The sequence below is a fragment of the Ambystoma mexicanum genome, chromosome 6q (assembly GCF_040938575.1).
Source record: "Ambystoma mexicanum isolate Mex_15411 chromosome 6q, UKY_AmexF1_1, whole genome shotgun sequence".
NCBI classification, from domain to species: Eukaryota; Metazoa; Chordata; class Amphibia; order Caudata; family Ambystomatidae; genus Ambystoma; species Ambystoma mexicanum.
In genome coordinates, this window is record NC_090937.1 from 384,046,354 (window position 1) to 384,118,442 (window position 72,089).

The window sequence follows — 72,089 nt, forward strand, 5'->3', positions numbered from 1 at the left end:
GAAACCTCCACATAAAATATAAGACAGCGAACAATAACCAGCGTGTGTTGCAGCAGTTGTCTACAGCATGCAAGACCCTCCTTCGCTGATAACCAACCCAGGGAAGGACGCTGGTCTCTGAGGTACCAACCTTGATTCCAAAGATAAAGAAAGGGAAGCGGTTCATCACAGCCGGTGAGTCACCATGTGGGTGTTCAAGCAGGAAACTCTGGGTGATTACCCGATGGTAGAAACTAGCCTATGCAGAAGTCCTTAGGAAGTGGCGAAAAGAGGTCAAAGTGGTCATAAGGGAGGTCTAGAAAAATCTGTGTACAATTGAAAGTCTTTGACAGGCAAACTATTAAGAAAGCAAGGAATCAAGGGAAGTGAATCCTGCACCAAGATAAAGCAAGAGAAGTGAATCCTGCAATCATAAAAAGTAAAAGAAAATTGAGGAGTGACAAGAGTGAACCCGCTGGAGGGATGCCAATTGAAAGGAGCAAAGTTTAAAGTCCCAAGAAACAGTGTCTTGACAATAGTGTACCCACCAGAGGGATGTCATCGAGAATTGTTTGAAAACACATTGACTACTGAAGGTTAAGGGGTGAACTGTCCTTGTGCAAAGCCATAGTGAACCCGGAAGAGGGGGGGCTGAGAACCGAGACAATTATTCGAAAGGGGCCTGCGCCCGGAAGAGGGGGGCCCACGGGTGAAGAACCATCACCCTAGAATGAGTGAATCCAGCGGAGGGAGGCTGAGATTTAGGAAGGGTATACGCCCGGAAGAGGCGGGCCCAAGGGGTGATGAATCCTCAACTTGAGTGCAATCCTAACAGAACTTTAGTTTGTTGTTTTGTTTTGTTTCTTTTGGAACTATCAGACCCTCGGAAGCAGGAGACTCGGCCACCGAAGGATCTGATATTGATAAAGAACTGTTTGATAGGACTATGCCCGGAAGAGGGGGATCCAGGGGTGAAGCCATCACCCAAAGTGAACTGTGTAATAGAGCTTTCTGTTTGTTTGTTTGTTGGATACATCAGGCCTCAAAGGCAAGAGACTTTTTAATGAAAAGAGATTTACCATCGAAGGTTCTGATAGATGGAAAGGAACTGTCAGCTCGTGCTGAGAAAGCGCGAGCGTGTGCTGAGCTCCAAGGTCCCACCTTGTCCTGTGCTGAAAACGTGGGGGAGACCCCTGGCAATCACATCCTGACTTATTATTTGGAACACTTATTTTATTTCTTGAAACACTATGCCACCTTTTTTTATAATTAGTTGTACGGTATTGACAATAGGTTTTCTTTAGTATAGTTACAAGTAACAAAACAGTCTTAGGCTGATTCTGGAGCTGCTCCTGTTCACTTGTTATAAAAGTAGAGGCAGCAGGACAAAGGTCTAGTCCCCTCAGACTGCAGAGGAGAACAAAACTGGAGAAAAAAGAAAACCTAGACCTTGACGTTGTCCGCAAAGGTCATTCAAAGGTCATTCAAAGTGTAGTTCAGATTTTGAAAATTGGTGTGTTTGCAAACAATACACGCTTCCACAGTTTTATTCTTTCTTAGCCTTGATTTATTCTTAAATATTGTTTTTACATGCTGTATTCCATTGAATTGCAAATTCATTCAATTTCCAGCATTTTCAACAGATTAAATTTTAAATTAAATTCATTTGTATTCCATAAAATCATCGAGTTATTCAGTTTCCAAGATTATCACAAAAGAAAGTTATTGTGCCCAGCCTGATCCAGACACGTGTTTCCCCGCCTACACTCTGGAGGTTCTTCAGGGGTTTGGTGGCTATTTGTCTTCAAATATATAACAGAGAAGTCTTCTTAACATGATATAAATCGTGCATTATCATCTAGTTTAGTATTTTCAATAGGTTCCAATGAATTATAACAGAAAACTCTTCTCAACGATATTGAGAATTAGGTATTCACATCCTAATAAAGACACAAAAAGAAAAACGAAAGGGATATAGTTTACAGTCATGTCAAAGGAACTTCAGAGCAGGTTATCTCAGGTCATCCAATGCATTGTTCAAAGTACTGAAATTTAGCAACTTACACATTCAGCATGTTCATAGTGCCTCGGTTGTAGGTAAGCATATGTCTGTTTGTCAGCCGAAAATGATATGTGACGACAGTAGATCGGGAAACAAGTAAAAACGGGTGTAAGTTTCCCATAGTCTGTTATTAAGGACTAAAAATAGCCGACTAGTGTGCGTGAGCGTTTCCGTACGTAATAAGTTTAAGTGCCCAAATCCATCGAGCTTACCTTAAGTTTGTGCTACATGCTAGTGCGTTCGTTCTAATGGTGCGATTGCCAAAGCCAAGATGCTCCGTACTGGTGTGTCTCGTTATGCAGTCCTGGACACCTTGTCACTTCCGCCTATATCACGTGGCCGCAGTACGATATGCAGAGCGCCATATTGGATAGGGTATACGGTATCTCATTGTAATAAGAAAAATACTAGATTATGTATGTAAATCACTTTAAATGTGTGCACATAATTCCAAAGTGATGCAGACATGTACCTTATAATTCTGCAAGTTTGTAGATATACAGAAAGTCTTATAGAAACATATATTGTGTGTCACGGCATGAAATTGTCTATTCTGGACCGGAAACCGGCATGAGGACCCTTGCATGTGTTGGTTGAATGTTGCAGGCTAAGATTACATTTTAATGACAAATTGGTATACATACTGCGTCACGGAAGGAGGCGGTTATAAATATTCACAGAGATTTTCTAGTCTTCTCGCTCATGTCTCTGATTTGCTCGCTCTTGTCAATTCACAATAAAACAAAACTCATGGTTTTACAATCAGATGTACAAACGCATATTTTAAGATATTGCCAGCACCTATGTGTTTTCATTGTTACATGGGTGCACTTATGTTTGAATGTTTGTTATTAAATAGGGATTAAGCATGATGTGGTTAGAATAAGTGTGTGTACTTGTACAATTTAACCATTCCGACATTGTTCTGATAAATTCACAAAAGAATGCAAATCATATACACCACAAGTCGGTTTCTCACAGAAAAGGATGTAGTTCATGGTCCACATTTAGACCCATATATATCATCTTTTCGGTGGTAAGAGTTTCTCTAACCCATAACATTTTATTTTATCAATGTCAGAGTCCACGTGGTTTTGGTGAAAATGGAAAGCCACAGGACATTTAATATCTCTGTTCTTAATTGCTCTCAGATGCTCTCCTTTCCTGATCTTGAGTTTTCATATTGTGCTTCCAATATATGTTTTGTGGCAGGCGAATATGATGGCATATTTAACAAATTTGCTGTTACAGTTAATATGTTGTTTGATTGTGATTTTCTTGGTTGTACAAAGTCTTTCTTCGCATTACACATGTGTGTGCAGATCTGGCAATGGCTACATTTGAAATGACCTTGCATTGGGGGTCCAAGCCAAGATTCTGTGCTTTTTGACTGATTCTGTTTGTATTGCTCGTATTTTTTGTTGTCAAAATAAGATGGACTTATCATTCTTTTTAAATTCATGCAATTTCGAAAAACCATGTTGGGTTTTTTGTCCAAAATTGTGTCCAACTCGAGGTCTGATTTTAAAATGTTCCAATTTTTTTGTAAAGTTTTGGTAATAACATAGTTATTTGCACTATAGGTTGTAATGAATCTTGGTTTGTCCAATTCTTGAGTTTTTGCTGGTTTGTCTTGTACTAAGTCTGTTCTAGATCTTTTCATTGTTTTGCATGCCATTTGTTTGAGATGTTTTGGGCTGTATCCTCTCTTTTTAAATTTATTGAACATCGTATCTTGATGCTTTAGAAATTCACCTTCTGATGTGCAGTTCCTTTTGATTCATAGGAATTCACCAAACTGAATATTTTGGATGATATGGTGGGGATGATTGCTCATGGCATGTAGAATACTATTCACAGCAGTCTCTTTTGTGTATACGGTGCTGTGAATGGTGTGGTCCTGTATGTAAGGATGTAGATCCAGAAAACTGATTGTTTGCTATCGTTCATTGTACATTTCAAATTGTAGTCGTCGTCATTCAAAAATGAGTAGTATTGTTGAAGTTGTTGTTCTGATCCATTCCATATTAAAATAATGTCATTGATATATCTCCCCCAGAAAGCAATTCTATTGTTGGTTATAAAATCTGGGTGTTGCCAGGCAAATTGCATTTCAAAATGCCCCATATACAGATTAGCGTATCAGTGGGCAAATTTGCTTCCCATTGCTGTGCCCTGGGTCTGTCTGAACAATTTGTCTCCAAAGCAAAAAATATTGTTGTTTAACGTGAAGTGGATAATTTCTGAAATCATCAGGTTTTGATTCTGTAGTGAGACTGATCTGGTTTTCAAAAAATGGTTCGCAGTCGAGATTCCTCTGTTATGTATAATGCTGGTATACAGTGCTGTTACATCTAGGGTGACAAACCAAAAATTGTCTTCCCAGTAGATATTTTCAAGTTGTTTCAATATGTGTGTTGTGTCTTTGATGAAGGAGCTCTAACCAGACGCAAGCGGTTGTAGGTAATGATCAATATATTCTGAAATCCTTTCAGTTAGGGAACCAATACTGTTTATGATGGGTCTGCATTGAGGCAGAACTGTGTATGGTTTGTGGATTTTTGGCATGAAGTAAATTGTCGGTAGTATTGGATATGATATATTCATATATTCATATTCTTCGTCCGAAAGCAAATTTTGTTCATGCCAATGGGTACTCATTAGTCTCCAATCTGATAACAAGCCTTTGATTGGATTAGTTTTGAGCAATTGATAGCATTCTGTATCGTTAAGATGGTTCACTGCTATTTTTATATAGTCTTCTGTCTTGAGTAATACAATGTTTCCTCCTTTATCAGCAGTTCTCACTGTGATATCATGATTTTCTTTTAATTGATTAACGGCCGAAATTTGGTCTTGGCTGAAGTTGTGTTTCACTTTGGACTTGTGGTTCTTCAGATATAATTGCCTTAGTTCACCTTGTACTGCTTTCTCGAAGAGGTCTATGGCATTATCTGATGGTAGTATTGGGGTGAATTGTGAGCGAGGTTTTAATTTGGTATATTTTGCAAAGCCCAAAGTAATGTCTTGTTCATGTGCAAATGATGTTATCGTGTGGGTGTCTTCCTCTTCTGCTAGATTCAGTAAATTCATTGTGTTCTCCACATGTTCTAAAGAGAGTTCTGAACACATTGTCGTAGATACCGGTTTTGACCGTTTGGTGTTGTGAAGAAAACATTTCTTAAGTTTCAATTTTCTACAGAAACAATGTAAATCTATGATTGTTTCGAAATAGTCGGTTGGACAAATTGTGAGTCCTTTATTGAGTGCTGAGATCAAATCTTTAGGTATGGTCTGATTGGTAAGGTTTACCACTAGGTTTTCCTCTTGGGCTGGTTCATTGACTTTGTTTGTACGCCATTGTTTTTGCCTGATCCGTTTGCTTTGTTGGTTGCCTTTTCCTCTGTGTCCCATCTTTGTCTTTGTGTATTTAGTGTCATAGTAAATCCCCATCGTTGATTTTGTTTTGGTTTGGATCTGTTTTTTTTTTTAAGTGCCGGTACTCTTCTAAAAAAGAAAAGGATGGGATTGGATTGTGAGGATCCTCTGTTTCTATTCCCTCTTCTGGGATAGATTCTGTTGATATCTGTTCTGATTCACTTAGGGATTCTGATTCTGAAGATGGTGGGGTAGTGGATTGTAATGGATTATTCGGAGGATTTTTAGGATTTTGTAATTTCTAATATCTCCCTACTGGCTTGTTAAAGGTGTACACCCTTTTAAATTTGTAGTCTAGTTCATCTCGTAGGAATTGACATTGTTTCTTAATTTTAATCTCTTGTGAGAATTTTTCAATAATGTTGTCTAATATTTTGTAGTTCTTAAAGGTTTTTTCTGGGATATTCAGTGTTTCAATGTTTTCTTTAATTGTCTCTATGTCCTTAATTATTTTGTCGTGTTGTTTTGTAGCATTATCAATCAATTTTTGAATAATCTGTCTTGATGTGTTTGTAAGTAGTTCTTCCCAGTCTTGTAGACTCTCAATGTCATCTTCGTCAAATGGTGGAAATATACCTATTCTCAAACCTCTTGGTATGAGTCCTACCTTGAGGTACTGTTCTAGTGTTCTTATTTCCCACCACCTTGATAATTCAGATTTGAGTAGTTTTTCTTGTTGTTCAAAAAGAATTTTCCAAGATTTTGAGTTTGTTTTCTGTACTGTGGTTAATGTTGTTTTGTGGTCCGAGAAAAGTGTTTCCGCCTCCTTGTTTCTTTCAGAGAAACATTTCATCATCTTTGGTAGATATGGGCCAAAAATACGCTTCAGGAACAGAATTTATATTATTATTTTAGTGACGTGAGTTTTTTTGGAGTTTGCAGCTCAGTACAACTTCTTAAATCAATTACAAGTAACAAAAGTAGGCTGATTTTGGCACTGCTCCTGTTCACTTGTTATAAAAGTAGAGGCAGCAGGACAAAGGTCTATTCACCTCAGACTGCGGAGGAGAACAAAACTGGAGAAAAAGGAAAACCTAGACCTTGATGTTGCCTGCGCTTGAAACAAAGGTCATTCAAAGGGTAGTTCATATTTTGAAAATTGGTGTGTTTGCAAACAATACACGCTTCCACAGTTTTATTCTTTTTTAGCCTTGATTTATTCTTAAATATTGTTTTTACGTGCTGTATTCCATTGAATTGCAAATTCATTCAATTTCCAGCACTTTCAACAGATTAAATTTTAAATTAAATTCATTTGTATTCCATAAAATCATCGAGTTATTCAGTTTCCAAGATTATCACAAAAGAAAGTTATTGTGCCCAGCCTGATCCCGACACGTGTTTCCCCGCCTACACTCTGGAGGTTCTTCAGGGGTTTGGTGGCTATTCGGCTTCAAATATATAACAGAGAAGTCTTCTTAACATGATATAAATTGTGCATTAGCATCTAGTTTAGTATTTTCAATAGGTTCCAATGAATTATAACAGAAAACTCTTCTCAACAATATTGAGAATTAGGTATTCACATCCTAATAAAGACCAAAAAGAAAAATGAAAGGGATATAATTTACAGTCATGCCAAAGGAACTTCAGAGCAGGTTATCTCAGGTCATCCAATGCATTGTTCAAAGTACTGAAATTTGGCAACCTTCACATTTAGCATGTTCATAGTGTTTCGGTTGTAGGTAAGCATATGTCTGTTTGTCAGCCGAAAATGGTATGTGACGACACTAGATCGGGAAACAAGTAATAACGGGTGTAAGTTTCCCATAGTCTGTTATTAAGGACTAAAAGTAGCCGACTAGAGCATTTCCGTATGTAATAAGTTTAAGTGCCCAAATCCATCGAGCTTACCTTAAGTTTGTGCTACATGCTAGTGCATTCATTCTAATGATGCGATTGCCAAAGCCAAGATGCTCCGTACTGGTGTGTCTCGTTATGCGGTTTTAGTATAGGCCCTTTCATTTTGACACACCACTAGGACTGCCTTATTTTTCATTTGATGGTCAACGCTTGCTCCCATCTTAGATTTAGTTTAGCTTAGGCATTTTTCCACCCTGCGTTTATTGTTCAATAAACACCCTTGAACTGTGATCACTTGTGTCTGTCTTTACTGTTGCCAACAAGAGTTCCTTACAGAAGCCAGTTCAGTCTTTTTTTTTTCTTTGCAGTTTCTGGAACTTGTAGTCCTAGATTTCCCCATTTCCCCACGAGGTATCTTGTCCTTGGAATTCCCTCCAGAATGCCAAGGATGAGATAGCTCGTACTTTTTGTCACTCTGTTTTGAGCGATCCCTGCAAAGCAGGGATCGCTCAAAACTGCAATCCAAACCCCGGGCTATGTGAGGGGGAGGTCCCCCCCTGAGGCATGGGAAGGGGGAGGGAGGTGGGGACCCCTAGACACCAGGGATTTGGTTTGTGGAGGTGTCGTTGGAAAGGGGAGATTCTCTCCTTTCCAACAACACCCTTTTTGTAAGCCTTGCTGCTCCCGGATCGGGCTCAGGGCGCTCGAACCGGGGGCAGCAATGCCACTAGACACCAGGGATGTCTTTGTAGTATGGGGGGGGCTGCTTACTATGTAAGCGGCCCCCTCCCCCCTGTGGCCCCAAAGCATAGGGCCACGTGTATGGAGACCCCTGGGGGCGGATGGGTGACCATCTGCCCCCAGGGGAGGGAGGCAAAAAAATAATAATAGATAGCATGGCTGGTGTTGGGGGAGTCCCCCCCACTGGACCACCAGGGAATTTTTTTATGGAAAGGGGTTGCCGCCCCACCCAAAATGGACTTGGTGTCATGACATGCAGCCCTCCTGGGGGCAGTTATCTGCTCTTAGGAAGGGGCATGTAACCCCAGGGAGGGCTGCATGAGAACCCTCCCTCTTATCTGCCCCCAGGGCGGGCTGAATGAGATGCCCCACTCCTGCATTTGGTGTGGAGGGAGAGGGTCATCCCCCAGTACATTACAAAATTACCTGGCGGTGTAGGGTGCCCCTCAGGCCCCGCTAAAGGGCAGCATGCCATTTTGAACTATTTTCTTTGTTTACAAAACTTGCCTTGGTGCAACCTACAGATCTGGGCCTAGGGTGTCGAAGCCAGCAAGGAAAACAGGGAACCCCATGCATTTCCCAAAAGAAGACACCCGTGGGAATGCACAGAGGTCTGACTTGCACAAATCGGCCCACAATGTATTACCCAGAACCACCGGAAAAGTCAAAATTTGGGGGTAAAAAACACAATTGTCATACATTTCACTCAGCTCACCCACCGAAACACGCCACCAACAACAGATGTCATACCTTCCCGCATTCCCACAGGTGTCCCGACGAAAACGGTACCTCACATGTGTGGGTGCACCTACCAAGGCGCAAAAGGAAAAAGGCTACACCACTTGTAACCCCCAAAGGGTTTGGGGAGACAACCTACAGATTTGGGCATAGGGTGTCCAAGCCACCAAGGAAAACTCGGAACACCATGCATTTCTGAAAATAGGACACCCGTGTGATATTTAGTGGGGTAAAACACAATTTTCACTTTGTCTGGGATTCTGGATGATAAAATCTGGCCCGCTTCCCCCAAGTCAGACCTCTGCGGATTCCCATGGGTGTCCTCTTTTCGGAAATGCATGGGGTTTCCTGTTTTCCTTGGTGGCTTGGACACCCGAGGCCCATATCTGTATGGTGTGCCCGTCTGGAAAAAGTGTGAAATTCAGCTGTCAGAACAGACTTGGGGTTACCTGTGTTTTAGGCTCACCCCTTGGCGCCCAGGTAGGTGCACCCACACATGTGAGGTATCGTTTTCATGGGGACACCTGTGTGAACGCGGCACGGTAGGCCATGTCTTGGTGGCGGCGTTTTTTTTACCTAATTTCAGACTTTGCCAGGGTTTCTGGGTAATACATTCTGTGCCGATTTGCACAGGTCAGACCTCTGTGGAGTCCCAGGGGTGTCCTCTTTTCGGAAATACATGGGGTTTCCTGTTTTCCTTGGTGGCTTGGACACCCGAGGCCCATATCCGTCTGGAATAATCGTGAAATTCAGATGTCGGAAAAGACTTAGGGTTAGGGGTGTGTTCGGCTTTCCCCTTGGCGCCCAGGTAGGTGTACCCACACACGTGAGATACCGTTTTCATCGGGACACATGTGGGAACGCGGGAAGGTATGATATTTGTTGTGTTTGTGTGGTTTTCATAAAGTTTTGACCCATTTCCTGGTGCCCTTTGTCACACAACCCTTTCATTTTCCAAATGTGTCCTACATTTAGTCGCTGCTTTAGGCACCATGCACTTTTGTAACCTGCACAAGTCACCTACCCTTGAAAAGGTCTGCCTGTGCTCTTTCAAAATATGTATACTTGCCGTTCCTCACCACATTGGTTTTCCTGATTTACACTGTTCAGGCCGTAAGCATAAATCTCCTGTGTACCATGGCTCAGTGTTTGGCTTGTGGTATTGCTTGTTTTGTGAAACACTACAAAAAATGTGTGCTTTTCTAACTGCAAGAGACGGGGGGAATGTAGCAGAGCATTGTTTTTCTCAAATTTCATAGAAGCCATTGCCATACCAAGCCAACTATGTCCACCACATACCTTTTTTTCTGTCATTTTCCCGTTTTTGCCCCAATCTATGGCATTTTCCCCTACCTAGTTGTTGCCTGACCTATGCAAATCACCCCTCCCTAAACTTGGAATTTTGTCTACTTTTCAGAAATATATGCCTTTCTGTCCTCCAATTCAGCTTTCCTACCCTTTTCTTCCATTCCGTCCTTGCATGTCCAATTGGCAAAAATGGCCAAAATCGCCTACCTCTCACAAAACGGTTGATAACCACATCAAAATAATGTTTTATCGTTTCCACTCAACCTGTTATCGAAAGCCAGGAAATTGGGGAATTCAGCACAGCAAACCATTTGTTCCTAGCTCTTACAAGGAAAAAAACACAGGCTTCTTTGTACATCATTTTATTCGTATTTTTTGAAAAAACACAAAATGTTCACCCTTTTTGGTTATTTTCTCTCACCCCCCTACAGCAACCTAGGATTCCTGGGTGACGTTACGACCGCCTACATGTGGGAGAAAAAGGAGCCAAATTTGGCTGAGATATCTCATGGAACAAAAAAGTTACAAGGCATTGAATGGCCACATACCGAAATCACCAAAAAAGGCCTTGGCACTGGGGGGAAATACCCATGGCACTTAAAGGGTTAAACGAGCATGGAATTCCTTTCTGGAATGTTCTGGGATTGACACAATACGCTCTAATATCCCCAGATTGTATAAAAAAGAATTAGGATTGCTAATAAAACACTGTTTTGGCTCCCTTAGTTTAACAAAAGTTATTATCCATATCCAACAATTATACGACAGCGGTTTGCCCGTACCGTTCCGCTCTTTACAAAATAGATATAATTTGGAAGATTCTGACCTCAATTTACACATCAAATTAATGGACGTTATGCCCATAAGAATTCTTGATTGTTCATGTAAAACTATCCCGGATAACCTAATTCCCTAAAATCCTCCTAGATCAAAACCTTAGACATCTATAAATTTATGACCCAGATAAACTTCCTGAATATAAATCCAAAACTGAATTAGCATGGGAAGTAGATGTGAATTCAACATATCTGCAGATCTTTGGGAAAAAGTATGGTGTAGAATCTTCAGAATAAGCATGGCTGCTAATTTAACTCAATCCATATTCTTTATGATGCATAGTGCCCTGTTTACTCCTCATAGAATATCTCAAATGTATCCTCGCTCATCAGACATCTGCTGGCCATGGGAAAACCCTGCAGCATCCTTTAAACACATGATCTTTGAATGCAAATGTGTTAAATCATTTTAGAACTACTTCAGGGAGAAGTCAGGCCCTCATTAGGAGTTTTCCGGTCCGGAAACAACGGTGCCGGTAAGCTTACCGGTACTGTTGTTTCCGGACTGGCAAATTACGAGTCTGCGGGCGGGTTGTCTTCCCGGCTGCCAGGTCTGCCTGGCGGGCAGACCAGCACCCGCCCGCAGATGTACACTGTAACACCGGCTCCGTTGTTGATGCTGCCGGTGTTACAGTTGTCCCCATTCCCATAGAATCCTATGGGACTGTATGGGAATGGGGAACAACACAGTTACCCGTGCATGACTTACCGGCAGCCGGGGTTGTAATACCCTGGTGTTACCGGCCAAGCCAGATGCCGGTAACTGTCAACGGGTCTGGCGGTAGCCTGCCGGGTTTACCGGCACGGCTACCGCCGGACTCATAATGAGGGCCCCAGGCTCAAATCTAAACTAGAGCGAAGGAGCATGATGTCAATCAGTTCAAATTGGCTCACGCACAGAAGATTGTGCAAAAGATTTTTAAATTGCATGCCTCTCTATCTTTACTGAATATCTATATTAATCCTTATGGTACACACTATCACAGTACATTACAAATATTCATTCCTCAAAAGTATTTCATTTATTGATTACCCTACCCTTACAAATGATAACAAAATACTGGAAAAACATTCAAGGATTACATATTAAGGAATTGTGGCATTTACTGTGTTCTACTCACTGAATTGAATCTTGTATTGAGAAACAAAATAATCAGAGCAGGTGGACTCCCTTTACTGAATTTCTTAATCATATTGTTCCATCAACTAGTGTTCAACGTCCCAATTCCAATGTCCCCAAACAACCATGAATTTTCTATAAAATATGTTGTTTATGTTTGTCTCTCCCTCCTATCGTGTCTGTCCTGTTTATCATTTGTCACTTGTTGTATTACATTCATCCCTTTTTAGTTTGGGTTATTAGGTGTCGCTTGTGACACCTATAAGCAGAAACTATTGCATTACAGTTCAAGTAGGGAGAAATGGCATATGAGGGGGGCACAGCTTGTAGGAGTTGTTTGGTTGTTTGCCCACCAATTGACTGCCCATGTTCGTGTTCAAAGAGGTGTAAATACAGGTTGGCCACACTCGGGGAAAAGGTGGCAACCATAGCTGTGCCCGATACCTGTTGGTAGTATGGTTCTTCATACAGGAAGAAATTCTGGGTTAGGGCTATCTCTGCCATTTGTGCTATGAACGTCTCCCCGCCTTTTATGTCATGGGAGAATAGCTCAGCGGCAACATGCTCGCCTTGGAAGCAAGATGACACAGAGCAACACAGGTTCGATCCCCGGGCCCGCACTTAGAAGCTGCTGGGTATTAAGCCTGTTATAAATATCATATCATCATATCATACCCAAAATCCATAAGGGTGCCAATCCCCTCACCGGGATGACCCATTGAATCTGGCATGGTGTTGATACATAGATGACATCATACTGATCTTTGAAGGGAAAGAGGGTGACCTCAACGACTTCAAGACTTGGCTAAATGGATGCAATCCACACCTGAATCTCAGCCTTGAGTCAAGTAAGCAGGAAATTCATTTTTTAGACCTTCACATCATGGCCAAGGACGGATACCTTACATCAAAGGTCTACAAAAAAAACACAGACAGAAATTCCCTTTTGGCATACTCCAGTTATCACCCTCGAGCGTTACAGGACAATCTCCCCTTTGGTTAATTTCAGAGGTACAGGCGCACATGTACCAATCCAGGGGACTATGTGGATCAGGCAAACGCCCAGAAAAAAACAACTTTTGCATAGGGGCTACCCTAAGAGGATTGTGAAAACAAGAGCTAAAAGAGCAAAAAATATCCCGAGGGAGATCTCCCTGCAACAGCGACATAAGTTACAAGCCAGGGACAGCATAACGGCAGTGTTCAGCTATTTACCGCTCTTTAACGGACTGAAAAGAGAAATCAAGAAACTTTGGCCCATCCTGAATACAGGCTCTAGCCCACTAGCTTCTCCATATTTTGTGATCAAACGCAGACAACATTTTAGAGATAGACTAGTGCGAACTCTGAGAAAAATTAAAAATATGGAAGATGAGATTCCCTCCTTGGCTACGCTTGCGTCTGCGTGTCCTCAGCCTGTGTGGTCCCTCGCAATCCTTGATCACGTGTGCTCCGCTCCCCTTCCATCCGTGGCTATGCTTGCGCCCTTTGCCCAAGTGGGTCCCTTACAATCCTTGATCACGTGTGCTCCGCGCCTCTTCGATCCGTGGCTATGCTCGCGCCTTCGCAGCATTCACCCGCGTGGTTGCTTCGCAATCCTTGATCGATTGTGCTTCACGCCCAATCCATCCTTGGTTCGCTAGCACTACACACCCTTCTGCGTATCCCATGCACACCCCCACCCCCTGCCTTTTTTCCCCTCCCAGACCCTGTTGCTATGCTGTGCTGCTCTGTGTTTCCTCTTCTAGGCCCCCTTTTTGCTTGATTACACTGTTCCTGTATCTGCTATCTTTGACTGCTGTTATTTGTACTGCCTACCTCCATTTGTTTCTCACTCTTCTCTGTAGGTTCCCTTTGATCATTGTTGAGTTACCTTGCCCTTGCTCTGCCTGGTTGTTCCCTGTTGTGACCTTTTTCTTTCAGGTTCCCTTGTTCTTGCTGTATACTTGTACTGCCTACTTCTGTAAGTTTCACAATCTTCTCCTTAGGTTCCCGTGATCATCGTTCTGTTTCTAGCCCCCGCTCTGCCTGGTTGTCCCCTGCTGTGCTCTTCATCTTTGTCTCTTTTCAAGTCCATCTTGTATTTTACTAATTTGCTCTTGTCTCGTTTGTGTCTCGTCTGCTTGTATCCCACCTCTTGTACCTTTGCCACATTGCCATTCTCAACTCTCGCTCAGCTGTCAAACACTCCTCTGACATATGCCGTCTTCTGGAAGAACTCGACCTTGATGTTCTCGGTCTTACTGAGACATGGTTGTTAGGCAGAATGATATGCAGTACCCTTTGGGAACACCGCACACAATTAAGACTACATGCAACAGTACCAATTCACCTTTGGTACAAGCCTGTACTGCACAGTTAAAATGGTAGCGATGGCTGAGCAGCCAGACTTATCTCAAGAGTAAATGATCAGTATCAGACAGTTACACAAAGGACAGCAATTACTATGGTTCAGGCAAACAGTGACTCAAGGTTTTCAAGTAAAAGGATATACATTTATTTCACTCTTCAGTTGTATAACATTACACTATTATAAGCAGTCTAAAAATCACACTCTTAATACACCACACCACTTAGAAGTGGGAGAAAAATGGCACTCCAGCAATTTAAAAGGGAGGGAAAGACAAAGTTAATAGTATTGAATCACACCAACAGGTAAGTACTCGGGGGCAATTGAACAAGAGGAACTACAGTGGTAGGATCAGGTAGAAACGGCTTAAGGCCAAAGTCAATGGGTCAAAAGTCTTTTTCTCAAGATCACACGGTTCAGGGTAGTTTGCAGTAAAGTTTGTGTCACGGATTCGGGATGAGGTTGGTTGATAGAAAAGTTAGTTCAAAGAGAAGAGAAGGACAAGCCCTCGGATTGGAGAAAGATTTCAAACACTTTCACCGCGGCTGAACGAAACAAACAACGGGATTTGCACAGTACCTTAAAACGGAGAGGAAGCTGTAGCTGAGGCAGACGTTCCTGGTAGTTCCTGCAAGCTCACGGTTCCTGAAGCGACTGTCGGACTGATAAGAAGTAGGAAGACTGGAGGGTCCTCCACTACCCAGGGAAGAAACCAGCAGCAGAGCAAATCAACTAATAAAAGGTGCGCTCCTTAAAACCCAAGCAGGGTCCGACCTTCCTGGCTATCCGGCCCACTGTAGCTTTGAATAGCAAATTCGACCAGATGAGGGGTCCTGGCTTGCAGTTTGGGCGAACTGGTTGGTCCCACCAGCTCAAGGGAAGAGGTTTCCTGGAGGATCTTCTCTGTCGTCGGATTCTGAAGATTCGGACCTGCAGCAGGGCTTCACCGGGCGGTTCAATCGTTGTAGGGGTCCTCTTCCATCAGCTCCTCATTGGTTCTTTCGTTCCAGTGGCAACTCTGCCTTTCCAGTCCCAGAGACCTGCTTTTTGTGCAGTTTTCCCCCATTCATACAGCCTGGCTGTCAATCACACACAGCAGGGTGGCTGTCCTGGCAAGGACAGTCCCCTCAGCCAATCAAACAGGAGTGCAACTTGGGTTACCAAGGGAATCCATGGCAGGGGTCTGAAGATCCCTCCCTCACATCCTGCCTACCCAGACTTTCAGGCGCCTTAAGGAGGGCTTCTGTGCAGAAGCCCGCGAAAAGACGGCGAACAAAGGAATCATCCCCGGTTTGGCGCGCAGAGTAAAACACGAGAAAGATTTTGATAAAAAGTAATGGCAAATAAACCCAGCCGGAGCCAAAATAAAATGTATTTGGTCAAGCGGGTTTATGTTTGAGGCTAATATAATAGCCTAAAACAATACCATGGTTATATAAGATAACCCCGGTAGAAAAGTTAGGGTAGTTACTACTGTCACCAGCCAAGTCTTGAAGTAAAGGGAGCGAAACAATGCTCCAAGAGACACAGACAACAAGTGATAAGACTTAACCCTTTCCATTCCTCCATGTAAGATGGGGTGTACTGGGGCTGTGGTTTAAAGTGACTAAAATAAAGTTAATGGCAACTTTACCTTTTCTGGGGGACAGTAGTCAGCCCCATAAAAATGGAGTCAGTGGGAGGTCTAAAAGACAACCCTGCGTCACTGCAGTGAAGGTGCTGTGTAACACACATGAAAAATATGAGGCCATGGAGTAGGTGAGGCTCCAGTGCCTAGGATCACACAAAAAGTGAAAACACACACAGCAAAACACATGTAAGAGTGGAAGAAAGGCTCACACTCTTACCAGGTGAAAGAAATAAACCCTAGAAATCCAGCAAAGCTGCTGAGGGACTCATTAGGTAAGGGAAATTAGCCATTCATGAAAATTCTCCCTAACAATGGTTCATGGCCAGATCTGTCATGTGTTTTGACACTCTCTTCCCTGATGGCTACAAGATTCTCTCTGTGCCCAGATCTAACCGTCCCAGTGGGGGTGCAGCCTTGATCTTCCTGGAGTGGATCCCTGTCTCTATCATTCCTATGCAGGCCTACTCCTCCTTTAAATGCCTGGGCTGCAGGCTCTCTCTCTCACCTGGCCGCTCTCTCGCTGTGGCTACTATCTACTGGCTACCTGCTCAGGTAACCTTCTTCATCTCCGAGTGGGCGGACCTCACCTCCTCCCTCCTGGCCTCGACCACACAACTCCTCCTCCTCTGAGATCTCAATATCCATCTGGATTCTTCCTGTCCCTCCTCTGGACTCTTTCACAGCCTCTGCAACTCTCTTTCTCTCTCTATTCTTCCCTCTGGCCCAAACACACTCTGCAAGGCACACCCTGGATGTTCTGATCTCCTCAGACATCCCTCTCTCCAACCCACTTACCACTCCTCTCGCCTGGAGTGACCACTTTCTCTTCTCCTTTCATCTCTCTCTCTACCCCTCAGGCAGAGCCAACTCCTACACTGCCACCTACCTTCTCTGTCATCTGGCCCATGAAGCATATGTCAGCTGAGGCATTCGCTGCGACTTACTCTCCCACTCCTGCACCTCTGGCTGACTCACATCATGACACAGCCCTTTCCATCCACCATTCTTCTATCCCTGACACTCTTGATGTACTTGCCCCTGTCATGAGGATCCGTTTGAAGCCCAAAGCCTAGTGCCACTCTTGGTACGACTCAGGCCTTGTCACTCTTAAACGCAACTGTAGGGTGGCTGAGAGGAAATGGCTGGCATCTTGTGCGTCCTCTCATAAACTGGCCTGCTGACTGCTCCAAAGGCAGTACCGACTCTCTGTCCACACTAAGAAGAGAGCTCACATCCAAGCCCGCGTCTCTGCAGCATCTAACAACTAGGCCGAACTCTTCAAAATCTGCAAGGAGCTGGCCAATCCTGCTGCAGTCTCTACCTCTCCTGTCCCCTTCCAGTCCCTCTGCACGGCCTTGGCTTCACATTTTATCTCAAAAACCCAGGACATCCTGTCCACCCTCTCTTCCTCTTCTCCTTCTTCCTCTACCTTCTCTTCTACCTCTGGCCTCACTGCGGCCACCTCTCCTCCTCCCTTATTTTCCTTTCCTTTGTTCACCCCTGACGAGGTTTCTAGACAAGCCCGATCTATGAAAGTCTTTTCAAAACAGGTTTTTCCCTTTTCATACAAAACCATCAAGGACCACATTGACACCCTAGCTAAAACCATGGCTGACTTTTGCAACCACTCTCTCGCCACTGGAACCTTACCTTTCCCCCTGAAGCACTCTCTTGTGCATCCTCTTCTTAAGAAACCCTGAGTCGACCCCTCCTGTCCGGCTAACTATCATCCATTACTCCTTTCCTAGGAAAACTCTTGGAAAATCTGGCCATCTGCCATCTTAATATTCACACTGAATTTGTTAGTTGTCTCCAAGATCATCAGTCTGGCTTCAGAGCAGACAGAAGCATGGAGACTGCTCTCCTGAACATCTGTGAAGACCTGCTCTGGGTATCACTAATCAGGCCCTGGCCTGGCTGACCTCTTTCTTCTCTGACCGACCCTCCCAAGTCCAACTTGGAGTTCTTCCTCTCCTCTATCTCACTCTCTACCTGTGGTGTTCTCCAGATGTCTAATCTTTCTGCCTGGCTGTTCAACCAATACCTGGCACCTCTCGCCTACTGCATTGCTGTTCTCTGCTCCAACTTTCAGTGCTATGCGGATGACACTCAGCTCGCTTTCAGGATCCCATCAGCCGCCTTTTCTCCCTCTCTCATCCCAGATTGTCTGTCTGCAATCCAGGAGTGGTGTGCCACCAATGATATCTGCCTTAATGCCAGTAGGAACGAGATCCTCCTCATTCGCACACCTGCACCTGTCATAAATCTCCCCCGTCTCACCTGGGATCGCTTCTTGCTCTGTTCCGCGGGAGGATTCCTCTTGTGGACGGATCGGGTCTTGTATAGACTCGCTCGAGTCTCGTCCAGCTGCAGAGCGTGTTCAGAGTTCCGGGAAGGCCGTTGTTCCAGGATGTCCAGGGAAGTAGGTAGCGGTCGCTAAGAATGGAGATTCCAGGAGTCGAGTAGAGGGAAAGGAAGAAGGAAGGAGGAAGGGAACCAGGATCTTGGATAGAAGATTCGCCGACCAGCAAACGTCGAGTCACTACCTAATGATAGCGTTGAGACGCGCGGGGCTGCGGGGGCGTGGCTAATTTATAGGACGTGCCGTGTGCGTCGTGAAAGCTGGTGTGAGGCTAGTCGCTTGTTGCGGCCGTGTTGGGAGTAACAAGGAATACAAGCCCCGGCGCGATAAGGTCAGGAGGTCCAGAAAGGGCAAGTTCTATGGGTCATGACAGCATGCCTCCTCCGAAGACCTGTTCCACCAGGTTTGCCCGGGTGTATGAGATGGAATCTTCTAAGCAGTCGAGGGGTATTTAAGTTAGAAACTGGTTCCCAGGTTCTCTCGCTAGGAGGGTATCCTTTCCATTCAACCAGGTATTGAAGTCGACCCCGTTTATACCTGGAATCGCATATTCGGGACACTTCATATTCTAGCTGATCATTCACAACAACAGGACTGGGCCTGCAGGATTTTCGGGAGGATTGGATGTAAGATTTCAATAGGGAGGTGTGAAAAACTGGGTGTATTTTCTTCCAGGAATCGGGTAGCTTGAGTGGGAATGAGACAGGATTGACAACCTCCTTTATGGAAAATGGTCCATAGTACCGAGGAGCCAATTTGTTTGGCCGTAGATGTCGGGGTAATAGTTTCAAAGACAACCAGTCTTGATCACCAACAGAATAGGAGGGCGCTGGTCTTCTCTTGGAATCCGCATAGACCTTAGTGCGTGTTTGGGCCTCTTTCAAATGTTCCTTGGCTTCCTTGTGAATGTTGATGAGAGTCTGTATCCAAGAGTCGAGAGTAGGTACTGTAGTGGGATGTGGAAGAACAGAAGGTAAAACAGACGGGTGAAAACATTGACTGCAATAGAAAGGGCTGACCTTGAGTGCAGAGTGATCGGAATTGTTTTAGGCAAACTCGGCCAGGGGTATGAGGAGAGACCAGTCATCCTGAACCTTGGTGGCAAAACAACGAAGGTATTGCTCCAGAGTTTGATTTACACGTTCCGTGGCTCAGTTGGCTTGTGGGTGATAACCTGATGAGAGAGCGCGTTGGATCACTAGACTGCAACAGAGATGTTTCTAGAATTGTGAGACATATTGAGGTCCTCGGTCCGATATGATCTTGGAAGGAAGTCCATGGAGACGGAAAATATGTTCCAGGAAGATTCCAGCAAGTTCTGAGGAGGATGGTAGCTTATACAAAGGTGTGAAATGAGCCATACGGGTGAACAAGTCTATGGTTACCATGATGGTCGTGTACCCTCGGGAAGGTGGTAACTCCACAATGAAGTCTGTAGCAATAAACTCCCATGGTCTTGTTGGCAGCGATGGTTGCAGTAGAAGACCCGCCGGTCTCTTGTTATCATGTTTGCTTTGACTGCAGACAGTACAAGCCTTGACGTACTGTTGTACGTCGGTCTTCATTTGAGGCCACCAAAACTGTCTTTGTATAAGACGGAGGGTGTTAGTAATACCATGATGACCGGAGTGAGGGGTATCATGGCAGAGGTTTATTTTCTTGTGTTGTAATTTCTGCGTAGGAATGACCAGTGCATTGTCCTTGAATAGATATTCTTCCTTGACTCTTAGATTCCATGGATTCTTCCTTGAAATCTCCTTCCAGAGGTCAGAGGACTGGGTTTGAGCTCGGATTTCTTCCAGGAGGTTGATTGCCTGAGCTACAAAGATAGTTTGGGGAAACATCTTAGGATAGGCCTTATCCTCAGTGGTTGCGTAGTCTGGACGTCGAGATAAGGCGTCAGCAATCATGTCTTGTGATCCGGGAACGTGAGTGATTTGAAACTGGTATTGGGCAAAGTAATAGGCCCAACGGGCCTGACGACTGTTCCTGCACTCCAAAGACTGTAGGATTTGGAGATTGCGATGATCTGTGCGGACCTGAACTGGATATCTAGCACCCAGAAGTAGGTGTCGCCATTCAGTGAAGGCTTGGCGGATGGCCAAGAGTTCCTTTTTCAGGACGGAATAGTGAGTCTCACTGGGGGTCAAGGTTTGTGAGAGGTAAGCAATGGGGTGTTCCAGTCCATCCTCAAGTTCCTGTTTCAAGACCGCCCCTATGGCGTAGTTAGAGGTATCGGTTTCCACTAGAAATGGGCGATTTGTGTCGGGTTGGGTCAGGATGGGGGCTTGCGTGAACTCCGTCTTCAATCGTTGGAATGCCTGATCTTGCGATGTAGACCAGATAAAGGGGGTGTCCTTCTTCAATAGAGCTACGATCGGCTTAACAATCTCTGAAAAGGTAAAAAAAAACTTCCGGTAGAAGTTGGCAAGCCCCAGGAAGGATTGCACCTGTTTCACAGAAGTTGGAGCGGGCCATCCCAGTATGGCCTTTACCTTCGAAGGGTCAATGCCAATCCCTTCTGGGCTAAGGATGAATCCTAGGTAGTGAACAGAAGTAACGTGGAACAAGCATTTTTCGGGTTTGGCTAACAGTTTGTTTTCACAAAGTCATTGTAGTACTGCCTTTACGTGTTCTTCATGTTTTAGAGGATCTTTGGAAAAAATCAATATGTCATCCAGATAGACAATGACGAAGAGGAACAACATATCAGAGAACACCCTGTCCCCAGAGATTCAGCTTCGTGAAAATTACGGCTCCTCTCACAGCTTCCAGGATATCCGAAATCAGGGGCAGTGGGTATCGATCTTTGAGGGTGCATTGGTTTAAGCCTCGATAGCCGAGGCAAGGTCTGAGTTCCTTGGTGTCCTTCTCGGGAACGAAGAACAACAAAGCACCCGCTGGAGATTTCGAGGGTCTTATGGTGCCGTTTTCAAGATTGGTGTCGAGGTACTCCCGAAGGGCCTTTTTTTCAGGTTCAGAAAGGATGAACATTCGGCCGAAAGGAATTACAGCTGAGGGATCTGTATTTATGGCACAGTCTTCAGGCCTGTGAGGGGGTAATGCTTGGACTACGGCGGTAGAAAATACATCAGCATACTCCTGATAGGTCTCTGGAACTTGTATGATATTGGAAACCAGGAGTGGTGTTTCTTGGTCTCTTGGAGGTTCTTTAGGAGTTATCGAGGAAGGGTCCAGGGATAGACAGTGGGACATACAGAGCTCTGAGCCCAGGAATAATGATCCTGCTGTCCAATTGATATACAGATTGTGTTTTTGTAGCCAGGGCATACCCAAAACCATGGGGTAATGGGCTGACTTAATGATGTCGAATGTAATCCGCTCTTGATGATGATTTATGGAAAGTTGGATCTCTTTAGTCTGCAGGATTATGGGTCCTGAAGAGAGGGGTCTTCCGTCAATTGCTTCCAGCGGCTGCATGGTGTTTCGTGTCTCGTACGGAATTTGATGACTAACTACCCAGTCTTGATCAATGAAAATTCCCATAGCTCCGCAGTACACCAAGGCCAGAATGGGATAGGTCTTGTCTTTGGAGGGTGAAAGGAAGGCCTGTAGAATCACCAAACTATTTTGTCCAGGAGAGTTCAAGGATGGAATTGATGTGGAGCAAACATCTCTCTCCCGACACCTTGCTCCATCTAGGATCGGGAGCTGGCGTTTCCCGAACGCCGTGGAGGGGCTAGAGGGCATTCTCTAACAAGATATTTATCCGAGGCACAATACATGCACAGGCCTGTGTGGATCCTTCTCATCCTTTCTTGAGGGGAAATAGGCCCACAGAAGGCTCCGATTTGCATGGGTTCCGGATCTGTGTCAGGGGTTGGGTCTGAATAGGTTTTAACAGAGGTCTCAAGGGAATTCTTTTGAAAAGGTGTCTTGGTCTTTCTTCTTTCAGCCTTTCTTTCCTGGATTCGAAAGTCTATCTGCAGGGCTAGATCCATAAGAGCCTGGAAGGAACTAGGGCGAGCTACCCTGGCTAATTCGTCCTTAATGTCCTCATTTAGACCCCTGCGAAATAGAGTGAAACTTGCTTCAGAGGAACGATCCGCTTCCTTGACCAGTTGTTTGAATCTAGTAACGTATGTTAACATATCCTGTGTACCCTGTCGAAAATCAAGTAAGCGTTCTTGAGCACTAAAAAGCTGTTCTGGGCGGTCGAACATAGTATTGAGTGCCTGAATGAATCCATCATAATCATCCAGGAGGGCATCCCCTGAGTTGACTAAGGGCGTAGCCCAGGTTAACGCGTCCCCTGTGAGGTGCGAGATAATGAAGCCCACCTTTGCCCTAAAAGTTGAAAAATAATAGGGCTTAAAGGTAATGCACCAAGCAGGAATCCAGGAATCCACGTAAGGATTTTGCTGATCCATCATATTTGTCCACCACTCCACCAAGTAACACACTGTCCTTGTTAGCGGGGTTGCGAGACAACACTAGCTGCTTTAGCGCAGCATTCTCAGCCTTTAAGTTCTGTTCTTCAGTTGTGAGCTCTTGCATGCCACGCATAAGGTCCTGGACTGCTTTCTCCATAGCAGTATCGGTGTCGGTCGTTTGGGGTGTCTCAAACTGTCATAAATCTCCCCCCGTCTCACCTGGGATCGCTTCTTGCTCTGTTCCGTGGGAGGATTCCTCTTGTGGACGGATCGTGTCTTGTATAGACTCGCTCGAGTCTCGTCTGGCTGCAGAGCGCGTTCAGAGTTCCGGGAAGGCCGTTGTTCCAGGATGTCCAGGGAAGTAGGTAGCGGTCGCTAAGAATGGGGATTCCAGGAGTCGAGTAGAGGGAAAGGAAGAAGGAAGGAGGAAGGGAACCAGGATCTTGGATAGAAGATTCGCGGAACAGCACACACACGTCGAGTCACTACCTAATGATAGCGTTGAGACGCGCTGGGCATGGCCAATTTATAGGATGTGCCGTGTGCGTCGTGAAAGCTGGTGTGAGGCTAGTCGCTTGTTGCGGCCATGTTGGGAGTAACAAGGAATACAAGCCCCGGTGCGATAAGGACCAGGAGATCCAGAAAGGGCAAGTTCTATGGATCATGACAGCACCTTCCTTTCCTGTCACTCTCTGGCTGCCCACTCTGGGCCCTCTTCCTGCTCCCACCTGTGAGGCTAAGAACCTCTGTGTCATCTTCAACTCCAAACTCTCCTTCTCTCCACACATCTCTGACGTCTCTAAGAAGTCAAACTACCAGCTGTACCTCCTCAGAGGTATTCTTCCTTTCCTCACCTTCCCCCAAAATCTCACTGTCTCCAGAGCTCTGGTTCTCTCTAGGCTGGACTACTGCAACAGCCTCTTTCTAAATCTCCCTGCCTCTACTCTCAGTCCTCTACAACTCATCCAGCACAGGACTGCAAGACTTGTCCTTGGCGTCACAAGCCCAGGGATTGTATCTCTCCAGCCGTGAAATGTCTCCATTGGCTCCCACTGACAGCAAGGATCAAGTTCAAGACCCTATGCATTGTCCACAAGACCTTCTGGGGCCTAGGACCGCAATACCTCCAACTCTCTCTTCGGAAATATCTTCCTACTCAAGCTCTTCGCTCCTCCACCTCCAACTCCTTGAGGGTCAGTCACTTCTCCAAGCAATGAGTTGGGGACAGATCTCTTTCTTCGGCTGGTGCCCCCCTCTGGAACAGCCTCCCTGCCTCTCAGAAACTTGAGCAGAACCCTCTCCGGTTCCGGAAGCACCTCAATACCTTTGTCTTTGCTTCTGCCTTTTCTCTTCAATATGTCATCCAGATAGACAATGACGAAGAGGAACAACATATCAGAGAACACACTGTCCATAAAACGCTGAAAGACTGCAGGAGCATTGGCTAGTCCAAAAGGCATGACTAGGTATTCAAAGTGACCAAAGGGTGTTCTAAAGGCTGTCTTCCATTCGTCCCTTTCCCGGATTCGAATTAAATGGGCACCCCAGAGATCCAGCTTTGTGAAAATTACGGCTCCTCTCACAGCTTCCAGCATATCCGAAATCAGGGGCAGTGGGTATCGATCTTTGAGGGTGCATTGGTTTAAGCCTCGATAGTCGAGGCAAGGTCTGAGTTCCTTGGTGTCCTTCTTGGGAACGAAGAACAACGAAGCACCCGCAGGAGATTTTGAAGGTCTTATGGTGCCGTTTTCAAGATTGGTGTCGAGGTATTCCCGAAGGGCCTTTTTTTCAGGTTCGGAAAGGATGAACATTCGGCCGAAAGGAATTACAGCTGAGGGATCTGTATCTATGGCACAGTCTTCAGGCCTGTGAGGGGGTAATGCTTGGACTATGGCGGTAGAACATACATCAGCATACTCCTGATAGGTCTCTGGAACTTGTATGATATTGGAAACCATGAGTGGTGTTTCTTGGTCTCTTGGAGGTTCTTTAGGAGTTATCGAGGAAGGTTCCAGGGATAGACAGTGGGACATACAGAACTCTGAGCCCAGGAATAATGATTCTGCTGTCCAATTGATATACGGATTGTGTTTTTGTAGCCAGAGCATACCCAAAACCATGGGGTAATGGGCTGATTTAATGATGTCGAATGTAATCCGCTCTTGATGATGATTTATGGAAAGTTGGATCTCTTTAGTCTGCAGGCTTACGGGTCCTGAAGAGAGGGGTCTTCTGTCAATTGCTTCCCCCGGCTGCATGGTGTTTTGTGTCTCGTACGGAATTTGATGACTAACTACCCAGTCTTGATCAATGAAAATTCCCATAGCTCTGCAGTGCACCAAGGCCAGAATGGGATAGGTCTTGTCTTTGGAGGGCGAAAGGAAGGCCTGTAGAATCACCAAACTATTTTGTCCAGGAGAGTTCAAGGATGGAATTGATGTGGAGCAAACATCTCTCTCCCGACACCTCGCTCCATCTAGGATCGGGAGCTGGCGTTTCCCGAACGCCGTGGAGGGGCTAGAGGGCATTCTCTAACAAGATGTTTATCCGAGGCACAATACATGCACAGACCTGTGTGGATCCTTCTCATCCTTTCTTGAGGGGAAATAGGCCCACGGAAGGCTCTGATTTGCATGGGTTCCGGATCTGTGTCAGGGGTTGGGTCATAATCGGTTTTAACAGAGGTCTCAAGGGAATTCTTTTGAAAAGATGTCTTCGTCTTTCTTCTTTCAGCCTTTCTTTCCTGGATTCGAAAGTCTATCTGCAGGGCTAGATCCATAAGAGCATGGAAGGAACTATGGCGAGCTACCCTGGCTAATTCGTCCTTAATGTCCTCATTTAGACCCCTGCGAAATAGAGTGAAACTTGCTTCAGAGGAACGATCCGCTTCCTTGACCAGTTGTTTGAATCTAGTAACGTATGTTAACATATCCTGGGTACCCTGTCGAAAATCAAGTAAGCGTTCTTGAGCACTAAAAAGCTGTTCTGGGCGGTCGAACATAGTCTTGAGTGCCTGAATGAATCCATCATAATCATCCAGGAGGGCATCCCCTGAGTTGACTAAGGGCGTAGCCCAGGTTAACGCGTTCCCTGTGAGGTGCGAGATAATGAAGCCCACCTTTGCCCTAGAAGTTGAAAAATAATAGGGCTTAAAGGTAATGCACCAAGCAGGAATCCAGGAATCCACGTAAGGATTTTGCTGATCCATCATATTTGTCCACCACTCCACCAAGTAACACACTGTCCTTGTTAGCGGGGTCACGAGACAACACTAGCTGCTTTAGCGCAGCATTCTCAGCCTTTAAGTTCTGTTCTTCAGTTGTGAGCTCTTGCATGCCACGCATAAGGTCCTGGACTGCTTTCTCCATAGCAGTATCGGTGTCGGTCGTTTGGGGCATCTCAAACTGTCATAAATCTCCCTCGTCTCACCTGGGATCGCTTCTTGCTCTGTTCCGCGGGAGGATTCCTCTTGTGGACGGATCGGGTCTTGTATAGACTCGCTCGAGTCTCGTCCGGCTGCAGAGCGCGTTCAGAGTTCCGGGAAGGCCGTTGTTCCAGGATGTCCAGGGAAGTAGGTAGCGATCACTAAGAATGGGGATTCCAGGAGTCGAGTAGAGGGAAAGGAAGAAGAAAGGAGGAAGGGAACCAGGATCTTGGATAGAAGATTCGCCGAACAGCACACACACGTTGAGTTACTACCTAATGATAGCGTTGAGACGCGCAGGGCCGCGAGGGCGTGGCCAATTTATAGGATGTGCCGTGTGCGTCGTGAAAGCTGGTGTGAGGCTAGTCGCTTGTTGCGGCCATGTTGGGAGTAACAAGGAATACAAGCCCCGGCGCGATAAGGACCAGGAGGTCCAGAAAGGGCAAGTTCTATGGGTCATGACAGCACCTTCCTTTCCTGTCACTCTCTGGCTGCCCACTCTGGACCCTCTTCCTGCTCCCACCTGTGAGGCTAAGAACCTCTGGGTCATCTTCAACTCCAAACTCTCCTTCTCTCCTCACATCTCTGACGTCTCTAAGAAGTCAAACTACCAGCTGTACCTCCTCAGAGGTATTCTTCCTTTCCTCACCTTCCCCCAAAATCTCACTATCTCCAGAGCTCTGGGTCTCTCTAGGCTGGACTACTGCAACAGCCTCTTTCTAAATCTACCTGCCTCTACTCTCAGTCTTCTACAACTCATCCAGCACATGACTGCAAGACTTGTCCTTGGCGTCACAAGCCCAGGGATTGTATCTCTCCAGCCGTGAAATGTCTCCATTGGCTCCCACTGACAGCAAGGATCAAGTTCAAGACCCTCTGCATTGTCCACAAGGCCTTCTGGGGCCTAGGACCGCAATACCTCCAACTCTCTCTTCGGAAATATAAGCTTTTCGCTCCTCCACCTCCAACTCCTTGAGGGTCAGTCACTTCTCCAAGCAATGAGTTGGGGACAGATCTCTTTCTTCGGCTGGTGCCTCCCTCTGGAACAGCCTCCTTGCCTCTCAGAAACTTGAGCAGAACCCTCTCCGGTTCCGGAAGCACCTCAATACCTTTGTCTTTGCTTCTGCCTTTTCTCTTCCTCTCCCCTGCTGATCTCCTGTCTGGTACTGCACTGGTCACCGGGCTACCCTCTGAACTTGGGCCCATGTCCCTGCCCACCCAGTTGCACACACGCACTGCCTCCCGGCATCCCCTGCACTTGTGGTCTGTAACCCTACAGTCCCCTTTCCTGCACTTATCAGACACCTGTTGTCTGCACTTTTAAGACTTGCACTTGCCACCTGTTGCTGCACTACTTGTATTGATTCCATGTCATGTACCATCCTTCCACCCCCCCGGCACTTCTGCCCTCCCCGCTCACCTGCACTTGCGCGATCTCAATGTCCCTAGGCCTAGTAAGATCGCTGCTTTTGTCCTCCCTCTGTTTCCCCTCCCTTGCCTCATCGTGCCTTGAAACAATTGTGTAAAGGCGCATTATAATGCCATATAATATCATATCATAGGCCACAGACGTTATGGGCCAGAGCACCCTTGACAGAACATGCACCGTGCGGCAGGTGCTCCATGTGTGCACAAACGCATCAGAGCACTAGCATTGGCATTGGGTGGAGAACACCATGGCAGCAGAAGACTTTTACTAACTGCAACAGTACGGGGATTGTGCACTTCCTGACGTGCCCATGTTCATTGCGCGACATGGGAATGACGGTGCGACTGATAAAAAGAAACATATCAAACACAAATCATGTATAAGAACACACAAGTTAACAGCTCCAACGGTATCTCACTTCAATGAGATGGGCCATAGTGTGAGGATTTTGAATGGACTGTTCTTAAGAAGATACACCCACCATGCCGGTGCGGGGGTGGGGGGTCAATTTCGAAAACATGCTCCTTAAAAAAGTACAGCAAAAGATCTTCCGCTTAGACACCTGCAGGAATGGCCTTAACAAAGCTATCCAATGGCACGACCAGGCAGTAATGCAATGCGGCATGGATACTTTACTAGAGGGCATTTGGAACTGATCCGTGCAGGGATGTCACAAGCCTTAATAAAAGCGGGAGGAATATGCATCTTCCTGCGTTTTTATTGGTCTGGTGTGGCCAAGTGTTCAATTACTAGCTACATGCCCTAAGAAGCCGCTGTGCCAGAAGAGAATCGACATGTTTGTGTGCCCTTTGGCACCAGTGGCGTCACCAGGAATCAAATTTAGGAGGGGCACAGAGGGGGCCAAAGACAAAAGTAGGGGGGGCACAGACAAAAGTAGGGGGAGAACATGATCACTGCTCGTCCTAGATAGGGGGGAACAAGGGGGGGCACAGGATTTCACAGGGGGGCCCTGGCCCCCCCAGACTTCCTAGCGACGCCACTGTTTGGCACCCCAGGCCGAGCTGACACACCAAGATTGCACGAGAAAACACATACATCCATTCCATTCCAAGATGGCCGCTCTGTAATTCCAGCTGCCTCTGAGAAGGCATGTCCATTCTGGATTTGCTAAAAAATGGAGGCTCCGGCACGCACATTGCTTAACAACCTTCCACAACACCGCAATTGCACACATGGACGCGCAGCGGCCCATACAGCACTATTGAGCAGTAGGGAGACTATTTCTTAAATGAGCATCTTGCCTCATTGCTGGTACATGGAGCAACCAGGGTGTTCAATTAAAAAAAAAGTCTGCATTTTCGGGCATCGCAATTGTATGGTTGCAGTGATCACATAGATCTGCATAATTTTGCACCTGCTACCATCAATGGCCAGTTAATACCAAAGTTATGTATTTATATAGTGCATCTAGGAGCTTTGCAAATGGTTACACGGAATATGAGACATGGCTGTGTCTGTCAAGTGCCTTTTCCATGCCTATACAAAAGCCCAAACTGTTGCCATTGAAAATGCGTGTTAATATAATTGTGTTTCCAAAATATTTCAATGAACATCAAGCATTTTTTTTTAAACACAGAACCGCATTAGAATCATCCCATTTAATACATGTGTGCGTGTGAGTGCGTGCCAATTATGTGCAAAATAAAAGCCCCGGACCAAGATACTAAGTAAAGCGCGTATCACTATTGTGCAACAATTATGAACGAGGGAGGGCGGGCAGGGGAGGGAGAGGTCACTGCCACTGGTTTCCATCAAAATGCGGACATGTTTGAACGGAAGAAAATGTTGCTTCAACTATCAAAAATAACTGTCTCACGGTTTCTACGACTCTAAGTTGCCGTTCTTCATTTGCATCAGCCCTGTGCTTCCAATTATAACTCCCTCATTAGACAGTGCTATTATTAATACCTCGGTTGAATACTTATATCCATACTTATATGTAAAACATGTTTTTTAAATTAGTGATTTTTCACCTCTGACAATAAACAACACCGAGTGATATGCCGAAAACCTGATATTTTCTCCTTTCAAGTAACGCTACGCTGTTCGGTTCCAATGTTCCTATAATTGACAACATTGGTGTCAATCTGGAACCGGAAGTGATGTTGTTGCAGCGTCACGTCCGTTGCCATTTGAACCTTACCCTCCCTTCTCTCTTTCCTTTCTCTTCCGGTTACGGCTGCTGTAGGTATGGCGGCTTTTAGGAAATTTCTAACTAGTTGATAAGGTACAATCCGAGTCCATCTGCCTGTTTTGGGCGGCGGACAACGGACGAGAAGACACCGCTTCTATAACAAGCAATAGCGTAATGAAAAACGTTCTACTATTTGTGTGTCTTTCGGTAAAGAAACTTAAGCGCCGGTCCTATTTTCAAGGCACGGGCACTAAACTGCTATGCTGCCTGCGATTGAACGAAACACGTTTCAATCTGTCTGTGGGCAATCTTTTTCCACGATCATGGTTTACCCCGGTGCTTTGTATGCCTCTCAATCAACCTTATTCTGGAATACGATCCCCCTCGCTTCATTGTAGGACGCAGAGCGTGTATTGTGGCAAGCTATTTATTTGCCCAAACGTCTTCTAATTTTTATTTAATATTAATGTTGTTGCACATCAGTAGGCATATGCTAGCTTCCTCCATCTCTAGGTGTTTGCCAGTATAAAGTATGTGCACACCTAATTATAAATGGAACACATGCCCCGGAATGCAGTTGTCTTGGGTTGAAGTTTGATAACGATGTATTTCCAGTGTACAAGCGACTAGTTCTTTATTGATGTTTTCTTCTCTTCAATAGTTGAAAAATGGTTCAACGCTTGACATACCGCCGTAGGCTTTCCTACAACACCACTTCAAACAAAACCAGGCTGTAAGTTTTCAACATACATAACTACTAATTTCTTAATGCCACTGCTACTTGGGTAGTTCACTGTAACTCTCTTGTCCTTAGGTCCCGAACTCCGGGTAACAGGATTGTCTATCTGTACACCAAGAAGGTTGGCAAAGCCCCCAAGTCGGCATGTGGTATTTGCCCAGGAAGACTACGTGGTGTAAGTATTTATATTAAGCATTATGGCGGTGCTCTTATAGGTCTTGGGTTCAGCGTTAATGGGGTTTTCTTATCAAGTCGGAAGTGTTTATCTGAATAACTGTTCTTCGTTTGAAGAACATGTTTGCGTGTGCTGTGACTGCTGTCCACCTTGTTTTCGGGCAAACAGTTTTGCCTAATGGTATTTGGTAGCATTGCGTGAAAAGTTGTTGCTGGGGGTAGATAACTTAGTGTTTCAGCAGTCTAACGGTGGGAGGGGGGGGGGTGCATTTAATGCATCTGTTCACGAGCACGAATTTGTTGCTGTCTAACGTGTTGTTGTCCCTGTAGTGCGTTTTGGCGAATGGTGACATTTAAACGTGGGCACATAACCTATTCTCTAGGCTTTGGTGCCAATCGTATTCTTATATGCAAATTGCCTTTGTACCTGTCCTACTCGCCCATATTTGTTTTGTTGCATGTGTACATGTATGCCTTGGGGCATAGGCAAATCTGAGTGGGACATACTTTGTGAATACAGTTAGGCCTAGTATTGTATTGGCCTCGGTTCCCAGGGTCGGAGCACATGATGTACAGAGTGAAGATGGTCAATGGAGGAGTGCCACTAATAAATAACGCCTCTCGGAAGAGTTTTGATTGCCTTTTTCATGTTTGGTTGGTGTTCTCACGTTTCCGGTCCCTTATTTGCACCCTACCCCCCGCCCCCATGTCTTCCTTTTTCTGTTGATAATACTCGTACTGTTTTCTGTGAACAGGAGTAGTGTTAATCGGGCGAATCAATAGAGGTACACCATAGAGTGCATTGCTGTTTCTAGAATGAGCTCCAACTTAATCCCCCCCCCACACACATCTTTTTATAGTAAGGATGTGAAAGGACGAAGCTCGCACACTATGTTCAATACTCGGAAGCAACAAGACACGTTACGTTGTTGTTGCCGCCTAAAATCGAAAAAGTGTCCCCTTCTCGCAGCAACCCAGACCACACACGACCCAAAAGTTGCAAAGAGTTGCCTTCACTGGTCCTGGGCAAGGTACCTTGCTCTACTTCGTTAGCATGGTCCCATCAAGTTATTTTTTAAATGCACCTGCCAAGCTTATCTCACGACTTAGTACATTGTAAATGTCCAGTAAGTTGTAGTAACTGTCCATATTCTCCAATGGTTTGCACAATCCTCCATAGTTTGTATCCAAACATCATTACGCCTCCCAAACCTGCTGTGCAAATTCGGCATTATCCAATGTCGGCTCCTAACTGCTGCGCTGGCTTACGAAGCTCTAATAATTGAGTTGTATACAGCTGTATCAGCAACCCTAACAGATGTATACTCGTTAAGTGCCCATGCTGAAAGATAATTTCATGACAAGGAGAAAGCACAACCAATAGAATCTAGAAGTTGAGAGCAACATAAAACAATGGAGTGGAGGGTATGCATCCTGAAGGTTAGCTACTTGGAGCGGTGTCGATTCAAAGTTATGGGAGTCGCTTTTTTTTCCGTGATGGAATACTCTGCGCAAGTTGTCAGTCCGTTGCGAAGGATGAGCCTTTGAGAACTACTGACGTTATGGCTATGGGCCGTTTGTAAGGAGGGTGGAGAGTTGCAGTATTTCTGCATATATTTAGCCTGCGTATTTCTTGATGCACTTAAACATTTCAGTGGAATGACAACCCTTTTGACAGTGTGAATAGACTTCTAATCTTGGCTTTTCTGCTTAACTGGACTTTTGGTGTTTGTTTTTCTTTTATCTTAACTGCTGAAACTTAGAACCACTTGGCAAACCATGTGCAATGCGATTTTCCATTTGCATGGCACTCTACCATGCTGATGGGTATGGAGATATTTGAAACTTGTTTGACATTCACTTTGCGTTAAATGAAAAGTTTAACTGTACATTGCTGGCAGCATTGGACCAAATATGATGGTGTCAACGAACCATTTTACAGAAAGCATTGGTTAGTCACCATACGGCGAGTTCTCCTCTGTGGACTTGTCATGTAAATTAAGGAAAGCGGTCTACTGTAGCGCTTTATGTATGGTATACTGGCCATGCTCCACTGGGTGGATATTGAACATCTTAACGCCAACTTGCCTTGATCTGTCATTTTGGTGGGACTGATTCGGGGAGTGCGGGGGGGGGCTAATGACGATCCCACACAGGTTTCAAGGAGCAGGCGCTAAAACCAGCTCCTGCGTGTCTGCATAACCCAGTAGGCAGGAGCTACTGCTGGGGAGCCTGGAGTATAAAGCGTACCACACATCTAACTGCTATAGAAGAAGCTAACTTTAAATTTGGGCATTATGAATGATCCACTCTGTTTAAATGTGACTAGATGTGTCCTGAGACTGTAAGTTCATGCCGCAAATTTTTTTGTGAGGAGCCAAAAGTAGCTCCTGTTAGCTGATGGATTCAAGCTCACCAGTCTCTCCTAAGCTAGAAGTGGGACCTAAATGGCTCCCAGAAATTTCGAAACCTTCCACGAATTGGGATACTACCAGTAGTAACTCGCGTCACATTGCTGTTATAAACTCCACCACAAAGATGCCACTCCAGTCTGTCAATGAACCATTTTCATTTCTTAACTAAGCCATAGTTGAATATAAACAGAATCCCAGAGGTTTTTTGTCGTAAACCTATAAAACGCCATCCGGTGCCTGGGGTGGGGGGGCTGTCTGGTCTGAAAATGTTTTAGTGCTTTGAACCAATACTAAGTTGACAGAAGTGCTAGGAATGCGCTTTAAAGAGGCAGCTCTGTGATGGCATGTCCTCTTGTCCGTGGAACACTCTAAGGATTGCACTATAGTCCTGCAAGCACTATGTTTTGATCAGAGAGCACCCATGGGAGACTTGAATTTTATAGTACAGCACAAGTAAGCATAACGCATGTACAGGGCACCTGCTGAAAATTTGCTGCAACAACCTCTTAATGCTATCTAGTCTCACTCGACTCAACACGATAGTGATGATTTAGGCAGGGGGAGGGGTCGGTTGCGGAACCCCGGACGCTTTGAGGACCATGCAAGGAGGTGTTCGGGTGCTGATGTCCAACCGCTTCCCCACAGCAAAAAGACTATTGGCATACTCCTTATTCTTCTTGATATACGACTGGCTATTCATAACGCCATGTGTCAGTTTTCCAAGTAGCGCACGTTATGAATCGTTATCTTTTGCAGCGTGATCATATGACCTGGTATCATATGTTGCCAAAGGATTGAGAGTTGTGTAGTGGGGCATGTGCATGGTGTTTTGGCGTGGATCTCGTACACCACTCTTCCTGGGTGTGCAGTGTTGGTCTTGAGAGCTTTGCAGTCATGGCTCTTGTACAACAGTTTTGTCTCCTGTGTGAGAGGGATTATTCGCTGCAGTAGCTGTGATGCAGTGACCTTTTGGTTAGTTGAGCGTTTATTGGCGTGGTAAGGCATTGATCCCTGCTGTAAGCTCTCCTGATAACAAGTAGTCTTGTGAGGGACCTTAGGCTGGTATGGTACGGAGGAAGTGGTTGAATTGAGTGCGCGTTTTGGGTTGGGTGGTATGTTGGTGGGCAAGGTTGATTGGAATGGCGGGTTAGTGCTGTGTACATTGCTCGGTGGGATGGAAATGGGGGCTGCATGACTGGGAACATGGGCTGGGGATTGCAATCTGTATATGGTGTAGCATCCGTTGGGGCTAGGTATACTATTTTTAGGCATAATAATGCGAGTGTTAGCCAGTGAGAGAGAGCAGGAATTTGAGGAGGGTCCTTTGTTCTGTAGTTGTGGGTTTACCAAATTGAGCGCCCTGTGGGGTAGTAGATATAACATTGTCTCCCAACACTAGAGGTATGTTATGTACAGTTCTTACCGTGCACTGTTGCCACCCGAGTGGTCTCTTAGCGTTTTGGCGGATCTGTAAAGCAGGGGGTAGGCTGATAGTTTAGTGGGACTAAGCAGGAGAAAAGGGCTGTGCGGCTGGCACCGTTAACTGAACTTATTTTTTTTTCTTCAGTTGGTAGCCACCATCTGCTGTATTTTTTTCGTTGTGCGTGTTTTGTTGTACTGTAGCAGTATTGTGTTTAGTTCAGAGTTTGAGAAGGTGTATGCAAAAGGACCAGTTTTTAGTAGGGTTCGTTCGTGGCAATACCATTTGCTACCCCTGCTGTTCAGACTGTGGCCCATATCACTTCCCCAGCCGGACACTCTGGTGTGCAGGAATTACCATCCCCATGGGTTCCTCACAGGGGCGGATGTTCCTGTGCCCCACGGTCCGTCCCTGCGATATATTGCTCACCAACACAGATGGGACAAACGCAACATCAGGCTAACTAGCACAGATGTGCTACACCCATGGAAAAACCCCTAACTTTGAGATACCTGAGCAGTGGGAGAAAAATGGCTACATTTAAGGCAATGTAGGACCACTTAAAATGCTACCTGATCTTAATATGAAGATGTACAACGTCCATTTTGTGCTAGAAAAGAGGGACTTGTCCAGTGCAGGGTCCAATCATGCTTGTTGGAAGTGTTTTATTTTCTGTGATGGTGAGCTGCTAGCGTTTCTCTCTCTCTGTCCCAACCCCCCTGTCTGTGTGTCACTCTGATCCTTGGCATCCTGTTCACATGCCTGGTCTCGGTCACGTTAAATATAACCACCATATCACATCACTATGCTTACTTTCTACTATAAACCAAACTAGAACACAGCTATAACCCTGACTAATTCGGCCTAGCTGTCCACATACGAACAAAACCCCATGAACACCTTCCTATAAAACGCAGCTAGCCGAGCACATTCCGGCTAATTGCTCACATATGCGTCCTTCAGGCCTAACGCAGCCAGAGCCCAGTCTGGGTGTTCACCCACCAGTTTAACTGATATCTTCAGCACCACACCTAACGCTAGGATGCAGCTACGATCCGGCAATTACATCAGCTGCAAACATCTGGTGCACCCACGCACCTATACTGACCAGAACTACAGTTCCCGAGGGCGTTCAACCAACCAGCGCTTTCAGATCATTCGAATGATATATATGCCATGTAACATAACATATGCAACAGTCGTTGCCTTGTGCTTTAGCTTTTTGGGCCCTGAAATGCTGTAGTTCGGGTGATGCTGTCCTTTGATGTAGTCTTGGCGATTGTCCTTTCATGTAAAGTAACTTGTAAGCCGTATGCCTTGAAGAGCAGAAACGTTTTCCGCTTTCTCTTCCCATTATGAAAAAAGTCACGTTTAATTGCAAAAAATTGTGATAAAGAGAACCATGCATGCTTTAAGAACCAGTGCATTTCCTATTAAGTGATGTCCGTCATTCAAACAATGTCTATTTTTTTCGGGCATCAGTAAATCACTTTTTAGAGCGGTATTTTTTAAACTTTGAAGTTACTCTTTTTTGTGTGTGTTCTGAGAGCAGTTTCTTTTAATTGTCAACACTGATAGTTTGATGGTCAGCATTATTGTATTGTAACTAACATCTGTTCCCTTCACTGCTCATTTAGGTTCGTGCCGTTCGTCCCAAAGTGCTAATGCGGTTATCTAAGACAAAGAAGCATGTCAGCAGGGCATATGGCGGTTCCATGTGTGCAAAATGTGTGCGAGACAGGTAAGTTGTATATTTTTCTTATCAAAACGTTTTTCATGCATTGGTCACAATTATGGTCGTTGTATCAAATGTGCTGCCACATATTAATTAACTGTTGGAGAGGTGTTCATTTCTGAACACCTCAATCTAACTTTTATTCTTAACTACAACATACGCTGAAGTGCCATGGGCAAAGTAGCTTTTTTTTTAAGACTAAAACAAAAATAAGAGCGTTGATTAGTCCTATTATTGACTAATATTTAATCTGTACTCAACCATTGGGAATTCAGCAGAGGGCGTTCACTCGTTTTCATGTCCCTGTAAATTTGTCTGCTAAATTATAAGGCAAGCTAGTGTTAGCTATTGTGCTGGGTAACCACCAAAACAAGCAACCCATGACAGCCAGAGCTACGCAAGGCCTGTTTTACTGTTATCTGCAGAATACAAAATTGATAGTGGATTTGTTTTCGAGCTAGATGGAGGTAAAAGCACAAAGTCGTTGGAAGAGTAAAACCAAGGGCATCATTAAGAAAGTGGGTCTCATTCAAAGTTGGCTGAGGGTAAAATCGGTGGTACTTGCCAAAAGCTGATCTTTCCCTTCCAATAATTCAAGGTTGGACAAATACTGCCACCAGTGTTCCTAGCAAGCATTCAGCAAAATACCTAGAGACCCACCCCCCACATTTAACTTTATTTTTTACTGAACAGAAGATCAATACGGTTAAAAAAAACTTTAATTGGCCAAGCAAAGGGGGTGGAATGGTGGGCATCACTGTCCCGTTTTGCATATAATAGATCATTATCATTTTAGTATTTCGTGCATTAACCCTTTGTTCCAAAAATTAAATACTTAAAATGTATTGGGTGGCTGCCTAGTTAAGCTTGTATAGCACTCTGACCATGTTTTTGTGCAATATGAGAGCTGGCCACCATTTAGTAGTCTAAAACAGACCACCATGGACTCTTATCTGCAGTATTGTGTAATTGGACAAAGGGGTTAACTGTAAATTGCTGGGAAAAGCCACATTTCCTCTAAATGAAATACTAATCATTAATAGAGCCTATTCAACCTCAGAACTGATTTCATACAAATATTTAAACGCAGTTTACCGCTATCTTGGCCATATAAGCTTCAGGGTCAAAGGAGATCCTTCAGGGTCAAAGGAGATCCTCCATTGTAGGGTTTTTCTTAAAGACATTTGTGGTTGCATCACACAATTTGCTGTATGTGTGATCTGGTGTTGTACTGTGTGGCAGAATCTTCTCCTTAACTATTGGATGCATGCAGATTTCATAATATGGTTTCCAGCACACACTTAGTGTTTCCCTTAGTCATGGATGTCCTTTTTTGGCTTCATGGGTGTTGTTCGCCCGTTTTGCATCTGTGACTTTAATGGTATGGTGTTTAGGTAGCCCCTATAAACAGGCAAGTGTTTCAAAGCGCTCCGGGGGGGACAAAGTCTAGTCTGCACAGGCAGAGTAAGTGCGTAAAAATACAGTTTGGGAGACAGCAAATAGACCTGCCGGCGACCAGTTTTAACAGTGCAATTAAGGGGTGAAGACAGGGAGACGCTCGATCAGCTTGCATCGCGTCTGAAAATCGGTAAGTGCACAGAGGGTCACCGGGAGGTGGGGGAGGATCAAGTGCATCTGGTCGGTTGAAACTGGGTAAGTGCAGAGACACACTCATGGGTTCATTTCTCGAGTGCATTGGGTGTGGGTGGGTGTAGCGCTCTGAGGCATGGGCCAGAGAGGACTGGCGGGGGTGCTTGGGGACCAGTGAGACTGAGGTACACACTGCTGCCATTAAGCATGCTGTGAGGAAGAGGGGGGTGCAGAACAGGAAACTCGGATAGCTGGGTAAATGAAGAGAAGAAAGTCTTGTTTCCGGAATTTAAGGAGAACCTGCTCTATCCTCCTGATCTCCAATAACTTCAACCCCACAGATGAGTCATGCCGCCCACTTTACTCTCAACAAAATGAAATTGGGGGGGGGGGGGTAAAAATCCCCTCCAGAAATAATCAAACTACACGTCCCAAGACCACTCATCTGCTGCCACCCAATACTCTGGGTTTTTAGCATTGCCACTGTAAATGCTATTTAATTTGCCTAAAGGTATGGATTACACAATTATTGCTATGGGTTAACTATAACTTTCTTCGCCCCAAAAATCAACGCTCTCCTTATCTCCTTCATGGCACTAGGAACTACTTGTTCCCTAAAAACTCCCCAAAAATGTTTGCTTAGAACAAAACTGGTACGATACTGCCACTTTATTTGGACTAGTGCTATAGTCAATATAAAATGCATATTATAACTTGGTGGCATTCTTTAAAACAAAAAACTACAAATCCCCTCCCAAGTTTTCACTGTCTCGTAGTTCCTTTAACTGACTTCCTCTGACACAGATAGTAATATCCTGCCTAGGTGTTTTCCTCTTGAGGCTCTGAAGTATAAACTTCATAACAATGGTCTCTTTGGGCAGCTGAGACTGCACTGCAAACTGAAGTGAACACTGTGACTCTGGATCTCCTGGTTGTTACCATTGCTGTCACCTACAGCCGCCATGATCCCATTAGCCAGTCTTCTGGTCATCCCCTGCATGTTATGTTAAATGTTCTTATACCGCTCAATATTGCCGCCTGCATGGTTTCTTGGCGCTCTGGCAATCTGTAAGGCAAGGGGGTGTAATAAGTTGACGAGAAAACTAGGGGAGCATTATGCTTGTTCGAAGCTATCCACTGCTGTCGCAACTGATAACACTGGCTTAAAGTAAAATGCCCTAACGGATGAGGAGTTAGACGAGTCCACCGCTTTCAACATATATTTGAGACTAGCTCCTGAAATAGTTTTGGAAACCATAGCCTTGCTGGAATGTGTCAGGCTTGTCCATATCAATATCAATCCCTGCTAAAGGCATACTTTCTCGTAGTTGTTGCTACTGCCAGTTTCCTGCATGCTCTGAGCTGTCAACTCCTCTGTCCTCAGCTCGTATTGCTTAGACTGATAGGTAAGGATACAATATGATTGCGGAATGGATTTTGTCCTTTTTGCCACGTTGAAGGCTGTGCCTTCGGTGTAATGTTCCTGTCCACTTTGAGAACCTTCTACAGGAAACGAGACAAATCGGCATGGGTAGCTTTCCAGACAACCGTTGTTGAAAAGGTCTCAGTTCAGTGGTCAACTAGTCAGTCTCAGTACCACATTGACATCCCATTAGAGAATATCCAAGAACTGGGGGAACCCTGAACTACTCCCTAGAGAAGTCTGACCACCGCTGGGTGCTCTCCTCCAGGTGTTCCCTCTACTGTGTGTACCCTGCTGAGATAAGCAGACCTGTAGTCCTGAATACGCTACCTTTTTATAGCCAGGGATGCTGAGCAATTGAGCGTCTGAAATACAGGTGCTAAAATGGGATGACCACGTCATTGACACCAGTCCCACTTAATCCCACGCAGCATATTTGCTTCTGAGTGTCGAAGGTGCCCAGGATTGTCTAAGTGGGGCAGCGTGTTCCCAGCAGTCCCCACTTGCAAACCAGGAGCGGGAGCGTCCCCACTAACCTCGGAGGATGAAACCTCTCAGCTGGGTCAGAGAGTTCTAAATCCTGTGGTAACATCCACTGGAAATCTGAAGAAAGCTGGAGCCATCAAACCTGCTTCAGCCGCCTCCTGACGCCTAAACTCTGGTTTGCACCATTAATGGGGGAGAGGATGACTACTCCCTGTGTGTAGGAAAGCGTACGTTCCTAAGGTCCATATTCCACCTGTTTCTATTCAAAACGTCAGCACCGCCCCCCGCCAGATCTGCAGCCATCTGATTGTATACTGTTCTGCTACATTGCCAACGATGGCTTGGCTGTTCCACGCCTCCATATTTTGGAGCCACCCTACAACTCTGTCTGCCCTGATCTAGGGCCGTCATTTGGTGATATCTCAGACCCTTGTGGAGCTGCTGGCTCTGCAGCGCTCTGTAGCGGAATGGCCCTGCATAAATGGCTTGAATGGAGGATGCTGGCAGCCCTACTATTCTCACCAGAGTTCATAGGGAAATCACTCTTCCTAATTTATTTTTGTTTGATCACTTTCGTTGGCAGTTCCAGGGTCGCTTTTTGTCTACCACAAACCCCAGAAACTCCACCCTCTTCCTGGGTATGAATTCATGACTTTTCTTGCTTGAGGAACTGTAATAGGTCCCTCATCCACTCTACTTGCTCTAGCAATGTTTCTCTGCTTGATATGTCCGGGTACATATTCATTCTTGATCCTTTCTCCAATTGCTGCAACTGGTCTCATGAGCTTTGTAAATGCCCATGGAGCTGAGGATAACCCGAACAGGTGAGTCTTGAACTGCCATGTGTTCCACCACCTGAAACACAGGAAGGATCAGTTTACCTCTGCCACTGTATTGTATTTTATTTATATAGTGCCTATACAGTGTTTCAAAGCGCTCAAGGTGGGGGCGGGGGGGCAGTCGCACAGGGATCTTGAGATTCTGAGACTATAATTGTCTGCACAGGCAGAGTAAGTGCGATAAACGGTTGAGACGCAGCCAATAGGCCTGGCAGCGATTCTACTGTTTTACCAGTGCGATAAGACCGTGGAGAACAGACCATGAAGAACAGACTTACTATCTTCAGGCTCGTTTCATTTGGATTGATCAAGTGCATAGACTATGACGGGGAGGTCCAAGTTCACCCAGTTGGCGGAGACTGGGTTAAAGTGCAGAGAGAGCAACTCTCTTGGGTTATTTCAAGTGCAGCGAGTGTGGGTGGGTGGGTGTAAGGCCCTGAGGCAAGTGTGAGGGATAACTGGCGGGGGTGCCCGGGACCAGTCAGCAAGCTTTAAGGAGGGGTAGAGAGCAGAGCGCTTGGGTAGATGGAGAGGTGTTTCTGGAACTTGGTCAGGCAGCAGGGTGGCTGTTCCAGGGGGAAGCACCTTCTGGGGATAATTATCTCCTCCAAATCTCTGCTTTGAGATCTGGTTCACTTGCAGAAGGTTTGAGGCAGATGAGCCGAGGACTTGTGAGGGACAGTGTTTAGGTAGGAAGCGTTGTAGGTCGGTCCCTGGCCCCAGAAAGCCTTGTGGAAAATGCAGAGGGTCTTAAACTTGATCCTTGCAGCCACAAGGAGCCAGAGATGCGGTCCCTTGGCTTGAGGTCAATTATAAGTCTTGTGGTTCTGGATGGGTTGCAAAGGGTGGGGGGCAGCAGAAGGGAGGTTTAGGAAGAGGCTGTTGTAATCTTTAGCCTAGAGGAAACTAAGGCTCTAGAGAGTGAGCTGCCGAGGGAAAGTGAGGAAAGGTAGAGGTGTAGTTGGACTTTTTAGAAATGTGAGAGAAGGAGAGTGTCAAAGATGCCTTGCGGGTCGGTAGGCCAGAGTGGACGTGGGCAAGCAGGGGTCCCAATGCGAACAATCTCCTACTGCTGTTGACACAGGGCTGGTTTGCAGCACACCATGACTGAATAGAGGACAGGCAGTCAGATCTGAGGGAGGCGGCGGCTTGGGGTAGCCTGTAAGATGGGGGGGTAGGGGGGTTGTCCGCATAATGCTGAAAGAGGTAAAGTGGCAATCGCACTTGCCAAGGCAGCCATATAGCCGTTGCAAAACGGGGGGGGGGATTGGATTGTCAGGTATGCGTCTTAAGTCTATTCTTGCGAGACAATCCTTGTGCCTGAAGATGTCCCAGATGGTGTCTGTATACAATCAACCCGTTTAGCTTTCTCGTATTTGACTGGTCACACTTTCTCCCTTCTGTGTACTAAGAGCATGTTGCCGAGCAACTGCAGAGGTTCGGTTCTGAGACTCACTTCTTTTCGAGCTGCTGCAGCTCTTCATTTATGACTTGTTACTCCCCTAGTGTGCATTTGGGGGAGTGGATTCCTTGGTGTGGGGTGTCTAGAAACTTGTTAGAACCCTGATACTGTCTGCAAGACCCAGGCATCGCTCGGTCGCACAAGTCCATGATGGGATTTCATCCTGCCCATTTCTGTAGGGTTCTGAACTTTGTGCACTCACCTGTCTGAGCTCCCTGGTAACGATTGTAGCTCCCCCCTCGCCGGGAAGAATGAATCCTGCTGACGGGATTCCCTATCCTGGGACCTTGAGGTCTTTGTGAGTTGTAGCAACCAGCTCATCGGACGGACCCAGCAAACTATTTGGAAAGTTATCCATTATAGATGAATGGGCCTTTTCTATAGCTATGTAAGTGTTGGCAAACTTGCTCATCTCTTTGGCAAAATCCTCACCGAATAGGAGCCCTTGGGCAGCTTGTCCAACCTCATACGATGCTAGATCACCTAACCGATACTAGATCACATAGCTTATGTCAATCTAAAGCAGCACACTGTCTCCTCAGTAGGCACACAGTTGGTGTTTCCCAACAGGCAAACTGCTATTTTTGACCAATTGGCCAAAATCTCTGTCTTTAGCTCTCTGCCAGATTCATGATCTTATTGCTCCCCTGGCTGTCCCTATCGTCAAGGGTGTACTGTGCAGGTGAGCCTTGTGATGGCTGTGTGCCACCAACCTTGCTGGTACTCCCAAAAATTCTCTACAGCGTAAGCAACCTCTCTTGCAGGGGTTTGACCTCCTGCACCACTGCTTCCATGGGGGAATCTCCAAGCACTTGAAACTGGGCAATCCTTTGAAATTGAGCGTCTGGTCTGTATCCGGTTTGCTCAATGCTACTCGTAGAACATCCTGGACATCTTCCTCCTGGATGTCTTTCTCCAGACTGGCCTCACTCCCGCGGTCTACGTTATAATGAGGCACCTGTATTTTGCTAGCAAGTAGAATTTTCACTGCTGTCGGGCGTCTAAACCTGTAGACTGACGAGGCCGTCTGCTGGGACTGGATGATTAGAGGTGGTGCTCCTATTGAGTGCCTGGGCTGTCATGTGTTCATTGCACTGATGTGTTGTGTCCGTAAAACAAGATTGTCTCTTGAACGTTGCACTGTTGGGGCTTCTCTAGATGCTCCGGCTGTGATGTTCGCGATCACCTGGCATTCTATACGAGCACTCTTGAGACGCTGAACGCGTCGTGCACCATAGCGCATTCAATCCTCTCCTGGCTTCGCCACTTCGGGCAGTGGTACATGAGGTATTTGGAGCCACCGATAACTAGGACGACCGGGAGTACCTGGCGTGAGCTGAATTGTACAGACCCTGCTCGCTCTACGCGTTAATTCCTGCGCCGTGCTGCAGAGCTCTGATCACATGCCCGTGATGTTGTAATGTTGGTGCCGCAACACGTAATCCAAAGCCGGTTAGTACATTATGAGCACCCCGTACATGATCTCTCTGCTTAAATGCTGTAAATATCATAATGCCCCGTAGACGAAAGGCTACTGGCGGCTGAAGAACAGAAAGAGGAAAGGATCTAGGCAGGAAGTGACGCTATCAGCAGGAAGAAAACTCAATGTAGCTTTGGGGTCACCGATTTGAGGGCACCAGGCTTGAGTGAATAGATTGGGTTGCGCTACGATGTTTTAAGTCCGAGCAGGGGGCTTTTCCCACTCGGAAATGTTGCATTGTTACTCGCTGTCATGACACCTAAGCTTCAGCAGGCATTAAAGCTTTTAGGGTCAAGAGGTCATCCATTGTAAGGTTTTGCTTTGTGGCTGTGACTGAGATGGGAACTTAACTATCCATGATGTTGCCGTTTGTGTGATGTGATTGCCATTGGTGTTGAGTGTATTTCATAATTGGACTTCCGGCACACTTCAGTGTTTTCCTTGTTCTTGAACGTGTCCTCTTTGGCGTTAGTTCACATGGATGGCAGTGTCTTGCATCTGTGAATTTAACCCTCATGATCTAAAATATTGACCTTTTTTCGTGGGAGAGTGTTTGAGGTTGGTTCTGATTGAATTCCTAGCAGCAATTGCTGTTGACGAAAGCTTAATTTGTTACACATGCATTAATACTTGTTTAAAATATTGTTGGAATAATTTCGAATTGTACGCTGCTTCGCAACCTCTAATGCATTTATTATTGCCTGCTATTTGTTTTAAAAATGGGACACTGCTCCTCATGTTGGCACTGTAAGTACATACTGGTCTACTCCTGTGCTAATGGCATGCATTTATCCCCTTCAGGATCAAGCGTGCTTTCCTGATTGAAGAGCAGAAGATTGTTGTCAAAGTGTTGAAAGCACAAGCACAGAGCCAAAAGACCAAATAAATGTTGCACCCATCGGATGAAAATAAATAAGTGAATCGAAAATTGAGTTGAATACTAGAATTCTTTATTGCATGGAATGGCTACAGAGATTGTTGTGGACGCCGATCTGCAGTAGCCTTAACCACTGCTGCAGAATACTCGCATTCTTGGAAGTGACCATTTTGAATGGCAAGTCTATTGCTGATGTGCTATGCTAATTCTAATGTGCAAAGATGTCTTTAGCACAAAAACACGGGTAGTACTGTATTTGGGTGCAAACAGCTTGACTAACAATCTCGGACTGTTTTTAAAAAAACAAATCACCTGAAAGCCTTATACAACACAAACTTTTGTTACACTGATTAACTCTTCACCCATATAATCTTCTATGTGTTAGGCTTTGATTATTTAAGCATAAGATGGTCTTCATTCTATGTTTCAAAAAGATATCCATCTTATCATTCCTGCCATGTATATCTATTTATACATGTATTCATATGAAGTGATTTGTTATACATAAAGGGGTCCACTTGAGGGTGGACGTTGTTGTAATGTGTCGTGGGTGTGACAAGTGTGCATGTCTTTGTTGTCATTCTGCTTGTGGTGTTCAAAGGAGGATTATGTGATCCCACAGTTAACCAGCAGTCCACTAGCTCGAGTTCAGGCATACAGACTCGGGCGAGGAAATGGATATTCAGGGACTGGTGGTTTTACTCTAGAGAACCAGGTTTCTTGGCGGCCATTGATGATGTGGGGGCAGTATTTTTCTGTACATATGGTTATGTATTAATTATCATGTTTCTATCCAATATAAAACATTTGGGCTGCAATAACCCAACACCATGTATATTTGACACATCTGACAGTTATGTAATTGGCATGTTAGTGTGCAGGGCCTCAAATGTAGATGGTTTCCCAGGTACCCTATTTATAATACCCATTCCCCCTTCTTGCAGTGCAACCCATGGAGTACAGCCGAGTCACATGAAATGTGGTCCAGCTGTCTCATAGCCTCTGACACAACAGTCCTCTCTGCTCCTGACCACAATGCTGTGTACGATTTTTGAAATCGCTATTTGCTTGTTGTGTGCTTTATTTTCATGTTCAGACCACGGTCCTCCGATGGGCCTTTCACCCCACATCACTTCAAAGCTGTAACAATGGCAGTAGGTGCACACAAATATAAAATATGAACTGTTGTAGGGGTTCGTCCTCTGGGGCTATGCTATACACGTATGTATTAACTTACAAAAATAACATTTGTTCAAGTATTATGTGGTGTAACCATGGATGAGTGCGCTGTTCTCCAAGAGTCAGATTGGTCACTTGCAGCAGTGACCGCATAGGGAGGTAGCCCTAACTCTCCAAAAATTATACGGTATAGATGAGGGTGGATGCTGTTAAACGGTGCTGTGACCCAAGTATGCTGTAAAGGCAATTGCTTTGAGTAATATGTCCAAGGCAGTGTCCAGTGTGTTCTCCAATGTGCTTTTAATGGCAAGGATCTAGAACAGCTGACGTGTGTTTCGATCCATGCGGTCGTCCTCAAGGCGACTTTTCAGAGTAACTGTTTTCTGAAGCTTGTTAATCTGCTTAGAATCACGTGCTGTGCATATGGTCCGACATCCAGTGGTAACCGCAGAGTATTGCATCTTGTCTTTCGGTGACGTCGGTATAGGCGTGTCTAACATAGTCCCTACCTATTGTGTTGTGTACCTAAAATCCCTCAGATTGTTTATTTCCGCCCAAGTAACTGGTCGCCCTATAGCTCTTACATAAGAGCCATTGTTTATCTTAAACCGTCTTGTCGGTTATTCCCCGTTAAGTCACTTTGACGGCAGGAACAACGTTGACTAAGTCTGCGGGGGATTTGTCTACAGCGGTGGATCTCGGCGCCCGCTGAAGCATCCACATGGCCAGGCCCCCTGGCCGGCCTTCACAAGGAGAGTGGGGTCGGTGTTGGGGAGAATTACCTGTTATGGCTAATTTCCCAAACCTAATGAGTCCCCCAGCAGATTTGCTGGATTTTTGGGGTTTATTTTTTTCTCCTGCTAAGGGTGAGACTTTTTCTCCCACTCTTAGGCATGATTTGAGAATGTCCTTTGACTGTGAATGTGTTTTATGGGGTCTTTCACTCCATAGGGCTTCATGTGTTTTTGGTATGTTACACAGCACCCTCTGTGCAGTAACACAGGGGTATCGTAGTGACCCCCAAACGTAGACTCCATACCCTGGGACTGACTACTGTCTCCCAGGGCATGTAAAGTCCCCATTGGCTTTACTAGTTTCAAATTGTGAACAGAACCAGTACAAACCATCATATTGTGGAAGCACTGGTAGGGCTAATTCAATTGCCCCTGGGTCTGTTTCCCTTGTCGAGTTTCTGGCTGGTGGCAGTGGATACTACGCAAAATATTCCACCGGAATATTTCCTATGGGATTTTAAATGCACCACTTTTTGGTGCAATGTTAAAGATACCGCCGGGTTATTTATTTAATATTCCCGGTTGGGTCTTTTTGCGAGTTACCTTGGCAAATCAAGTCACACTCGTGTGATGGCCCAGTGGTGAGCCGTCTGGCTCACCACTTAGCATGTTTGAGTGACAGCTAGGCTGTTTTTCTGCATAAAAGCAGGGCTTTGGGGACTGTAACTTCAGAAGTCGCCACAGGACCTAAAGAATCCAAAGAGGGGAGAACTGAGCAATCTATGACGACACCACCAGTGGAGCCCTGCTGTACGAACCCGCCACTTCCCCGACGATGGAGATCTTCTTCCAGAAGAGTCGTCTTCCCTTTGAGCTGGTGGGATCAACCAGTTCGCCTTTTTTGCCTTCCTGGATCGTCTCGTGGTCGAATCGCCCGTGCCAAGCACCCCGGCGGCCGGATAGCCACGCTTCACCACTACCGCAAATAAAAGGGTTGTTCCTTTTAACCGGGAAACTCTGCGGCTGGTTTATTCCCTGGCAGTGAAACGGCCTCCAGCTTGCTTCCTCGTCGAGATCATCTCTTCCTCTGGTTGAAGCCACGACTTGCACCCGCTGCCAGGAACAACTGCCACTGCTGGAGCTTTCTCACCATTTCAGGTACTGTGTCCCGCCTGGTCTCCCTTGCAACAGATTGTCCAAGCTGTCCCGTAGATCCTTGCCTTTCTAACTGGGTTGACCTCAGACCCGCTAACTTTGCCTTTCTGAACTGATCCAACCTCTTTTGACTTTCCTGCAAAGTGCATTTCCACTGTGTGATCTTGGGCACATTCCGCCTTGCTCGCTCCAAGAGTGGGCCTGGCCTATGAACTTTTTGCTCTACAGTAGACCCTGCCTTTCTTGACTTACTGTGGTTTCTTAAGTGTTGGTAGTATTATTTTCCTACTCTGCCTTTTCTCTCCCTTTTTAAACAAATTATTGGAGTGCCATCTACAGTTATGAGCTCACCTGCTTTGCTAAATCTAAATAAGTGGTGTCTTAATCTAGACTTGTCGAATAATTAACTAGGCAGGTGTATATACTTATAGTGACTGTTTGAACTTGCTTGATATATTAGTGCCAGTGTATTTTCATAAGTGTTTTTAAATAAATAATTATATACTTTTATACCAAAGCTCTGGTCAGTGTTTGCTTGTTCTACTGTGTCTTTGGCCCTATTGTGTATACTCTATATGAGAGAAGTCTGACTGCTCAGCCACAGCTACCAGGTAAATCTGGGTGGTGCAGACTGCTACCCATTGGCTTTACTGCTTACTCCTGTAGAACTGCACAGATTTCTGCCCAACAGTCGCGGTGGCCATATTTCTATTTCCTTCCCTCTTTACCCTCTAGGTCTGGTCATCTTGCCCTTTTGCTATGTAAAGGACTCCTTTTTAGGTTCTGCCCTAGTGTAGGGTCAGATACCCGTGGAAGGATGAACACAGGATGTGCAACTTCTGTCTCCCCTTAGATCACGCTGAAAAGCGGTGTGCGGCTTCTAAACTCCTTCGGCCTAAAGCCCATAAGGAGCATCGTGTAAAGCAGTGGGCTGCGTTAAGTATGTCACGGGCGGAACCCTCTTCCCACCGCTACACCAGCCGACGTGACGGGCACCTCCGATGACCAAACATCCATGGCAGATGTGATAGACCTCGAGGCGGACACTTGTAGGTCCGCCGCGCCAGTCCCAGACCCTTCGAGGGCCAACACTAGTCTTGCTTCGGGGACAGCACCCGGTGACAGGGTTGTACAAAGAACGCATTAACACTAAACACACAACCCCCTCCACCTATTTCGGGTACATTGAAAAAGGTGAAGGCGACAGCAGGGCCGTCGCAAATCTTGCTGGATTCCTCTGATCGTTCAGATCAACAGCCTTCCCCCCGCATCCACAGCAGCGTTTTGCGACTGGGTATTCCAAAACAAACAAGGGCGCTACCCTAAATCGGTTTACACATCGAAGCACAGAATTTCGACGGTCCCAAAAAGCCCAGTAGGCCCAAGAAACATGACTAGGCCTCCAGGCGAAAAACCAACCGCTAGGCCCTCAAACGCCGCAGACCCACTAACTCGTGCCGATTTCAGCGGTAATCAAACACAGTATCGCAAGAATTACTTCGGCGGTTGGGCTTATACTTGTTCTGTCGAAAAACATGGGGCAGGCTGCGGACAAATCTATACGCCGTGGTGCCCCGATTCTCGCAAGACCTATGAGGACAGTCAAGACCCTCTTTCCAACACCCTGAGTGACAAATTTTGGCGTCAAAGGGCGGAAGATGACGTTTTCCACCCGTATGCCCTTCTGGTTCCTCTGTGGACAAAGGAGAAATTTGAAAGGTGTATGGATCGTCTTGAAAATTATCAATTTTTCTGAACATCCTTCCCCGAAAAGAGCTTGTGGAGAACCTAATCTTGAATCTGCTTCACATTTCCAAGATCAGCCCTCTGTCCCTGTCCATCATGAAGACATCTTTCAGATGGATTACAGTGAAGATGACGAACCTTCCTTCCTGCAGGGCTACAATGAGGACTAGGTGGATGCCATGGACAATTGGAATAAACCCAGCAAGTGGGGACGGACCCATGGACGCTCCACCCAACAAGATCAGGACACAGATGTTCTGTGCCTAGATTCTTTTCGGTCCACCCCGGCTCGCCAGGCCTCGCCTGTAGACTACCAAATGGCCTTCAATGCCATGTTAAGGAAGGCAGCTGATAACTTCCAAATCCTGAGCAGGACTTTGAAGAAGATATTCTCGAGGAGAAACCTCCCTCAAGCCAGGCCATTCCCCTCCTTAATTCGATTAAAATAAGATTGGCCCCCTCCAACTAGAAAAAATGATTTTGGCAAGCTCCTTCGGACCCTCAATACATTAAAGGGCATGCCACCCCCTATTCCCTGGTAGCGACTACCACCCGGAAACGGGCAAGAGTACCCCTTGCTATGGGGGAGGCACCCTTGGATAGAGAATCCAAGAGGTTGTATGCCTTAGGTAAGATAGTTACCTTGGCTGCCGCATATACCATGTGCATAGCGAATAATGCTAAACTGCTGGTGAGTTAGGTCTCCAGGAGCTCCCAGAACCAGTCAGGTCCAAGCTTCTCACCATTGTGGCAGAAGGCAGACAAGTAAACCAGAATGTTTTAAAAACTCTGGACACGGCTGAAACAGCAGGCAGGTCTCTGGCCCAGGACACTTTACTTAAGTGGCACGCTTGGCTTCGTAACTCAGGTTTTAAGCCTGAGACACAGGCCGCTCTCATCAACAAACCCATTGAAGAAACTAACCTCTTCGGGAAAGGAGGTCGATGAGGCCCGAGAAACAGCCAAGAAAAGAGCATGAGACTCGTGTCTCTGCAACAAATGACTCAAAAACCTTCTCCCGCCCTAAGGGGAGGTAATGCCCGTTGTTCCTTTCGAGGGCAATCCCGTGCAAGTCAGAACAACTAGAGCACAGGAACTTCAATGCTGGACAAACACGAGAAGCCCTGCATACTACCCACCAAGGGGTCAGCGACGCGGCAAAGCCAGAGATAGAGGCCCCAACCGTAGAGGAGCCGCAGCCTCTTGTCAGAAATGACCATCAGATCCAGGTCCCCTCCCATGTCACCCCGGTCGAGGGGCGCTTAACATCTTTCCTCACCGCATAAGAGGGGATAACTTCAGACCAGTGGGTCATAAAGACGGTCGCCCACGGGTACTGCATGGAATTCGCCCGACCTCCACAATTCAGACCACACCTCTCACCGGATCATCTGGAGATCCTGAATCGAGAGGTGGAAGCGCTGCTGGGAAAGGACGCCATAGAAGCCGTCCCTATTCTTCAGGTAAAGGAGGGTATTTATTTAGTGTACTTCCTTATACCCAAAAAGGACCTCCATGCGCCCTGTGCTAGACTTGCGCCCTGCGAACAAGTTCATAAAACCTCAAAGGTTTTGCATGGTAATGCTACAGGAGGTGATCCCACTGTCGGCAACATTGGACATGAAAGACACATACTTTCATATTTCAATGTTGCCAGCGCACAGGAAATACCTTCATGATGGAGGACAAGCATTACCAATTCAAAGTGCTGCCCTTCGGCATCGCCTTGGCGCCAAGGGTATTCCAAAGTCTTGGCAGTAGCAGCAGCACACCTGTGCAGGCTGTCCATCCTAGACCTCCTGTTCAGTCTGGGTTTCTCTATCAACGAGGAAAAAATCCAGTTTAGTCCCCAGTCAGATAAAACAATTTCTGGGAGCTCTAATCCGGATGAAAGACTCTTGTCTTCCCCCTCCAACGAGAAGGTTCAGAACATGCTTTGTCAGATCCCTCAATATGTAGCCAGTCGGAGGTGACGGTGCGCAAAGCCATGTGTTTACTAGGAATGACGGCGTCATGCTTTCACATGCGCCCTCCCTACCTTCCCACTCGGGGTGGAAGGAACATAGATGTCTTACTACTTTCTCTCTTTATGTACTCACTCCCTTGGGCTCCTTCATGGCCGATAAATACAATCGGAGGTACCTCGGTGCGTGAGGGATTTTGGGTACACTACACATCACAATAGTGTTACAGACCCTGCCTATGCCGATGTCCCCTTTCGGTCCCTGAAAGACGAGATGCAATACTGTGCGGTTACCACTGGATGTCGGACCATATGCACAGCATGTGAATCTAAGCAGATAGAATAATCAGAAATGCTATTACGGTAAGTAATGCATGTCATATCTCTGTGCAATACATGGGAATTGCTGTGATTGGGAGCAAAATCAAAGTAGGGTGCTGTTAGTGTGAATCCTGGGAGCAAAACAGAGCTTGTATTAGTGGTACACCTAGGAATAGAATCGCAGCAAAGCATGAGGGTTGTAACGTTGCCTCTCATAGCTGAGACTTGGTATCGCCCAGCTAAATTTTCCCTTTATGAACCATTTACATAAGTTTGTCCCAACTTGAAACCATTTGTTCAACATCCCAGTGTTTTTTTTTTTCCTCCTCCAGGAAACCACTTCTGAGACATCTGACATTCAAACCCGAGTGTACACTTGCACTGCTAATAGTTCTATCTATTACCACTAAGAAGTTGCATCTGCATTATCAAATACTGCTTGATCCAAATGTGGAACTTCAAAGACTAGTGCACGCTGTTGCAGCTGTAGGAATTGCTGGAGGTTATATTGCTGAAGGCGCTGCTGACTCTTGGTTCAAAGCATGTGTGTAATACAGTCTAACATCCACTCATTTGTTTTGTTCTCTGGGGAGACTGGTCTCCCAGTGCAATGAAGTATTGTAACTGCAAGCAAAGTTTGTGTAATAGTTAAAACCTTTGTTGACCAGAGTTGTACACTTTGTACAAGATGCATCAGAACAAAGCTTTCTGGTCTTGGTGATGCTACATTTATAGCAACAGTAGACATAGTGGGATAATTGATTCAACTTGACTTTTACATTACTGTGATATGAGAAGTACTTGGACGCAAGACCCATTAGACAAGAAGGGGGAATACTTGGCATTGGCTTTAAACAATAACTATTTCTGCTTCAACATTAGTTCACGCCTGGCAAATCCTATTTTTATGCACTGATTATAACACCACATTTTGTGTGTACAGCAAAGGCATTCTGGCAGCTGAAGATAGCTTCACAATATTTGATAAAGAATACCATCTTAAGGATTGTAAATAAAAATCCCCATCCCCACCAATTATTAAGTACTAAAACACACAGCCACATAAATTGGGTAAATTAATTGCTATTCTGCTCCACCTTGTGGCACTCTTACATTAACAGTATAGGCAGCACATTGCATCTAAGGTGCAAACACCTAATGTTCTCCAGTGATGTACAGAAGCATAAAAAGTGACTTCACCAGTGCATGTTTATTCATGCAAGTGTGCCAACTGCAACCATGTGTTTTATTTTTGTTGGACCCCAAAACCTAAGAATGTAAGTTGGCAAATATTGTTTCCTCATCCATTATCTTAGAACAGCAGAACTACTTCCCCCACGCCTCCCCCCCCAATCAAATTTGGCAGCTTAAATGGTCCTGCTTCAGAGAGAAGTGCTACTACATAACATGTTGATGGGCCTGTGTCACAAGAAGGCAGAAAATGACCAGGCACAGAGTCAACATCGTGTTGCAAGAAGGCAGAAAATGACCAGGCACACAGTCAACATTTTGCAGCTTTTGAAATTATCAACAAAACTGCAAACAAAATAGTCAACTGAAAATATAAACCAATTCTGCACGTTAATCATCCTGGTGGCCGATTCTGGAATGCTGGCTGAGCAGGCGCTCCTCCCTCCCTGATATAGATAATTGATGAGTGTTAGGCAGATTCCGTGCAGTGCCCTTAGGGACCACTACACACAATTAAGACTGCAGGTGGCAATAAAAGTTTTACCTTTGGTACAAGCCTGTACTACTATGTTAGAGTGGTAGCAGTAGCGGAGCAGCCAGGCTTATCTCAAGAGTATATGAGCAGTAGAAGAGATTACACAAAGGGACCACAATTACTGTGACTCAAGCAAACACTGACTCAGGGTTTCAGGTAGAAAAATAGAAGTACATTTATTTTTGAACCATTCGTTATCAAGACAACACTTAATTTAGAACCACATGTTAAATACACTAGAACTGACCAATTCACTTTGTACGGTATGAGTCAAGGTAAGTACCCCGTGTTTGAGAGAACCTGTATTATGGAACAATACACGTTACCATGAATACGATTGCGATCACATTTTGACAGTTCGGTCTACTAAATAAACGCGTATCTGCGGCAAGAACTGCTACCGGGGCAAAAACCCACTTACCTAAGATACCCTAAGAGAGTTGGGGGCAAAAATCATAGGCAATATGTTAGTTAGGCAAACAGAATCGAAGAACATTCATGGACAGAAATGTAAGAGGCCAGTGTCACGTGGAACCGGGTTCCTGTGTTGAGGATCACACATTGGATAGTTCGCGATTCAAGTTGCCAAAAGTACTTTAGATATTGTCAAATGTTCGGAAGCAAAAGTTATAAGGGGGGGAAAAAAGGGCAAGCCTTATAAGTGAAGAATAGGGATTTCACCCAAGATTCCTCAAGCAGGACACAGTACCTTTTCAAAGAAGAAGCTGGTGCCACAGCAGTTGTTCCTGGTAGTTTCCTGTAGACCCACGATTCCTGGCTTCGGCATGAAGGACGATGAAGGGGGGGGGTCTACACCACACGGGGATGAGTCCGGCAGCAGTGACAATGAATAAAAGGTGCGCTCCTTAAAAACAGGAGAGGCTCTTCAGGTGGCTATCCGGACCACTACAGCATTGTGCAGCGATTTCGACCACGAAGGGGACCTCTGGCTGAAGATGAGCTGGTTATCCCCACCAGGCTCAAGTGGAGAAGGCTCTGGACTGGATCTCCTCTTAGTTGTTGAAGGGTAGATGGCTCAGGACTGCAGCAGGGCTTCACCGGGGCGGGATAGTTGCAGCAGTCGACCTTTCCTCTGCTTCTCTTTCGTTCCTTGTAGTTCCAGTGGCGACTCTGACTTCCAGCCCAAGAGACCTGCCTTTTATGCAAAAATCCCCCATTCACGCAGCCTGACTGTCAATCACACAGCAGGGGGGTTGTCCAGCCCGGACAACCACCTCAGCCAATCATGAAAAAGTGTGACTTGGGTTTCCTAGGATACCCGGTGCAGGGGGTGACTACACCCCTCCCTCACATTCAGCCCACCTAGACACCCAGGCACCTTGAGGGGGGCTTCTTTGGAAGGAGTTTAACAGAAAGAAATGGCGAATAGACCGCACCAGAACCAAAAGAAAAAGCATTTGGTCAAGCGGTTTGAAGTTCGAGGCTAACACCATAGCCTACAATATTACCAGGGTTATATAAGATAACCGCAGTAGAAAATTAGGGTAGGTACCACTGCCACCAGCCATGTCTAAATGTTAAAAGAGCGAAACAATGCTCTAGAAGGTACAGATTAAAAAGGGCTAAGGAGTAACCCTTTCCAGCACTCCATGTAAGATGGTGTGTACTGGATCTGTTGGTTAATTTGACTAAGTAAAGTTAATGGTAACTAGGTTTTAACATGTGCTTGATGTATGGGATGTTTACTGAATTATAAGCATCTTCTATGGTTAGCCAATATGGGGCACCAATGTGTTTCTGATTGTTAATGAAGCATGACAGGTTGAACGCTATATATTTCTTTGAAGCGATATGGAGTTTGCATCAAATGTCCTTTACGTGACGTTTTACATTTCAAATTAGAAGGTTGTATGTGTAGGTCTGCAAGTCTGACGTTATTGGTGGTTCTATTTTAGGCATGTTGCCATTACCCACTACTATGGGTTGTTTGAGCTAGAGATTAAGACTGGAGGATCATTTTTTTTATACAGGATTAAAATTTTGAATATGGATAGCAATGCACTTCTGTGTCTCCCTTACCTTTTAGGTACACCGGGCACTGTGTTCCTAAAGCCTTTACATTTGTAGTGGAACGAAGGTGAAAAGAAGACATCCTTTTTTCATTTATGTCTGGGAACAGACGCCTCTTTCTTATTATGTAAAGATTGTCCACAGTGGGATGCTCTGTGGTATTATTATGCCAGAGTACCATGCAAAAATGCAGTCTTTGTTAGGGTCACATCACTGGATCATCAGTGTGTGCATAGGGGCATTGTGTTTTAGTTTTACCAGTGCCCTAATTATTTTGCTTGTCGTATACCAAGTTGGGACATTTTAATCCATCTTTCCGTGGTCCTTCTCTGCCACTTGGAATTAATAATGGAGTCTGGGTATTTTAAGACTTGCTTCTGTAACCTTTCTTCTCATTAACGTGTCCGTCTTGAGTCCCTTCTATCAAAAAAACCTCCACCCTCCCTCCCACATTGCAACCTTACCCAAAAGATCGGGAGAAGGATGTTGGAGTAGGAACGGGTAGCTCTCCATTTTGTGAGGAATTGCTAACTAAGGATTCCTAGTTGTGTATTCAACATTTGGGGTTGGGAAAGGCAATAGAGTAGGAAGAAGGGGCCATTGAAATGTAAGGAGGGACTTGGGGGTTGGCTGTAACTTGATTGAATTTTGTTGGTAGTCCAGATAAAATGGAGGGGTTGTTCTAATTAAGTATTTGGATTCATTGTATTTGTGGATTAGAGGGAGGCAAGCTCGTTCAGGGGAGGGTGAATACAGGTACTTGTTCTTATTCTCAGTGCAGCTCCGTGGTATGGTTTGTTTTAGGTCAATTTTAACAGTTTTTTTCTATTGGTCCGTTCTATGGTTTTTGTTCTTTTATTTTCTAAGTCAGGAGTCAGTTCCAACTTGACCAGGTTTCTTTTTCTGGAGATGGCAGACTCTAGCAATTTGGTCAGGGAATTCCATGTGTCTGATTTCTTGGAACGTGAATGGTTTGAAGGATAACATGAAAAGGAAAAAGGTGAGGTCTCATTTAAGATATATGAAGGCTGATGTTATACTCCTGCAGGACTCTCATTTTACAGAAAGTCAGGCAGTTAGATTTGAGAAAGGGTGGACGGGTCAAGCATTTCACTCAACACAAGTTCTAGAGGAGTTATGATCTTAACCCTTTAAGTGCCATGGGTTCCCCCCCAGTGCCAGGGCCTTTTTTGGTGATTTCGGTATGTGGCCATTCAAAGCCTTGTAACTTTTTTGTTACATGAGATATCTTGGCCAAATTTGGCTGCTTTTTTTCACCACATGTAGGCGGTTGTAACGCCACCCAGGAATCCTGTGGGGGGTGAGAGAAATTAAGCAAAAAGGGCGAAAATGTTTTTTTTTTTCATAAAATGCCAATAAAATGATGTATAAAGAAGCCTGTAGTTTTTTCCTTGTAAGAGCTAGGAACAAATGGTTTGCTGTGCTTAATTCCCCATTTTCCCTTTTAAGAATAGGTTGAGTGGAAACATTTTTTTTAATTTTGATGTGGTTAACTGTTTTGTGAGGTAGGCGATTTTTGCCAATTGGACATGCATGGACGGAATGGAAGAAAAGGGTAGGAAAGCCGAATTGGAGGACATAAGAGCATATATTTCTGAAAAGTAAACAAATTTCCAAGTTTAGGAAGGGGTGATTTGCATAGGTCAGGCAACAACTAGGTAGGGGAAAATGCCATAGTTTGGGGGGAAAGCGGGAAAATGACTGAAAAAAAGGTATGTGTTGGACATGATTGGCTTGGCCTCTATGAATTTTGAGAAAAGCAATGCTCCGCTACATTCCCCCGACTCTTGCAGTTAGGAAAGCGCACATTTTTTGTAGTGTTTTACAAAACAAGCAATACCACAAGCCAAACACTGAGCCATGGTACACGTGAGTTTTACACTCACGGCCTGAACAGATGCACTTAGCATGTGTAAATCGGGAAAACCAATGTGGTGAGGAACGGCAAGCATACATTTTTTGAAAGAACACAGGCAGACCTTTTCATGGGTAGTTGACTTGTGCAGGTTACAAAAGTGTATGGTGCCTAAAGCAGCGACTAAAGGTAGGTCACATTTGGGAAATGAAAGGGTTGTCTGACAAAGGGCACCTGCAAATGGGTGAAAACGTTATGAAAACCACACAAACGCAACAGATGTTATACCTTCCTGCGTTCCCACAGGTGTCCCGATGAAAACGGTATCTCACATGTGTGGGTGCACCTACCTGGGCGCCAAGGGGAAAGCCTAAAACACAAGTAACCCCAAGTCTGTTTTGACACCTGAATTTCAGACTCTCTGCCGACCGGCACACCATACAGATATGGGCCTCGGGTGTCCAAGCCACCAAGGAAAACGGGGAACCCCATGCATTTCCGAAAAGACACCCGTGGGAATCCGCAGAGGTATGATTTGCGCAATATCGGCCCAGAATTTATTACCCAGACACCCCCGCAAAGTCCGAAATGTGGGTTAAAAAACGTATTTTCTGCACATTTCGCTCGGCTCACCCATCGAAACACGCCCCCAACAACACATGGCCTACCGTCCCGCATTCCCACAGGTGTCCCGATGAAAACGGTACCTCACATGTGTGGGTGCACCTACTGGGGGCGCAAAAGGAAAGGGTAACCCACTGGTAACCCCAAGCCTTTCGCCGCTGACCATTTTGTTTATGTGGGCAACCTACCGATTTGGGTCTAGGGTGTCGAAGCCAGCAAGGAACCCTATGCATTTCCCAAAAGAGGACGCCCATGGGAATCCACAGAGGTCTGCCTTGTGCAAATTGCCCCAGTTTTTATTAGCCACAATCCCAGACAAAGTGTGATATTTGGTGGGGAAAAAACAATGTTCACTTTGTCTGGGGTTCTGGGTAATAAATTCTGGGCCGCTTCGCGCAAGTCAGACCTCTGTGAATTCCCACGGGTGTCCTCTTTTGGGAAATGCATGGGGTTCCCTGTTTTCCTTGCTGGCTTCAACACCATAGGGCCAAATCTGTAGTTTGACCACATGAACAAATTGTGCTTACTGCCCCACCATTTTTGGGGGCCTTCTCTCCCCTCACCCCAAATGGGTGGTGGGGCACCTCATGCAGGCCTCCCTGGGCCTCCTACAAATGGCTACGTGAGGTACACCCCCCCTCCATTTGGGTGGGGGGGGCCCAAAAATGGTGGGACAGGCCCCCCAGTGGGTGGGGCAGTAAGGTTTGGGCACCCTGGCACCAGATTGGCACACCAATGTGCCCCTCTGCGCCAAGGCAGGTATAGTAAACAAAGAACAAAATTCAAAATGGCAGGCTGCCTTTTAGCCGGGGCGGAGGGGCCCCCTACAACGCTGTGGAATTTTCTAATGTGAAGGGGGGGGTGCACCTCTCCATCCCCACCCCAATTGGAGGGGCGGCCCATTTCATGTAGCCCTCCGCAGGGTCAGATAAGGGGGAGGCTGTCCTGCACTCCTTCCTGGGCTCAGGCGTCCGTTCCTAGGAGCAGATATCTGGTCCCAGGGAGGGCTGCATGACATGGCACCCACTCCATTACCGGTGAGGGGGAGGAGGTCAACGCCCCATCCATTAGAAAATGCCCCGATCCTTTGGGGTGCCCCACAGCCCCCCCCCCTAAAAAGCGTTCCATTTTTTTTCCTTTCGTAACCCAACTCCCCTTGGTGCAGAGAGGCACATTGATGTGCCAATCTGGCCCCGGGGTGCCCAAACCTTACTGCCCCACTCATTGGGGGGGCCTGTCCCAGCATTTTTGGGGGCCCTCTCCCCCCTCACCCCACATGGGTGGCGGTGGTGGCCCCTCATGCAGGCCTCCCTGAGGGCAGATGAGGGGGGGCATCTCATGCAGCCCTCCCTGGGGTCAGATGCCCTTTCCTAGGAGCAGATATCTGCCCCCAGCGAGGGCTACAAGGGGTGCCCCCATTTCCCCTTGGGGTGAGGGGAGAGGGCCACCCCCCTTTTCTGTCAAATATATCCCTGGTGGCTAGTGCCCCCCCCAATCCCACCCAAAATTCCCTTTTGTTATTTAGTTTTTTTTTTGCCCCTTCCCTGTGGGCAGATGATCAGCCATCCGCCCCCAGGGTTGTACAAATATGTGCCTCCATGGTCTGGGGGTTGCTTACTGTAAGCAGCCCCCACTTCCCCCCCCCCCCCGCATTCAAAGACATCCCTGTGTCTAGTGGGCATTGCTGCCCATGCATCGAGCGCCCTGTGCCCAATCCACAGGCAGAAATGCTGTCACAAAGGGTGTCATTGGAAAGGGGAGAGTCTCCCCTTTCCAATGACACCATTTCTGACAAAATCCGTGGTGGCCATTATATATGTGCCCCCATGCTTTGGGGGCTGGGGGGGGGGGCGAGGGCTGCTTACTGTAAGCAGCCCTCGTGCCCCCCACATCTCAAACGTTTCCCTGGTGTCTAGTGGGCATTGCTGCCCGCGCATCTCCCCTTTCCAACGACACCTCCCCCGATCTCCGGCTTGAAATACAGCCGGAGATCGAGGGGGAGAAAGGTGAACACTCGCCTTCTATTTTCACTGCAGCAGCCCGAAATGGCTGCTGCTGTGAAAATTACTTTCAGTTTCACGCCGACGTGCATTACGCACACCGACGTGAAACTGAAGGTAATCCAGCCCCCTGGCAGTGAGGGGGGACCTCCCCCTCACATAGCCCGGGGGTTGGATTACTGTTTTGTGTGATCCCTGCTTTGCAGGGATCACACAACAAGGTGCCAAAAAGGACGAGCTATCTCATCCTTGGCACTGCACATGCACTTCCAAGGACAAGATATCTCGTCCTTGGCACTTAAGGGGTTAATTAAGAAGGACTTCCATGGGAGGGTGGTGGACAGTTGGGGCGGTGGCTAATGGTCAAGGTTCAGGACACAGCACTCACTTTCTGCAATGTCTATGCACCTGATATAAAAAGTGATGTCGTCTTTAATGATCTGGGACGTTGCCTGTTAGACATATGTGGTGAGAACCTGTTGGTGAGTGGGGATTTTAACTTGGTGATTGACCCCTATTTAGATAAGTGGTTAGAGCTGGCAGGAAAAAGGATAGAGCGGCTCTGCAACTGTTAATGCAAGACTGTTTTATCAGATGTTTGGAGATTGGAGAATCCCACGGGGTGGGAGTACACTTTTCATTCCAGTGTCTGCAATGTCTACTCTCGTATTGACAGCCTGCTTACTTCAGGTCTCATGACAGAGAAGGTCAGGAGTTGTGAAATAAAGGGTATAATTATATCCGATCATGCTCCAATTAGTTTAGTCCTTTCACTGAATTATTCATCTAATAAGGCTCGAGTTTGGAGATTAAATAGAGCGATTTTGAGAGATGATGACTTGAAGAAAGTCCTCGTAGATGGGGAGGTAGGGATTGAGACTGAGTCGGAAGATTTTAAGTGTGTGATGTGTGGGGTGGCTATGAAGCTGTATGGGATTAAAAGGAAGAAAAGAGATGAGATGAAATGGCTTAGTTTCGCAATTGCAACCTTGGAAAGAGAGCTTATGAGGATCTTTAATATGGAGAAATATTTAAAATTGATGAGATTAAAATGATTTGACTAATATCCTTGGTGAAAATGCTGAATTTGCTTTGTTTAGATCAAAATGTAGGTTCTATGAAGGCAGGGAAAAATGTGGGAGACTACTAGCCCATAGGTTAAGGACAAGGAATCTACAAGAGCAATGGGTGGTATTAAGAAATATTGCGAGGTGACCAGGCATCCAAATAAAAAAAGTTTTCAAACAGTTTTACATTAACTCGTACTGTGAAAAGAATTCTATTGATACAGAGTTGTTAGCCAAGTTCTTTGAAAGATTGGAAATTAAGCAAATGACAGAGGAAGAGAAATCTTTTTTGGACTCAGAAATATCTCTAGAGGAAGTCAAGAAAGCTGTATGGAGTCTGAACGTTGGAAACTGCCCTGGTCCTGAAGGCTTGCCTTCAGAGTTCTATCATGCTATGCCTGACAGCGCTCTAAACATGAGAAATGTTTAAGAATAGTAGATTAAGGGTTTACGTCATGCAACAATATCCCTTCTACTCAAACCAGATCATTCAGAATGAGACCCAGGAAGCTATAGACCGATTAGTTTAAACAACTTGGATAGTAAAGTTTTATCAAAGATCTTGGCCAATCGGCTTGAGAAAATCCTTCTAAGTTTCATTCATCCAAATCAGGCTGTCTTGATCAAACGAAGACCTTATTCAATGAACATGCGGGAGGTTGCTGCTGACCCTGGAAGAATGCCAGAAAAACATTTGAGTGTTGCCTTATCCCTTGATGCCAAGAAGGCTTTTGACAGGGTGAGGTGGGAATTCATACTTTATACTATGGAAAAGATGAATTTTGGATCGGAACTCTAAGTTGGGTGTGAGTACTATATAATTCTCCTACTGCAGAGATCCACAATAATGGTCAAATATCTGGGAAATTTGTGTTGCAGCGTGGGACACGTCAAGGGTGTCCTTTGTGTCCATTATTGTTTGTGATCCCCATGGAACCCTCGGCAGAGGCAATAAGATCGGAGGCCGAGATTGTGGGGATCACCTATAAAGGGACTTGTCAAAAACTTTGGTTATATGCTGATGACTTGGTGGTGGTGCACGATATGTCATCAATTTGTGAATGATGAAGTGGCTGGAGGACTTTGGTCAAATATCAACTATGAGGTCAACTGGACTAAATTGGAGGCTCTGCCATGCTCAAATTATACAAAAAATGCAATAGTCAAGAATTTTGGATTCAGATGGTGAGTCCAAAATGAAGTATTTAGGCATCTGGGTCACTAAGGATATGAGTGAAATGATGAAAATAAACATGGACATGTGTGTTCAGAAAATGAAACGTATGAGAGACCGATGGGACTCAACCCGTTTTTAGGAGGCAGAGTTAGTGCCATTAAGGTAACGCTGACACCAAAGCTTACTTATATTCTAGGCATGATTCCACTTCCAGTGAAGAAATCGGTTTGGAAGAAATTGAACAGCATGCTCCAGTCTTTTATTTGGAATAAAAAAAATCCTAGGTCAATATTATGGAAACTGCAGCTTAAATCAGATAAGGGAGGTTTGAACATATCAAACTTCAAAAGATATCAGGCATTCACTATAAGGCATATCGTACCTTACTTAACAAGGAAGGATGAATGGGTTACTGCCGAAGCAAAAGGGGCAGGACCATTGGATACTTGGGCTATTCTCTCAACCACCAATGTAAATAGTGCTGGCAGTTTGGCAGTTACAGATTGTTTAAGATAAAGCCGGAAGGCTTATGAAGTCGCAACAAAATTGAATCCTGGAAAGTCTGATATTGCTTCAATTTGGTTGAACCCAATGATTAAGTAATAAAATCTTATTTTGGAGAAATTGATTCTTTGCTGGGATCAAGAGAATTGGGGATTTATTTAAGGGATCAAATTGGAAAACCTTCAGAGAACTTTGAATTGAATACAACTTGTCTGACTGCTCCTATGGTGAATATTGGAAGTTGAGAGGGGCTGTGAACTTGTCTTTAGAGAGATCAATTTACTGTCCAGCATCAAGATGATTGGCAGCAGTGATCATTTGGCTTCCAAGATGTACAACCTATTAAGTGAGTTCTCAGAACCGGATTCAAAGATCTTGGCCTGGTCAGCAAGTCTGAAAGAGGAGATGACTACAGATAGATGGTCCAATATCTGGCAACATCAAAAAGATGTCCCTGAACATAGGGGAAAGAGACCGTCGAGTAAAGATCCTTCACCTAGTATTTTGGACTCCAGTGCGATTATTCGACATGGTCCAAGGGACTCAGACATTTGTTGGAGATGCGGCATGGATCAAGGAACATTGGAACACATGTTATGGGTGTGCCCTAGATTGACAGACTTTTGGAATGGGGTTGCTGGGGTGATCAAGGTGTAAGAAGAAGATCTGGAATATGATTTTGAGACTTTCATCCTGGTAGAAAGCGACATATTTGGGAGCTTGAGTTCACATCAAATTGGCCTTGAGAGGGGCAGCAATGGCGAAGAAATTGATTTTATGTGATTGAAAAGCAGCAAACTTTTTGAATTGGTGCAATTGGTTGGAGGAAATGTATAAGGTATGCGATATTGAACGTGTAATATTCTCAATGCAGAAGAAGATATCGCAGTTTCAAAAGATTTGGGGGGCATTCCTGGACTTTGATCTGACAGTCATGTTAATGCAGAAGCCTGCTGCTGATGTGACATTTTTCAGTATATTTTTTCGAATGCTGATCTTCTTGTTTTTATGTTTTTTAAAGTAACCTGTGTTTTGAGTCCGTCATTCCTGTATTTTAATTAAGGATAGGCTGGGGGGGGAGATGGGTTATTTTTTATTATTTTTTTTATTTTGTTTCCTCTCGCTCCTATTCATACTCCTTTTTCGTCGCCCCACGTTAGTATACTTGTTATGTTGTACATACCATTTAATAGATTTAGTTTCGTAATTGTTTTATATTTGTAAAGGAGGGGGGGAATGCCTATCAATTGTTCTGGTTATTCTTGTTTTATGGAAATCTCTTGATAAATTGGTTTTTAAAAAAATGAACTGAAATGCACATGACTGGGTGTAAAGGGCTGTGATAATGATGAAGAGACTGCAGATGCTGTAATGTTGATGCCCAAAGTTTGTTATAATGTTGAAATTCTATTTAATAAAAGATTGAAACAAAAAGAGCAAAAAAAAGAAATACTGATGCCAGATTACTACAATGATCAATGCACTGGTCAATGAAATTGTCAAAGCTGCATTAAATTCTTTTTTTCTATTATAGGCAAGAGTGCAATGGAATACATCCCGTTCATTCAAGAGATAATACACAGGATTATATCAAATGGTATTGAGGGGCAAGACGGAACATACAAGCAGGTATAATATGCATAACCAGAGCAGCGAGATTCAATTGGTAGAGTAGAGGGCTGCTAGATAGGATTTAACTTTGACCATATTTTTTGGCGGGAGGTGTGGGGTAAAGTTCTTTGTTATTTTGGGCACAGGTGAGCGCCACCAGCCATGTTTTTCTATTAGGTGGGGTTTTGCTCTTCCATCCCAGGAGAATACATCTATTCACCACCATGCAGCCAATATTGACAAACTAAGTTTCTTATTTGGAAAATGTTCCCACAGACCAAATAATGTTCCTAAAGGAGCACTGGGGAGGGAGAGGCCAACAATTCTCAATATGGTTTATCAGACGGAGTCCCAAAATTCCCACAACTTCACACAGGACCAGAACATGTATGCATGGGATCTGCCTGAGGCAGTGACATCTAGGACAACCGTGCACAGCAGGTTGGTTGATTTGACCAAGTCTCTTGAGGGTGTAGTACAGTTCATTAAGAAGCTTAAATGGCATACATCTGAAATGGAGATACGTTCTTAGTGTGTGTGCACATACGCTTCCATTGATTGTATGACAGTTCACCCCTGATATTCTCAGACCATTTGGACCTTGCCCTGGGGGACTGGTGTGCCTTCTTATGAAGTAGCATTTTGTACAGTGTCAAGTAGCCCCCACCCGCCACTGGAGTTGGCTATATAAGCAAGTTACTCGGTTTCAGTAGGTTCTGATGGGAATACTGGCCATTGCGTGGAGACCGCTGAGTGCAGCCTGTAGTGCTGCAAAAGTTCGACCCCCAACCCCCTTGTTGGCATGTTGCCAGGTAAAATGGGTGATACATTTCCCAACTGGAAATAGATCAGCCATCACCCTGTACCCCAAGTGTTCCCAGTGCGCCTCCAACATGGTGTCCCATGCGTGTCCAAGCCCTGGGAACCTCCACAATGGAAGCCACTTGTAGTATGGGTATGACGCTCCCCGTGTGTCTAGAATGAGGTGCCAACTGAGCAACGTGGAGGCCACCCGGTCAAACAGGAACTTGTCCTTCTATCTATTGTCCATGATTAGTGTCCTGAGATCGGGTCGACCCGTGGTGGGTTGCAATGTTGTATCATACCAATGGGTAGCATACTGGGCCTGTGCCACCATCCAATGCAATTCAAGATGTGGAGCTTTAAACCCCCCGCTATCATAGCAGTGCGTAATGTCGGTTTTCTGGACCACCCAGATTGCCATAAAAATTGCGCGCATTGCTCATGCAGTTTAGAGAAGGCCTTGCCCAGCCAGATTGAGACGTTGGCAACAATGTACAAGAGTTTTGGCACCAAAGCATCTTTATCAGAGACAGCCTGCCTGCCAGTGTGAGCAGGAGTGTAGCCAGTCTGCCAGTGGTGTATTTTTCAGCAGCCAGGGAAGCGAAGATTTCGTCCCCATCACCTCAAGATATGCAATCCCATCAGGGGACCATCGAAGAGGGTATGAGCAGTTACTGTTGCTCATAAGGGGAAACATCACTGATTTTGTATAATTTATTGTGAACCCTGAGAAGCCGCCCAGATGGATCAAGGTTTGTCTGTGGGTTTCGCACATATAACAGCGTAGAGTGAGATTATTTCGAGTGAACAGCTAAGGTGGTGTCCGTGGCAGGCACGGATCATATCCGCCATTGATTCAATGACCAGGGCGAACAGGATCGGGGAGAAAGGGCAACCTTGCCTAGTGCCCCAGCCCAATGCCATCGGTTCGGAGAGCACTTGACCAGGACCCTGGCTCAGGGTGCCAAATGTAGCAGTTTGAAGAAGCATGGCATCCTGGGACCAATGCCCATCTTTTCGAGCACCACCCATAGGTATTCCCAGGAAACCATGTCAAATGCTTTTTGCACATAAATTGTCTCAGCCACCTCCTCAGCACCTGGTCCATTTTTGAAATCGCATTGAACAGGCGTCTGATGTTCAGTGAAGTGGGCCTGCCAGGGACGAAGCCAGCTCGGTCCATGTGGACCATATGGGGCATCAATGGGCGAAATCTGTTTGCAAGGGCTTTGGTGTATATTTTTGTGCCCACATTCATCAGTGAGAGTGGTCTGTAAAATCCACACTCGTCGCTTGGCTTGCCCGGCTTGAGTAGAATAGTGATAGTGGCTTTGTGCAATGATGCATGGAGTGTGGATTTGCGGAGTGCCTCTTCCCATACTTCCAAGAGACGGGGAGCCAATAGTGCCACATGTTCCTGACTCGGATGAAAGTCCATCAGGGCCTTGCACCTTCGCAGATTAGTAATCACTCGCTCTGGTTTGGCTGTTTAGGTGCGATAGGGGTATCCCCTCAAGTAGGTAGTGTATGGCCTGTGCACCTTGGTCGGGGGCTGCTGTATGAAGCTCTTCATAAAAGTCTCAGAATACTCCCAATATCTCCCTGTCTCCCCATTGTGGATCCCCATCTGCATTAATAATGCAGTCCACCTGGGTACGGCTGTGCTCTACCCTTGCCAACACAGCCAGAGTTCTCCCAGGTCTCTTCCCCCCTTTCCGTATTTCCTAGCTGCCTGAGGGTGAGTAATAAGGGTACTTCCCTCCAGGACGTGAGCATCAAATTGATCTAGTTCGGTACGTACTTGTGTCTGTATGTGCGTGTCAGGGCTATGGGAGTACTCCTCCCCCAGAGCTTTGAGTTTAGTTTCACACTTTAGGAGGTCGCTCTGATGGTTTTCAAGACCGCAGCCTCTCTGGCGATCGCCATACCTCGGATACAAGTCTTAAAGGCTTCCTACCGTACACCGGCAGTGGTCTCACCTGCCCGCTTGCAGATAAAGGTTTCTATAGCTGCCTTAATTTCTGCCTTGGCCCTCATTACAAGTTTGCCGGTCTGGATACAACAGTGCCGGTAAGCTTACCGGCACCGTTGTATCCAGACCGGCAAACTACGAGTTCTGCGGGCAGGTGCCGCCCCGCCCGCCAGTTCTGCCCTGGCGGACGGAGGGCACCCGCCCACAGACATTCACTGAAACGCTGGCACCGTCAATGATCGTGCCAGTGGTTCAGTGGTCCCCACTCTCATAGAGTCCTATGTGACTCTATGGGAATGGGGAACAACAGTTACCAGCGCCTGACTTACCGGCAGCTGGGGTTGTAATATCCTGGTGTTACCTGCAAGCCAGGCGCTGGTATCGGTTTACGGGTCCGGCGGCAGCCTGCCAGATTTACCGGCACGGCTACCGCCAGACCCGTAATGAGGGCCAATATCTTTTAGTGCTTCTGATTTTAACTGCGAGGCGCTTCTTTCACCCCGGGTTTCACAGTATTCAGGTCCAGCACTACTGGAGAATGGTCGGAGAGGGTGCGGGGGAGGATCTTAACTCCTACTACCCTGCCCAGCAGTGTTTGAGACAGTAAAAACATAATATGGGAGGATGTTGTGAACCGTGGAATAAAATGTATACTCGCACGCCACGGGGTGTAAAAGGTGCCATGTGTCGCCCAATTCTAAGCACTCCATGTGGGTCTAGGGACCACACTCGTCCTGTCCATAGCCTGATCGAGGATCCGGTTCATATCCCCACCCCATAGGATTGGAATCCACACATACCCAGTGAGGACTGTGGCCACTGCATCATAAAATTCGTGAGAGTCCACATTGGCCCATGAGTATTAACCCAGAGTGTTTCTAACCCCTCCAGGAAACAATGTAGGATGACATATTGCCCCCCGGGGACTATATATTTCCTTTTTAACGTGAATTTCACTGACTTGTGTATAAGCGTCAGAACCCCTTTGGAATGGGTTGAATACGAGGTAAAGTATCTGTTCCCACTCCATGTGGGTCGATATATTTCCTCCCCAGCATGGGTTTCCTGTAATGGGAGGACTTTTGCCTTATCTGTTTGCGTAAGCAATCACCTTCTGGGATTTAGTGTTATTCCCTAACCCCTTGATATTCCAACTAATTATCGTTCATCACATCGGCCAGGGTAATCAGAGGGCGCTCTGGGGCCGCCCTGAAAAACCTCTTGCAAGAGCGAACATAGAACCCACTCCACTGATGCACTCTGCCGCCAACTTATTTTGTGAGCGTAACCAGTGCAACAGGCGCTAAACACATTAGCGGGAGCTATCAAAAGTGCTCCCTCTTCCCCCTCCCTCACTGCCTACCCCAACCTGCCATGTAAACCTCCCCCCTTCCATTTCCCCACAACCATACAACCGCTGGGATATGGGGCATGTAACTTAAAGGCATGGTCCAGTAAATTTTTTTATTGTCCCTACGGGTCGGCCATGTTTTTTTAAGTGTAAGTGGCTCGATTTTAGAAAACTTTCCTATGGACCTTACCTGAGTTTTCGTCCATTAAAACGCAAGCGAAAACAGGCACCAGGGAGCCGCCATTTTGTGATAATCCTATCACTTGCCGCATCGCCCTGGCTGACCTGCTTCTGCGGCACTAAATCAAATCCCCCGCCCCTGAGCCTGTCATCAGCAGACTCGTACTGCCTATTTCCCAACGCCAAAGCATGTCTCGTGTCAACAATCGCTGCGCCTCAGCTAATGACGTGTCGCCATGGAAATGGCAGGACGCCTCTTTCCTCAATAAGTATAAACAGACCGTTTCCCAACACACAGCAGCAGATTTTCGATTCCATTCCTCTCTCTGTGTTACTTTGAGTATTCTGTGACTCGTTTCTGTGCTCTGGTCAGCTACCTTTGCCGCTTGTAGCCCGTGTGAACACCTGTACCATCTCTGTAAATTATTTTACTTTGTTTACCACACAATGGCTACAATAATGCCCTACATGTACGAGCCCGAGTATACCGAGGAGGAACTACTGGAAAGGGAAGCACGCGAAAACGATGCGGATTCAGACGGCAGTTGGGAGGACGATTCAACAGATGAAGAGCCTGGGCCTAGTCGCATGGACGGCGTCTCCGCCTGGTGCACATGCAATCGGTACGAGCTAATGCCAACCGAGGACGAGAACTGCTGCTGCCGAGAAAACTCGGGATGCCTGGCCTACGTTTCGGAAGGCAAGCCACGACCGCAATGCATCACCGAGCTGCGAGTCTTCAGGGCATCCTGCCTCACACGGGCCGTGTTGAGAATAATGATGGAGCTTATGCACAAACTTGGCGCAACTGTTCGTCCTCGTAATCTGAGTAAAGAGTAAGTATACTCTGCTTGTCATGCCACTCCTATTTCATGTTCTTCTACTATATCCAAAATTATATATTCATATCATAGTAACGCATGAAAGTCGTTCAGTAGTGTGCATTGTCTAGATAGCATTTGTCCGTGCAGAATGCCATTAGTTACAAGAATTTTCATTGACAACAAACGTTTATTAAACTTATCTTTGTCATTTAAAAACAGTTTGTTTCATTCCTTTTCACAGGTGGTACAGGCTCGTGGCCCATCGTTCCTTTACATGGTGGCTCCACGGGAGGCTTGGACACCACGTTCGAAGAGTGATACCCGCCTGTGCCATAAGAGAAACGTTCCCGAGTGACAGTGGTCAGTACAGTGGATTTTCTCTCGCTGTGCTGCAACCTGACCTGTATAATCTTTAAAGTCTTGTATTTTTGTGTCATGAAAATAAGATACAAAATAAAACACCACATATATTTTAACAACGGTTGTTTCGATTTTTTAAATGAATCAAGTGTGTCTCCATTCAAGGATGGACATCAGACACCTGTGCTCCGAATGGGTGAAGGTCTGGTCGCTGTGAAGCAGGGTGGTCACTATCTATCTAAGCTAACATAACATATTCTCGATAATGCATGCACTAAATAACAATTGTTCAAGGTCTTTCAGTAGGTTATGTCTCTATAAAAGTCACACATATATCTATACTAAAAATTACCATTGGATTTTACAGGCCTTAGGGTCTTGACCACTATAATACACCGGTTGAAGTGTGGGTCTGTGCTCACAAGAATCTCTGGTATGTGGCATTTGTTATTTATAAGCGACGATATACTATCAAAGGCAGTTCGCACCCGTGGATGAGCGCTGGCATGTGGGGCTGTCTGGGGCGCGAACAGCCAAGGTGCCAAACAACATGTACACTTCAAAAGGTATCCCACGCCAAGGGGCCATCGGTCACATGGCCTTCTCAGACCCCGTGTCTCCAGCCAGGCCTCCCCTTGAAGCAGGCCGCCCCCCCTAAGACCACGACATACATACGTCATTCATTCACAAACACACCCCTGTTTCTAATACTTTATAAACCACTTGATATGTCTCATGAGAACATCTTTGTGCTTTGCAAGTCAACTCCTGAACGTGCTACCTGGCAACCACTGAGATCTACGCTAATCTGCTCGTCGTCGTGCTATCCGTGAACTTCTGTGACCGCTTAGAGCAATACCTGTGGCCACCCACCTATTCTCCTGCAACATACTGCTCTGCTTGCTGAATCCAACTGTTTGTTGGTCAAGGTAAGGCCATGTATCCTAGTCCCATTTCGCAGATTTTTAAATTTCTATCTATTTGCGAGTAGAGTACACAATAGTGCTATGTTCATTGGTCTCATTGCTATTGACTTGAGTTTCCATTGCTATGCTATCAATAGATCTATTTATTTTCATCTTTGTCTATTGTCATCGAATTGCATCCTTCGGGGGTCCAGTCTATAATGTAAGCATGTTTCCTTCTCGTGCAAGACAGAACATCCAAGGGACGAGTCACATGTTCAGATTTTAGTCACATCATTTATACATTTCTGCAACTTATGCAAATACTAAGCCGCACATAATGAACTGGTATAGTTCCGGCGACCAAAACACCTTGCATTGATCATTGTATGATTCATTTACTTTTGTATCAAATCTTTATTCATGAAGATTGTATAATAATGTCGATATTTACTTTTCAGATTTATCAACAATGCCTGCCAGTTCGATTAGTGGTTGCCCTACGAAGACCCATGCGAAATCTGAAGGCACTACAATGCATGTATTCCCGAAAACTGTTGATCGAATAAGAGAATGGGTCAGACATTGTGGATATCCACTGAATGAGCTGGAAAGTAGAGTCCAACAAGTCTTACAGGACAAGAGGGGTGATTGAGACCGCATCTGCAGCCGGCACTTTTCCTTGGACATGTACACAACATCTTGGGTAACAAAGAAGAATAAACGGCGAACGACACGGAAATTGCTCAAACGCTATTCCCACTCTATTCGTCCACATTCCGCCACCGGTGATTCAATTGTCCGGATTTAGTTTTAGGCCTTGCGGTAGTGTGTAGGTAGCCGAATGGATTAATTGATATTGTAGGTATTCTATCCCTTGTAATAATTTCGATGTTGAGTGTATAGCTTTTTGAATAATGACATTTATCAATATATTCTTTTTCGATTTCATAACCCACAAACGAAATGTGTATATATATGGGAACAGGGAACTGTGCTGTATTGAGCATTTTTCAAGTATTCTGTCGCCTTACATGGCTATTTTTAATATTGGCATTTCATTATCAATCATTAATTTACCTTTACAACTTCTTTACTATCCCTTGAATCTGAAGCAAGAACATTCTACATCCTTGACGTGGTCGCAGTTATCAACCACTTCTAGCGCGTATCAGGTAATCTTACTAGGCTAATCCGCTACAGACTTGTTTTATGCATGTCAAGTAATAGTTTTATTCTATCGTTTTATTATTTTTCGAATGTTTGGTTAGTGCTTTCCAATTGATATACACCTTAGTTATCGTCCGCTGGTGTTTGTTTTCAGTTATAATTAGTGTTATCCATACTAATGCAAGTACTGTCTTTCAGGGAGATGCTGAAGCGTCAGCCACATCTACAACATTTCTAGATGTTCTTCACCAGCAGGAGGTATGGATACTGACGGCTCCATCGTTTGTTCTACACAATGTTTCATTCGTGCTTAGCCATTGATATGTACCTGTGCTGTCGACCCCAGGTGTGTTATGTTTTCACTATTGTAATCCTCACTAATGCAAGTACTATGTTTCAGG

At 45.6% G+C, this 72,089-nt stretch overlaps 1 protein-coding gene across 3 annotated transcripts; it reads left to right on the forward strand.

Moving 5' to 3' along the window:
• The first annotated feature begins 29,726 nt into the window (after positions 1 to 29,726).
• RPL34 (ribosomal protein L34) lies at positions 29,727 to 44,459 on the forward strand. Of its 3 annotated transcripts, none has more exons than XM_069630869.1 (5): positions 29,727 to 29,823; positions 30,431 to 30,502; positions 30,584 to 30,683; positions 36,154 to 36,257; positions 44,333 to 44,459. In XM_069630869.1, the coding sequence occupies exons 2-5, from the start codon at positions 30,438 to 30,440 to the stop codon at positions 44,415 to 44,417; spliced, it is 354 nt and encodes a 117-aa protein (XP_069486970.1). In that variant the 5' UTR covers positions 29,727 to 29,823; positions 30,431 to 30,437; the 3' UTR covers positions 44,418 to 44,459. The 3 variants fall into 3 exon arrangements, with proteins under 3 accessions (XP_069486970.1, XP_069486972.1, XP_069486971.1); XM_069630871.1 differs by having other exon boundaries at positions 29,796 to 29,819; XM_069630870.1 differs by having other exon boundaries at positions 29,822 to 29,940.
• The last annotated feature ends 27,630 nt before the right edge of the window (positions 44,460 to 72,089 follow it).

Bases quoted from the DNA above. Each gene is read 5' to 3' on its own strand.
- RPL34 (XM_069630869.1), top strand. From the start codon at position 30,438: ATGGTTCAACGCTTGACATACCGCCGTAGGCTTTCCTACAACACCACT. The intron at 30,503-30,583 runs GTAAGTTTTCAA...TCTTGTCCTTAG, and splicing joins ACTTCAAACAAAACCAGGCT to GTCCCGAACTCCGGGTAACA. The intron at 30,684-36,153 runs GTAAGTATTTAT...CTGCTCATTTAG, and splicing joins GCCCAGGAAGACTACGTGGT to GTTCGTGCCGTTCGTCCCAA.